The following is a 72,089-nucleotide window of genomic DNA, read 5'->3' as shown; positions in this document are numbered from 1 at the left end:
CCAACAGGGACAAAAGTACTCTCCCTAGTCCCTGTCCCTTTCTAGGGTACTGTCATTAACCATACTATTTCCGATGCACCTGAAGGCCATATTAATCTTATTTTCATTCTCCTGTCTGGCTGATCATTATTGTCTGTTACTGTCATTGGTTATGTACATAATATGTAGGTCCATACATTGTGTTCGTTGATTTAGCTAATGGCAACGTAAATGTATCATGGCTGTTTATTTGCCTGCCTGCTAGGTCCTTTTGAAAATGCTATGTCTCCTCTCTAACCACTCCATTCCTCCTTGCAGGTCTTCAGGTTGTACAGACTAGAACAAGATCTTTCCTCAAACTCTTCTCTGCCAAAAGAGCAACACCTCTAGCAGGCACAAACTCTCCTTCAGGCCAATACTGCACTCACTCATATACTTTTCCAAACACAATGCACTTTGCTTGTCGTCATTCGTAATCTCCCATTACGTCACGGCAGCCGCAAGCACAGGGATGGCATTCCTTCCCATTTCTTCATTACTTAACATCTTAATAATCTTTCCATTTCAGGAGCAGCTCCTCTTCGTTTAATGTAAATGCCTCTCTCTAATTTAAGGGTATGCATCTGTCGGCAGTGGAGTACTGACCCTCACCGTAACTATCTACTTCATGCAGGGATGCGGGGCTGGTTCACGTAGGCCTATAGCCAAAACGTTCATCGAGGGACAGTGCTTTGGTTCATATTTAATCTTACTTCATCCAGGTCATGTGATGTCAACTTATTTACCTCCTCATCTAAGCTATACGCTAACCCTTCATGTCTTTATCCCACCACAGTAGGAGCAGCAGAATAGTGAACTTGCATTGTTAAATCATTAGATTTTGCAATTCACTATCGAATATCCATATGTCCTCGAATCTCAATCACATAATTCTCAATCGTCATATAATCAAATCAACCAGCAATTATTAGGCTACATCACCAATTCACTCTAACTATTTAATTTACTAGGTCTGTGATGCTGGATCACATATTCTAAACACCCACTTACTCTTGGCTCTGGAGCAGTGCTTTGCTCACATTTAATCTTATTTCACCCAGTCAGCATGATGAGGATTACTCTTCCATCTTTTGTCTTTATTTTAGTTATGCTAAATCATCCACAGCGACCATCCATAAGTTCTAGTGTACTCCAGCTATGTATCTGTTGATTGTATTTTGTCTTGTCCTGTTGTGTCCTTAGGTCTGCTGCTGGTTAGTTAACCCTGGCTCTCTTTCACTCCCCATCAATTCACTCCTTGAAGCCGTGTTCCTCATGGCTTTCTATAGGTTCATGCGCTCCGGGGAATTTTGTTCTGACAGCCAGGTTCTTAACCCTTCTCAGGATCTGGCTTGCTCAGCCATCCTCTTCTCCTCCCACTTCTATGTATTTCTGAAACATTCCAAAATGGACACCTCAGGTTCTGTTGTCATTATCAGAGATTCTAAAGTAAATAACTCTTCTGTCCCTATAATTCTATGATCAACTATCTTAAACTTCACCCACACACTTCTCCTAATGCACCTCTTTCTTCTACCCACTGGGTTATCTATGTCTAAACAATGGTTCAGAATCCGCTTGTCGACAGCGGTTGGTAGCTGCGGGCTCTCAACCTTCCAATATACTGGCCATCCCTTTCGCATCGGCGCTGCAACGTCAGCAGCCGCTCTAGGATTACCTGCATCCTCTATCAAGTTGCTCGGAAGATGGTCTTCGTCGGCTTACGAGTCCTATATAAGACCTCAGGATCAAGCCCTTCTAGATGCGCAAATAGCTCTCGCAAGTGTCAAATAAGGTAAGCTACCTTTCAAAGGTCTGGTGGTGGTTATTCGGCTCAGCTAAAGCATTATATTAATTACGATGGACCCGAGCCACTCTTCTCCAGTCACGACGCACAGCCGGCACTTTAGGCACAGAATAAAGTGTTAATACATTCTAGTCACTACGCACCGCCGCCCTCGGTCTAGCTTCTGCAAGCAACCTCGGGTAATCACGTCACAACAGTTAATTTCCTTTATCCTTCCATCACCCCACTTCACTCATCATATACATACGCAACTCGACTCGACAGTCGACTCGAATCGCATCATCAAATCGCAATCATCAATCGTTATCGAACCGAACGATCATTAAGCACTTACCACGGGGATTTGCACCACATTGCATTACATCTTGCCGTGCAAGAACCGAGCTTACGAAAGCTCTGAGCTCGTGCAGCTCCCCGCTGCAATCGCTGCAGACCATGCTGGTTATGTCTTCTGTACCAGCAAGAGAGTACACTTTTCCTATCATCTGTTCTTGGTTTCATTTCCTTTCATGAATCACTTTACTATTAACGAAGGATTTTTCTCATATTAATGTTCTCTTTGATTATGCTCTATTCCAGGAAGTGTCCCACTCACGTCTACCCTCGGGTAGGCCTTTCCCATCTTTCTCTTTGGGGGTAGGCTTCGCCCCTGCCGTATTCACCCGGCAGGATCTGCGAGGGTCTCCACGCTTCGGGTCCTGGACTGAGAACGATCATTAAGCACTTTCCACAGGGATTTGCACCACATTGCATTACATCCTCGCCATGCAAGAACCGAGCTTACGAAAGCTCTGAGCTTGTGCAAGCTCCTCGACTTCGCTGCAGACCATGCTGGTCATTTTCTTCTGGATGCGGCTTGCTCATGGAAAGTCATTACATTTAGGGGTCGTACTTAAATCGTATATAATCAGTCATGGACACTACACCGTGCTGTTATTTTGGGTAAGTCAACATAATTAATTCATTAATCTAAACCTGGCTTGTTTACATTTCTATCCTAATAGTAGGCCTATACGTTGTGCTATTTAGCTTCTTTAACATGGCTTTACCTCTGCCGGATGGACAGTAGTCTGTTAATTTCATCTCCTGTACATCTTGTCCTTGCAGCTTCTGTTCACCATCGAACCGTAACAAATGGAGTTCACAAACTGTAATATTTTACATCAACTTGCTTATCAATTAAGAGCTAGCTATTCCATTTGCTAGTCACAAGGCTCACAAGAATCTATGGACTGTATGGTTTCTGAGTCCTTAATTACTAAAGACTCACTCAGCAGTAATGAGCATTTTTTAATCAATGTACTTCCTCTTGCAAATGTCTGGTGGTGGTGGTTATCTAAATTTAATCATATTACTCATCTCTTCGTTTCTGGTGCCTGTACTGGCTTGGTCGCATTTGTGCAGGTCATAATCTTCTTTAACTGCAAGCGCTATTTCTTCTGCACTAACCTGAGCTTCTGCCACTGCAAGCTCATTGTCCCCCGAGCATTTGCAACTGCATGCTCTATCCCGCTGCACTAACCCTGAGCATCTGCAACTGCGAGCTCTATTCTGCTGCACTGACCCTGAGCATCTGCAACTGCAGGCTCTATCCTCTGCACTGACCCTGAGCATTGTAATTGCAGGCTCATCGCCCTGCACGTTGTTAGTCAACCCTTAAGCTAAGCTTCTGCAAGCACTAGTCACTCAAGCAGTCTTGTTCAATGGGTCGAACATCTACAAGCGCAATTCCCTTCCATAACTTTAAATCAATCATAGAATTTGAGTCACAGGTGGTTGAATCCATCATCATAATCATCCTCATCCAATTATCAGTTTATTTTATTAATAGTATATTCTTCATCTGTCTCTGCTGTCTGTCTTGCTTTCTCTGATTCATCTCCCGAGCTCAACCGGATAATACAACATGCACTGTTTAATGTTGTTATGCTTTATTTCAGAGAGGATAACCATCTAAGCATTCTGGTGGGTATCTTTTTCTTATTCTTTGGGGGTAGGCTCCGCCCCTGCCGTCTCATACCGGCAGGATCTGCAAGGGTCTGCACACTCTGTGACCTGGACCGAGGACGGGGCCTATGCCAAAGACTGTCTTATCGTTGCTTATGCCTTTTGTATATCCTTTGATGGATTAAAACGTGTGTTATCTTTCATTGTACCTTCCTGAGTCTTTCTGATAGAAATGAAATTGTGTGCACAAAAATGTAGTGTGGTGTCAAGGGGTATCCCCGGGAATGACGTCGGGAGGTGTGTCGCTTGTAGTGACGTAGGGGGAATCTCATTGATTGCAGTGCACCTGGATATAGCCCTGTTAGGTAGGCCAGTGGTTTTCAAAGTGGGGACCGGGGCCCCCTGGGGGGCCGCCAGGGGGGCCTCAGCAAGTTGGAAGGAAAAGTAAAAGCAACAAATACATTTGAAAATTTTTAAATATAGCCTACCTATTACTGAGGGTTGTTATACAATGCCATTATAATAATTTGTTGCATATCTGAACATTATATTTCCCATTACGGGCTCCGTAGTAAACAAAAGACAATAAGGATTTGTGAGTCTTCTCGGTGGGGTGTACTACGAATCTCGATTAGTGGGTTAGCGAGGTATGTTGCGCTCAAAGCCAGGCTATGCTGTGAAACGAAAGTGGATCTGTTTTAGTGTCGCTATATCACCATGGTATCTTATGCTGTCAACCAAACCTGGTCGGGAGGAGGTTATGTGCTAAGTTATAGCTCAAATCGCAGTGATGTAGTACTCGAGTCCGGTCTCGAGACCGATTTCTGCTTTCTCGGACTCGACTCGGACTTGTTCCTTCAAAGACTCGGTCTTGACTCGGTCTCGGACCACAGTGGGAGGAGAAGGACTCGTAATTTCAGACCGAGTCCTCGAGACCAACGCATTTCTTTATGTTCATATAAAAAAAAAATCAAAATGAAATTTCACGTCGGCCACGTCTTTGCCCCTTGTTGGCCTTGGTGCCCCCTTCTTTCAATATTCTGCTTTGCGTCCGTTTAATAGCGATTTTTATTTAGCCTATAGCCTGTCAAAATAATCTTAGCATCACAGCGCAAACTAATTCAGTTTTACACAGTGGAGAAAATGACAGCGCATGGCAAGACAGAAAGTGCGTCCAAATTCACCCATTCTTCTCAGTTGAAATACTCGCAATCGCTAAGCCTACTCATCACACAGGCACATGTATCACATCACATGAAAGAACTTTTTCTCAGCTTTTACACAATGTTAGCCGCTAATTGCTGTGGTGAACGGTTCGCGAGAAAAGTAAATAATATAATTACATTTAATCATAACGTCTACATAAGGTGCTACACCCATCTCCCTACCCATTCATCTCGGTGGAATACTTCACGAACCCTTTGTTCAACACATGACAAATCAAATATCAGAATAAACAGCAGACCTTACCGAACACAAAGGTGTAAAGCAGTCCCCTGTACAGTAAGCCGTTCCAGAGTATTCCGGTTAAATTAAAAATGTAATCTGCAGCAAGGTCTACATTCATGTCTCCAACTTTGGTCTTTAGGTTTCAAAATGTGTTTAAATCGTTCTTCATGATTTCATAACAGGCCAAATACAAAATAAATGTTACAAATATTGCCTAGATATAGGTAAATATTAAAATCAGAGGATATACAGCTGAGTAAGAGTTTGTGAAAGGAGTCTTAATGATCAAAAAATGCTAAGCATGCATCTAGGTTGCATCAGTTTCTTAAAGCTGAGCTGTGCTTAAATTGTTCAATACATGATTCCATAACAGGCCAAATATAAAATAAATATAAATATTAAATATAGCCTAGACATCTAAATATTAGATGATCAGATGATTTACAGTTCTATGTAATATGTCATGTTTCATGGTTTTGTAATGTTTCATACAGTGATTCAGGTCTACTGCTGTGAATAGGCTAAATACAACTTTGATTATTTTTATAGCCTACTACTGTATAGTTAACTTTGGCCTTGGTGCCCTGACATGTGGCCTTTGTGCCCCCCACGAAATATGCCCAACTGAAGGCCAAGTGGCCTTGCTCCTAAAATGGTGAAATTCCAAGCCTGGGCCTAACTGTTGATTATTAATTGGGGTGATATTAAATCATATGAAAACTGACATGTTTTTATGGTCTTGGTCTCGACTCGGTCTCGACTCCTAAAGGACTCGGTCTCGACTCGGACTTGCTTCCTCAAAGACTCGGTCTTGACTCGGACTCGACTGTATTTGAAAACCAACAGACTCGGTCTCGACCCTTCAAAGACTCGGTCTTGTCTCGGACTCGGCATAGGCGGTCTCGTCCCCATCACTATCAAATCGTGTAATCTACCGCACATTGACCAATCAATTGTCTTAAAAACGAAGTTCTCTCACGTGTAGGATTCTGTCATATCTTACTGGTGGAGCTCCGCCTCTTCTAACATTTTGGATCTCGAATGTGCTTTAATAGTAGCCTAGAAATCTAGACGCACCCTAGCGGCGGCAAATTAATTTGCTCAGCCTGTACGTCTAGCAGCAAACCATAGGGATTTCTATTGGCTTAACACCGTGGATGTTCTCCAATCACAGCGCTCTATTTCCTTAGAGAGTCTTAAGGCGGGCTTAACAGGATAATGACAGTCCTGTGACGGTGAACAACAAGGAAGGTGGCTATGGCGAACGAAGAGCGGTTGTTTGAATCGGCGTTGGCGTCAACTTTGGAGGAGTTGGACTTGTGCTTTTCTTTGAAAGTTGAGCAACACAATGCACTTAAGTCATTCCTTTCGAAGAAGGATGTATTTGCCGTTTTGCCTACCGGATACGGATATGGTCGTAGCGCTGGCCTATTGCATGCCTAGGCAGTTTGAAAGACAATTCTCTGCCCGCCCCTTGGATTAAGCGAGGTGAATGATTCGATGCCAGACTATACATTTCAATGATGGCCCGCCAGGCTACTTTAATAGTGCTGTGCGTGCAAATATCCCACTATGGACGTGCATACCATACAACAACTGATGACAATTTATTTATTTGATGTTAAAGGTTAGACACAAAAAATGACCGCAGTATAGATTAAGCTATCGCTCATGAATGCGGAAGTAATTGTTTTTAAATAGAGACGGTCTTGTGCGTCTCCACGTTACACGATTGGCCAAAGTCATCCCAACACCGAGAACGCGCACAGATCTGAGCTGAAAGCCTAGTTTGACAAATATATCACATAACTGCAATTGTAGTATCACTTAACGTATACCCCTGAGTCAAGGCTTTGTCAAGCCTGGATATATACATAGCCTAGATATGTCTAACGTGCTTCGTAGTATACCCCACGGGTCTGCTTCACTCCCTGGGCCTGTTTCTAATAACGTGCAATAACCCGCCACCAAACACCACCCCCTTAGATAAATATAAATAAAGTACTAGTGCTTTACAAATAGCCTGTATACGTGAGTGCTAATTTAACGAACGTATGTTTCAAACAAAGGGAAAATAGCGAGGCCAGAGGACGACGCAGTGCGACGCTGCCAGCAGTACCGCTCTGATCGCGGCGAGGGCGAGGAACGAAAAGAGCCCTTCTAGGACGCGGCCGTCTTATATAGGCCCTGCCCTGCCCTGCAATCGGCCCACACTCGGGATGACCTAGAGAGGGAGACAGAGAGACACGCCCCACAGCGCAAACAGGCACCGCAATATTAATGCTAGGAGCATCTGCGTAACAAGCATGAAAAAAAAAAAACAATCTTTATCTAAAGAGGAACAGTTTTAAAGTGAATACAGCTTGGAAACATAAGTAGTATCCCAAAATCTCTATCAAACTAGTTACTAACCCCTAACCCTAAAGAAGTGAGAGAGCAGTTAAGTTAGGATGGAATTAATAACTATAGTGATATGTCAATTAAATATAATTTGGGTTACAACCTGGTAAGTCAAATAGCACTATATCTACAGTTCTACATTTCCGCCTTGACATTAAAGAAATTTAACTTGTGCAGCATTGTCTCTCAACAAGCTTTACACTTGGCTTGGCTCATTACCATAGATAGGTGTTATTATTGAAAGAGGTTTTGGGATACGATGTTATGTTTCCAAGCTGATATTCACTTTGAAAACTGGTTCTCTTTAGGCGGAGATTGTTTTTTTATGTTCTAGTTCTGTTGTCTCTTACACTGTATAATAAATGTCAATAAATGACACTTCCTGTGTCAGCCCATGAGTGTTAGCTTTCATTTGATACCTTTTTTATGTATATGGTCCTTGTGGTTGTGGAGATATTCAACATTTATTGTTGGCATGTCGTGTTGAGCAGGAAACCAAAAAATTGGCCTGAAATTGCTTGTACAAGTCACACAAAAAAAAAATCAGCTTGACAACCACCCTAATATCTTACCTATGGGTGTATTCTACCTAAAAAAATAGGGTGACAGCTTGTACCAAAACATGTCCGCAAAAGTCTTAAGGGAAGCCCTTTACTGAAATGGCCCCCTGACTAGTAGGACAGGACAGGAATTACCCCAATGACCCTCAAGTAGCAAGTAAAAATAAGCTAAAATTAAAATATAAATTGAAATAATAGATAAAAGTCAGTATGACGTTTAGAAACAAAATAGATTCCTTGATAATAAATTGATAGAATAGTACTGTAGGTGACTGCTCATTTTTCTATAGAAAGTCCTTTGTCACTAACTATTATGAACAGTTGTCAGTCTTTACAGAGGATTTACACTGTATTTGTTTTACTGTAAAGGCGACTGTGCTTGCCTAGTTAAAACATCTCACTGCAGACAAATGGAAGAATGTGCATTATTTGCATTATTTGCAAAGAATTTAGACAATATATCCTTTATAGTGCAACAAAAAAGAAACATTCTCCAGTACATCATTACTGCATACGATGCTGAAAGGAAAGTGGACCTAGGACAAATCCTCAGCTATGAACTGATTAATGTCCCTGTACTGTAGTTATTGCAGATAGTGATGGTTATTTGTGAAGTGGAAATAAGTCTATCCTCACAGGTGCTGTCTAGCAATGTGGAATGTCCAGTAGTGATCACTGCAAAAACTGTTCATTCAACACTGGTAATAGATGCTCAAGATCTAGTTACAGTATGTCTTTAGGACACCCATCTGACTACAGCACATTTAAGGGTATGCAGGAAAGTTTGTGAGAAACTTTCGTATTGTTATTTGGTATTTGTTATGTGGTAGCAAATGATAGCAAAACAGATAATGGTGTATAGGCCTATCTGATTAAGACCTGAGTGGTTTAAACTTGCTTATTAAATTACACTGGGAGCAAAGAAGACTATCTTCACTTTTTTCCCCTTTGCAACTGTCAAAGAAATCCCATAAACACGGGAAGGCCTAGGGTAGCCTACATCAGATGGCCTAAAGATTAGCAGCATTAAGTGATTTGCATGCAGTAATTTGAACACTGACCTTGATCTAGCCTACTTTGGCTATTTAAAGGTAATTTATTGCCAAAACACCACACAATATAAATGAGCTATAACAAACAATAAAGGACTTAATCACACACAAACTACTATTTTGCTGACTACAAAAATAATAATTATGTAGAAAGTTTAGAAGTTTAAAACCCAGAATTGACCAAAAGTGCACCAAATTCAACACAAATGACTCAATACACTTGGAGGAGGCCTGCGTCCTTTCTTTTCCAGATATTTTAGGATTTGGATATCGTTTCAGTATCGAGTTTCAAGATATTTATGGCAGGCATTGTATCGAAGTCATACTTTTTGGTATTGTGACAATACTATGCCAGAGCCACTCTGTTTTCTAGATGTTGAGGATCGGAGGCTCTACCACCAACAAGTGATGCTGCTCAATGCCATATTAGAAGAGCACATTATCAAGCTCTAGTATGGAGGCAAGCACACATGGAGGCAGCCGTGGCCTACTGGTTAGCGCTTCGGACTTGTAACCGGAGGGTTGCCGGTTCGAACCCCGACCAGTAGGCACGGCTGAAGTGCCCTTAAGCAAGACACCTAACCCCTCACTGCTCCCCGAGTGCCGCTGTTGTTGCAGGCAGCTCACTGCGCCGGGATTAGTGTGTGCTTCACTTCACTGTGTGCTCAGTGTGTTTCACTAATTCACGGATTGGGATAAATGCAGAGACCAAATTTCCCTCACGGGATCAAAAGAGTATATACTTATACTTATATATATACCAAATCCAGTGTTAATGTTTTTTATGTAAATGTTTTTTACTTGTCGGTTGTTGCTGACGGTAGATGCAGTTCTGCATTAGGCTTATTCCCGCTATTTAAGTTCATATGTACTGTAGGCTATATTAGTCCGGTGGACAGCCCATAGAGCCCCATTGTGGACCCGGAAATGTTGAGTACACCAAAGTTTCATGATGGAAATATATAGTATGGGTTCCCAGCATGCAGAAACTGCCGGATGCTAATTTGCATATGTTGGGCAATTTGTGTAATTGAACTAATTAGCATAAATTAGCATAATAGCCTATATTGATCATATTATAAGAGCTGCTTGGCCAAAATGGACAATGTTCGTATGTTTTTAGGGGTTACTGGAGATGCTGAGTCCATATCTGACATTTTCAAGATTCAAAATCACTATTTAAACTTGGTTTGGTCACATTTTACTCTCATTAAGCTGAGAGTACAATTTAGACAGATTTTTGGAGGATAGTGCTGTAGCGATATACAGTAGGGCTGTAACGATACACCAACCTAACAATTTGATTCGTATCACGATTTTTGACCCACGGTTTGATACAAACCTCGATTTTTCTTTTTTTGGAGGGGGGGGGCTAGACATTTCAATAGCCTACCTTAGAATACCAGAGGATTACAATGTAATATATCTGTATTATTTTATATCCTGATATAAAAAGAGAGAATACTGAATGTCTGATATTTATGACAGCACACTTTATGCAGATTAGCCTATAGCTTAAGCCTACTATTTCTATTACAACTCTACCACATTCAGCTGTCTGGTTGAAGCCTGGAAATATTGTAATCAAAGTAGCATAGTTGGCTAGCTTATTCTAGTCTACTGATTGGACTGTTCAGTTTCCTTATGTGTGTTTAAGGTAATACTGTTCTCCTTGGGACAAGCCTTTTGGGAAACATTGGTATTGAGATGATCATTCAGTTCTCCCAGAATCCCCAGCGCGAAACATTGTGGGAATCTCAAGCACAGTCCAACAGCTCCCCCAACAAGCCATTGCCATCCTCGGCGCGGGCGTTCCCACATTCAATTAGTCTCTGGCACTGCCACACAGCAGGTGGGGTGCACACACCGCAAGAGCCCTACACACCCTGGGGCACCACAACCACCAGCGGCCCAATGCGGGACGTGCTAGCAGTCACCTGGTCTGTCGCCTCTCGTCCCCAGCTCCCTTCAGAAAACGCCCTCAGGTCGCACTTTCGCAGTGTGCACCACCGCAACGTTCCTCCAACACCTGGCGGGGCCTAGCCTCCACTGCCACAGACTCCCCGGCGCTGAGCACCGTAACTGGCACTGCACCTCCGATGCTCCACTCCGTCGTCTCGCCAGTCGGGGCAGCAGACTCCAGTTCCATCGCAGCCGGACCACGCTGCGCAATCAGGCTACAGCTACCGACGTTGGCGTCCCTCCTCTGCTGCCTTGTCGCAGAGCTGTCCTCCGCTGTTCCGGCCGCTCCACACCGCCATGATCGCGCCAAGGCCTAGACCTTCTCTCTGGCTCGTGCCTTTTTTCCCCCCTTATTTTTCTAAAGAGCACTGGCGAACAGGCCGACTCGAACAGGCTCCGCCAACCGTCCGTCCTCAAGGCACCACCTCCTTGCCGCTCCACCTCTGCTCTGCTCCGCAGCCAACTCCAGCCTAAAGCTGTCCGGCGGGGGCAGGGGCTCAATGTCTGAAGGCCTCTGGGTCATTCCGTGTGAAATCACCCAATTTCAGCGCAATGTGCAGCAAACAAGTGACTCTCTTACTCTTCCATTGACTTCCATTGAATTAAAAGAGCACCACATGTGGTGCAAAGTGGTACTGCAGATAAAGTACAAATTCAGTGGATTTATAGACAATATTTGTAAAAAATCTTATCTCAATGAAGAAACTCAGCAACAAGCCCAAATTTTGGGCAGATGATCCTCACATACAGAATGATATATGGTAAAATTTAAAAAAATCCTGTTAACTGTCCACGTGGTGAAATTGGAAGATGAAAACAGGCTATTTGAAAATCAAGCCCAATTTAATAAAAATGCTCTGACAATATGATAATGTTAACAACCAAAGTTAATGCATGGACATGACCTTATAATCCATACATGAGTGGGAAAAAAATCTGATGAATTTGTGTCACATACTTTTTGAATGACAAGCCCTCAAAGGTGGTGATGTTTTTTCACATAATGAATTTATAGCCATTTTCAGAGCTTTGCAGAGGGGAAATTACACAAGATACACCTGATTTGATTGGATTGTTTAATTCAACAGGAAAATGTACTTCTATTCACATAGTTTCACTAATGTGTGTGAAATTCCAAAAGAGCCAATAATGTTGGAAGTTGAACAAAAAGGATTGTTCACCAAGATGCTTAAAATGACTTGAAACTTCAAAGGGCTGTAGTTTTGGAACCATTAGTGATACAGATATACTATTTAAGATTTATGCATAGGTTTGGTCTACAAACCCATTTTTTGGGAGAGGGTGACCTGCCAGCCACTGGGTGATTTGACACGGAATGACCCCTCTGTAAGCTTTTCAGTACCCCTTACAAGGGTTCTCTTCGGATCCTTTTGCTTGGGCCTCCTCCTAGCGGTGAGCATGGACGGATTATGAACTTTCGGGCCCCTGGGCCCAGATGTATTAAGGGCCCCCCATTAATTGTCGCATATGTGGAAGGGGGGTTTGGGGGTCCTTCCTCAGAAATGTTTTAATTTGTTTGATGTAATTTCCTGTATTCTGGTGCATTTTGGGGATGGCCAATACTAAATTCAATCAGATTCATAGCCTACATCCTGATGTGTTGATATTGAGGCAATGATTTCATGCAAAGGCTTGGGCTTCAGGGTCCCCTGACCCCTTGGGCCCTTGGGCCTGGCCCGGTAGGCCCGTGCAGTAATTCATCCCTGGCGGTGAGGTCTTGATCCTCCATGGAAAACATGCCCATCTACAGGTGCTGCTTTGGAAAGCAGCAGACCGTCCTGATCCACCGGCTGTGGATATAACCGCGTTTGGAGGGAGTTAGAAGACAGGTATGAAGAAAGAAGAGGAACTTGCCCACCCTCGATTCAAGTCCTGTTGCTCCTCCGGATTTGTTAGATGTTATCATCTGTAACTGCAAAGCTGGGTTAAAACTGTGTATACATGTATCTGGAAAGTGCAGCTGCAGGCCTGGCCTGTACTAATTATTGTTTCTGCAAAGGCAGTGATGTTACATGTGGCAATATATTTACACAGCAAAAACAGCAGAAGGACAGGGAGTCTGGAGAAGATGGCGACAGGACAACGGATGAGGACAGTGAGGAGTAGTAGAGGCTAGTTCTTCCCTTTGTTACTCAATTGTGAGTCACAGCAGAGGGCCAGTGAATAGCTATTTCCAAAATGATTGTGGAATTCAGAAATAACTTGAGAATCCAAATTATTCCTAAACACTGAACATTTTTATCCTCCAAAAATCTGTCTAAATCGCCCCCAAAAACTCAGCAAAATCAGCTTAATGAGAGTAAAAACGTGACCAAACCAAGTTTAAATAGTGATTTTGAATTTTGAAAATGTCAGATATGGACTCAGCATCTCCAGTAACCCCTAAAACATACTAACATGGTCCATTTTGGCCAAGCAGCTCTTATAATATGATCAATAGGTGATTATGCTAATTTATGCTAATTAGCACCCGGCAGTTTCTGCATGCTGGGAACCCATACTATATATTTCCATCATAAAACTTTGGTGTACTCAACATTTCCGGGTTCACCTTTCTGTCCACTGGACTATATTCTGAGTTGAAGGTTATCTGTGCAACTTGTTATTGTGATGAAATGCATTAAAGTTTATTACATGTTAACTGTAATCATGTTCCCATATGTTAATAAACTATAGTATGGCTTCTTTAATGCTCAAACATGTATTTAGAGAACACTTTTATTTGGTTTTAGTGATTACTTTTGAAATCAACCCAATTTAGGTAAAAATAAGCAAAAGAAAATCGCTATTTTATGTTAAAATGCTGATTATGCAGCTTAGATCTCAGAATTGAGCTTGGTAAACAAAATATTCAGAATCAGCACCCTCAAATTAGGTAAGGAGGGTGGTTTACCAACTTTTCCTCAAATTTGCCGTCAGAAGTTCTCTCTGTGAAGCTGCTCTCCCTCTAACAGGCCAAACCTACATACACAGTCTTTAAAGTAGACTAATCGACTATTCATCCTTTACATTTAAAAAAAAAAAAGCTTAGCATCGAAGTGGACAAATTAGTCGAAAAGGATGTGGGCAACAATAGTAAAACAAACGGACAAATTGCATGTGTGGGCTACAGGCCTAGTTCTTTAAAAAAAAACGGCACGATTATTCACAGGAAGGGTTAATGAGGAAGTTGCCTATCGTCTAGGGACTGCTTTTAGCACAGTAGGCTAATCAAACAGTGGTTTTTCACAACCATATCACTCATTATAGGCCTAATGCTATGTTAATGCTTAACAGGTCTGTAAATCTCTGGAGTTTACAAACATGTTTCGTTGTAGACTGACCCTACACTTGCGCAAGACTTAAGTGCATCTGATCTGACCGTGGTCCACAAACACGAACATGTGAACTTTGTCCTAGCAGAACAGAAAACGTTGGCTGCCCACCACCGACGGACTTCCTCAAAACAAACGCAACAGCATACTACAACTGTAGCCTAACTTATCTATTAATGATCTTCTCAAAAGTTACCAACATGCGAAAACGACCCGACCGATCCGACAAATCAAGTGCAGTTCACCAGGAAACAAGCCATGTTAAAGTGCAAGAAAGGTAGGCTACGTTAACCATACGCAGTGAGCGCGGACTAGTTTTTGACATGCTGTAGCCTAGGCTACAAATGAATAAGTTAGCTTACTAAATAAGGCATGACAGAACAGTCACTCAGGTTGACACTTTATCTTATCCTTTACTATTCCCTAAATTGCTAAGGCAGTCTTCGAGGTCTAAAAGGTGCACTAGGGTATGTGTGCAAATTGTGGTGGCTGTTGGTATTCTGTACTTGTGCATACCTTTTGCACAGCGACTTTTCCCTGGAATCCTGAGCCATCCAATGTTCTCTTATGTTGGTGAGTGAGTTTATTCATTTTAATTTATTCATTTGGCAGACGCGTTTACCCAAAATGACTTACAGTAAGATTAACTTCACTTATGTCAAAGCACCGAGCCAAAATGCCTATTCATGTAGTGTGCGAATGGCCACACGTATACAATTCATTATCCGATGGGCGATGGTGGGAATTTATTTGTAGAGCTCCTTTTGCGTTCCCACAATCGAAGTATACCCTCGCAATACTTTTGGCTTTTGAAGGAACGCAAAACTTGTGAGGGAACTCAAAATTTATTTCGAGGGAATGCAAAACTTAATCTCGATAAGAATACATTCCAACCATGTTCCTTTAGGGCAGTGGTTCTCAAACTTTTGTCATGTCTCTATTGCCCAGTGGCCCTCCCCACACTTTGAGAACCACTGCTTTAGGGGCTGTGTAGAAGGTCTACGCATATGCATGCATGGCTAAACATTCACTGATGTTTATCTACAGCTCCTTTCTTCACCGATCTCAGTCATCCAGCAGACTTTTCCCTCAATCACACGGTTAACCTCTACCTGTCATCGGAGGAAGGCATAAGTCTGGGAATATGGTAAACTATTTATTTAATGGACTATTTATCAGTGGCAATGATTTACAGAGCAATGGCTACATTGGGCCATATTGCTGGAGCATTCAGCAGCAACCTGAACATTCACCTAATGTGCTTTGAGTTTGTGTTGAGCAATAGGCCTATCTTTATCGAAAACTGTAGTGTGGCCTTTATTGGTGCAATTGGAGCCCTGAAGAATGGCTAATGTCCAAATCCTTATTAGTCTATTCTCAATCTTAAATCACTTTCTGATCACATTTTATAATCATTGTGACTGTACATTATTCCATTATTTATTTCCTTCCTTCCTTCCTTCATATAGGCAAACAATTTAAATTCATCTGGCCATTTTTTTAATCTAATTTGTTGTAATCAGGCACACAGTTCCAGACACCCATTGGCAGGAAGCTCAGGGGAAGGATCTGGGATGGTACGAGCAGACCTTACAAATGGGAGCTCCAGTAGTCATCTACCTGCATGGAAATGGGGGCACGAGGTGCTGCACTGAGTCGTGAGTGTTCTGGCAATGTTCATGTATTGAATATAATAGAAGATAGACATACATTAAAAGTAGAGTCATAAGTAGCCTACCCACTATTTGAAATATTGGATGTGTCATTCAAAGTCAGTTTGTATGTGCAGTTTTCTATAAAATTTGACTCTGAGAATGTGCTTGTCTTCTGTGCTGTCATAAATTCTTGGGAGCAGAGGCGCCACTCACAGACTTGGAGTTGTGAATGTAAGTATTTTTTTATTATTATTATTTTAAGACGATTGTTATAAACCATTAATTATTGTATTGACAATATGCTTTTTATTTTATTGCAGCTTTTGAGTGCTGCTGGCTTTCATGTTTTATCACTGGACTACAGAGGTCTGTGCTACATCACCATGTTGTAGGCTATGCTTGCATTTTCATAATTTGCTACTTCCAATTCATGCTGAAAAACCTGACTTCCAGGAATAGCCAGATCATCATTTGCCTCATCAACGTTTTCATACATATGTCTGAGAGCAACTTGACCACTAACAACAGTCTTGACATCTGAGTAGGTTTTGGAGATTCCTCTGGTGAACCGACTGAAGCAGGCCTGACTACTGACGCCCTCTATGTGTACCAGTGGGTAAAAGCACGCAGTGGGAGTAGCCTGGTGATATTCTGGGGACATTCACTGGGCACAGGGTGAGTGATGTTATGTTATCAACCTCATATGCAGTAGATTAAAGTGTTTTAAGTGATTAGAAAGTGTTTTTCAGAATTATGTGTATGGGCAATATACATTTGGTCCTGGATTTGTTAATTTATACTATTCAGCATTGACCACTCATGTTTTCTGGATGCCTATTGACATACACAACAAAATCCACAACATCATATTTCAGTGAATTGAAATGTTGAAGTCATTACAGCCTACTTATCTCAATTAAGATTGCATAGTTTACTAAATTACATTATCCTCCCACAGAGTTGCCACTAACACTGCAGTGAGACTACAAGAACAAGGTAAACTCTTTTAGTATACTTTATTAGTTTGTGTGTTAAGTATCAAATGTTGCCAAAAGTGAATAAATGCAGCTATGAAGGCAGTTGAATAATAGGTTATTATGTAGTAATCCTCCCACAGAGTAACCAGTAACACTGCTTTGAAACTATAAGAACATTTACTGTAAGTGAGCTCCACTGGCTTCCTGTAGCTGCCCACATTAAATTCAAATCGCTAATGCTTGCCTACAAAGTAGTCTCTGGTTGGGCACCCTCTTACCTGAATGTCCTCATACAGGCACATGTTACCTCCCGACGATTGCACTTCTCGTGAGCAGAGGCTTTAATTGAGAAAATATTGGGACACGATCGAAATATTTTATTCCATTGATTATGTGCTGGTTGTGCATTCTCAATCATTTCTATGATGTAGCGCTCGAGCCTGGACACACCCACCTAGATGTCCTTTCAGGGAGATACTAGTCTGGAACACCATTAGTTCACTAACATTTTCATCAATCGGCAGATTACCTGCCCAATCAGCATCAAGAGAGGATGACGCTATAGTTTTGAAATCGAAAGTGACTGTAGTAACGCCTGTAAACATCAAAAATGGCAGTTGGAAGAATGTACATTTATTTACAGCAAAGGTAGGCCCACATACAGACTCGAGTGGCTTATTGCTTTTCTACATATCTGGCAAGATTTCATAAAATTAAGGCACAGCAATGAGAAATGTAACAATTTATTCATAGATAATCATTCTTCCGCCAAGACATATATATTTCCTCTATCAGAATGGTTGCCAAGCAACGTTGAGACGTGACTACTCCCAACTTTTGTATCAACTTCCACTTGCCATATGCGTTGCCCCATTCATTTCAATTCTATTACATTTTGCCGGTCGCCTGCCACAAGTCGCCATCGCGTCGCCGACCGTGTGCGTAGGCCTTAAATAGCACATACTGTACCACTGGACTATGCCTATTCTGCCTCCCTTGACCTAACTCTGCTAACTCCATTAGAACTGTCATTTGATTCTATGCAAGTAGCAGGCTACTTTTTACTGCACTAACGTGTCTATGATACTGTGCCTTGATGGTTCCCTAATAGTACTCTTGAATTTCCCCTTGGGGATCAATAAAGTATCTATCTATCTATCTAGTAAGTCACTTTGGGTAAAAGCATCAGCTAACGACTAAATGTAAATGTAACCTCTCTTAGTATTAAGAGTTGTATTAGTTAGTTATATTAGTTTTAGAAAATATTTAATATGTGTTAACACTTAAGTGTTTCCTTGACAAAAAGGGAAAAAATGCAGCAATGCATCCAGTTTGAATATACAGGTGAATTAGTGAAGTGGAGTGGATCCACAATGTGTGGATGGGGCAGCAGCAGTAGTAGATAAGTTGTTGGAGGATCCCCATTTGTTTCACTTCCTCTTGACTTTTAGTGAGGCACAATTTCAATGGGACTGTCACTCTGTATTTAGGCGAAATATCACAGGGTGTCCGCGCGGTAGTAAAAGGTAGTAAATAGAATCTACCAAAATTAAGGCCCTTGAAAGGTAGTAAAAGGTAATAAATGCAATTTGACTTGGTAGTAAATTTTTCATCACCACCTCAATATATGATTTTACATTTTTTGCTTAATATTTGTGTCTACATGTTTTAACTGCATCTTGCCTAATTAAAAAAGCCTTTTTGCTTCAGTTGATATTACAGGGATACAAACAACGTCAGTTTACACTAGGCTACTTCAGCTGGAAGTTTTAACAACTATGGACTTGACTAGTGTAAGCTTTTGTTCAGCTGACGGTAGCGCTTCCATCTGACTGTGATCATCCAGAACCGTGCAATAAAATTCCACCTAGCCCATCAGTAACAAAGTTCGAACTAGTCACTGACATAGTAACCGACAATTTTTTTTTAACGTAACCTAGACCTAGTATCTAATGTTACGGAATTGCAAGAAAACGAGTGAAAACAATTCCTTAGTTTTAACCACGCAAGTGCGCGTGTCATTTATTAAAACGGTAGAAAACTGAATCAAAGACGGTGCATCAACAAAAACAGCATGCAGTTTAAAAGTCCCGTTATTTAAAGTCCCAGACATTTAAAGGGACAGCGATCACTCAAGACAGACCTACACCACAACTGAGTGATGAACGTGAAATTCTTTGAATAGCCTACAAAACACTGCATTTAGATGACAACTGCGTGAAGAACCACGCTAAAGTTGATGGCGAATTAAGTTTATGGCATTCACATTTAAATCATTCAATAGCCTATGAAAACTTGATCAGTTAAATTGTTCTCATAAAAGGAACAGCAGGCCTACAAAATATTCCAAATAGGCTAGTTTTATTGCAGTGACAGAAAACTGCAACATATGAGTTTAAAACATTGTTAAATTTGAAAGCATCTAGCTAGTGACAGGAGGTTTTAGGGGGGGAAAGAAACTCTGTAACCTACTTGATTCCACAGTCAATGTTCAGTATTTGGCCTATAATTTAGCCTATAATATTGGCATTTGAATCCATGAAAACTAACCAAAATCTATAATTTCCTATCGACAACAGACCAGTATTGCATCGAATCGCATTGCTACACATTTTGAAGTATTGAAAAGAATCAAATCAATGGCTTAAAGAATCTATATTTTATCAAATTGTGATTAAACTTGATTTACACTCCTAAATGGCATCCTTACCTCCCTACCTAACTGTTGTTTTGGGAAGTATTTATCATGCAAGCATCTTGCATCCATGCTGAGTAATGCAATGAAATCATAGTTTTCAATTTTCAGTAAAGCAGTCCACTGATGTGCATGTTTTCACGGACTGCTTTGTGTCAAATGTGCAACAACAATACCATACCAATAATAATGGCTTTATCCATATAAATCGATTTCTGGGCCTATCCTTAGACTGGAGTTGTTGGTTTTTTTTGGGGGGGGGGGGGGGTATTCGGTGTTTGTTCTTCATTTTTCACCACACATGTTTGGTGTTTTGGCGTCATTTGTGCCAAGGTTATCATTCACCTTATTAGGGCTAAGGGCTGGTTAGGATAACTCAAGAGCTAGGGTTAAGGTAAGGACAACTGAAACTGAACTCCTCGACACTACAAAAAAACACATACCTTATAGCAAGTAGTAAGTGGTATCACCCCCCCCCCCCCCCAAAAAAAGGGCTGCTCTGCTTGATGTCGTGTTGGTAGTAAAACATATTGAGGAGGTAGTAAAAAAGGTAGTAAAAAGTAGTAAATTCAACTCTATGATTCCTGCATATACCCTGTATCATCACTGTACTGGATTACTGAAAAAATAACTCTCCTCACAGGCACCACAATTGATGGAGTCATACTAGAGGGAGCATTCTCAAAAGTACCCAAAGGAGGAGCCTTCCATCCATTTACCTGGGTACATATTTTACTATGCATAAATTTTAATCATGGAGTTATCTCTTTTTCAGGACACATACATTTTTTTTATCTCTAATTGGGCTTAGAAACATATGTTTTACGCATCTTGAGCGTGCACGAGTGAGAGAGAAAGAATGGCAGGTTCCAGCTGGCTTGTCATTATTGATATCTTCTTTTGTAATATAAAAAACTTTTAAAAGGAAATCATGGGCAACAAAGACGAAGCTACAGGAGGTTGTTGAGCTATCCGGTTCCCACTACTGTCTATGGAGTCTATCAGGTTTTAGGACTGTTGGGAAGTAACTGAATACTTGTATTTCGGATTATGTATTTTAAATACAAAATAACTGTATTTAAATACAGTAATTCAGAATACAATTACACTGATCAATGTAAGGGATTACATTTTAAATTATTATAACATGTACGCCATGCCTTTTCAAACTCAAATTCAAATATTGTTTTAATCACACCATGTGGCCTATGTATCTCTCAGGTGGCTCATTTCTCTTTTCCTCTTTTTTACCATATGCCTGTTATCAGAGAATATATTCTGAACATAACATATTTTCTGTTTGATTGATGTAATTTTCAAAGTTAGTCAAACAAAACTGGTTATTTTCAGTTTTATCGGAGATTCCCCTATTTTGAATATCTTTTCCTGGACCCCATGTCAAAGAACAAAGTGGTCTTCCCAAGTGATGAAAAGTAAGTACACTACATCATTCTAAGATATGTATATTCTTGTCATTAGACATAAGGTTGTGCCCATAAGAGTTCATATTTAATACAGCTATTGAAACACAGCTTCCACTCTCTCACCTTATTTCTATAGTGTTAGGAAGATGACGTCTCCACTACTGATTCTTCATGCTGAAGATGACCATCTTGTGCCATTTCACATGGCTCAGGAGGTAATATCAATAAAAGGAGCTGTGATGGATGGATATGTGTTTTCAAGGCATATACTGTAATAAATGTATTATTAGCAATGATATATGGGTAGTTTCACAATCAGGGTAAGAGCTTGACATTTTACATATATGTCTGTGTACCTCAAAATATGTGGTTATGTTGGATAACTGTATGTTGTTTTAAATGACTAGACTTAGCGCAGCACCTTGACAATTGGAAAAATAATTGTAAAAATCCATTTGCTGGCACAAAAAACATCTTTCAGTCATTTTCATACATTTCATACTTTGTAGTTTCATTTTAAAACTACACTACATCAACACATTATATTCACAATATTTTACTGTGTGCAGAAAGCTGGACTACTAGCAGCCTGTGCGTATGTTTGCGTGGCAACCACACATTTTAACATCAAAGTGATTTTATTATTTCAGCCCCTATCAACATTGTTTTAAAAAGTGTTTTAATAGGTCAGGATCAATAGGATCTAAAACAGATTGTCAAAATTATAGTTACTGTAAAAGATTCAGTTTGCATTTTCAAGAACATATTCGATCAAATTTACAGTTGATGGATATATTTCATTAATAATGGGTCGCTATCCAAAATGTGTCTGTTTTTGGCTGCATGCATGAAGGGAATTTTTGATCTATTTCGACTTCCCTCAGACCGTCACCACGGTCTACACCTTGAATGATGCCATCCTTCTACCTTTTCTCGAGACCATTATATCAACAATGTCATGTGACTGACCTGGAGGCTGTCCCGCAGTAATATAATGCATTCAGGGACATGCCTCTTCCTCTTTGCCTTTCTCGCCTCAATTCTGAGACCGGTGAGTATGATTTCATTAGAAGCCAGTAATCCGCCACGTTATCGTGCAGGCGCCTTTGGTCCCTGAGGATTCAAACTGGTTTTCCCTTTGACAGTAGGTTAGGAGAAAAGGCTTGTTCTCCAAGCGGTGCGTTCGCGCACAATCAATGGTCGCGCATGCACTTCTGGTCTTCCGACCTAAATCAACAGTATATGGAAAAATATGTTCTCCTGTCTAAGCAGTGCGTTCGCGCACAGTTAGTCTTTCTGTTCCTCCAGCCTAAACGGCGTGTTCACATGCAGTATGAGAAAAGTTGTTTTGTCTAAGCAGTGCATTCGTGCACAGTGAGTCTTTCGGTTTGCTGGCCTAAATAGCGCATTTGTGCGCAGTGGGTATACAGCTTGTTTTTCTGTCTGTAATGTGTTCTAGCATAGTAAGGATGCAGTGGGAGAAAAGAATAGTTTTAAAAATATTTAAGCTTCTATAACACCAGTGTTGTAATGTAACGGAGTACAAATACTTCGTTACTGTACTTAAGTAGAAATTTCACGTATCTGTACTTTACTTCGCTATTTAAATTTATGTCAACTTCCACTTTTACTCCACTACATTTCCTAGATAAAATGTATACTTTTACTCCGTTATATTTCCACTAAGCATCTTCGTTACTCGTTACTAAAACATAAAATTAGAAAAAATGTGTGCGACTGCAATAAGGGAGGTTTGGCGAATCACTGCTCCTAGATTGCATTACGCACGCTGCGCGCGCTATTTCAGCTCTTGTTTGTTACTAAAGGAGGAGGACCGCCATGGAAGCACGAGCACCTACTGGAGGAACTCCCGTTATCTTACGACCACCCCGACAATAGTGGTGAACTCGGTGAACAGGTTAGTGGTGAATATAACGTCATACACCCGTGGCCGTATTTGCAAGAAATGTTTCTGTACATCGGCTACCTGCCCTAGCGGCCTGTGAAAGGCTATTTATCCATAGCATCGCAGGAGTTGTCTTCAGTCCAAGAAGAGTAAGACTGAATCAGGCCCGTTGTGGGTAATCGGGAGAATTCCCGGTGGGCCGCTTCACTTTTGGGCCGGTCGAGGAAACAAATATTGACATTTGTCACGTTAGTCTATCTTTTCTTAAAGTAGGACACGTTCCGCATTCTGTGCATGACACCAATGCAATGCCTCTGCATGGGTTATAGCCTACGTGAGGGAGTTCTCACCTCCCAAAAAGAGTTGGTTGGGTCCATATAGCCCGTCTTTTCCAAAAAGTTTTCTCAGATACGGATAGCCAAGCCGGGCCTACAGTAGACACAAGCGTCAGGAAGGATGGAGGGTAGAAAGAGGCCAGGAGAGACTCAGCAGCAGATCAACCAGTCGACCACTGAAAATGATGAGCCCGAAATTAGTGATGAGGAGGCCATGACTACGGGGACAAGTAGAGAGGATAAATTAAAGTTATTTAATGTAAGAAAGAGCAATTACCCTACATGATAAACCTATATGCCTTGTTTGCTCAGAAGAGGGTGTAGTAAAGGAGTAGGCTAAATCACCAAACAACAATATAGCCTACCCATGCAAAAAACATGTAGCCTAAACATTAGTTCAATATGCCTCTTTGTGGAAGCGTGGGATAGGCTACATTTCAAAGGCTTTCTTTCTTTCTTTCTTTCTTTCTGCTTTGGTAACTTGTGGAATAGTGGAATATTTTTTGTTAACTTCTCAGTTGAAGTGAATTATTATATAACCTTTACACATTTGTTGAACCATGGTACTAATAAAAACTACAGGATAGTAAGAGCTGAAATGTTGCTTAATTTATCCAATTTCCACCACTATGGTCGGTCTTGGGCCTGAAACTCCCGGGCACTGAATTCTGGCAACTTTGAAAACCAGCTTCTTTTGAAGATGAACTTTTCAGTTTCAACTAATGCATATTAGTAGCTGCTGGACATAGGTGGCCTTTGTGTGTGTGTGTGTGAGTGACGGTGACCTGGGGAGTAAGCCCTAGAAATGCTCATGCCACATGACCAAAATGTTCTCCCTACAAGCAGGTCATTTTTTTTTTGTGAAAGAAATAAGTTATTTATTTTTCATTTCAGAGAATTGTGCCTAAAAAGTCCTAGAAAAGAATGTGATTTGATTTGATGAGTGAGATTAAGAAGATATGGGAACCCTGAATATGCTTTATGCTTTACTATAAGTAAGCCAAAATAAAGTTTACAATAAAAGTTCAAGATAAAACCGCTTGCTTTTTACTTTTACTTCAAATACTTAAGTACATTAAATATCAGAAAATTACTTTTGATACTTAAGTACAGTATATATCAGATACTTTAAGACTTTTACTTAAGTAATATTCTAAAAGGCAACTTTCACTTCTACCAAAGTCTTTTTCTAGTACGATACTTGTACTTTTACTCAAGTATTGCTTTCTAGTACTTTATACAACACTGTATAACACACAGTGCCAGGTCCAGACACAAAGTAGGAGGAAAGCTGTCCCCCTGCCTAAGCAGTGCGTTCGCGCACAGTAACCCTTTTTGGTCCTGCAGCCTAAAATAACTCAGGATACATGACATACAGCAGTAATAAAAAGGAAGCAGTGTGTTCGCGCACAGTAAGTCTCTCAGTTTACTGGCCTATACGGCGTGTTCGCGCGCGTTGGGTTGCAGCTTGTCTTTCGTTTCTAGTCTGCTAACCTTAACATTTCCCAGTTTAAGCAGTGCGTTCGCGCACGATAAGCCTTTTTGGTCCTGCGGCCTAAACAGCCTTTTCAAATGCAGCAGGAGTAGCTAGAGCTGTGTGTTCTCGCATAGTAAGTCTCTCTGTTTACTAGCCTAAACAGGGCGTTTAGACGCAGTGGGGATGTTTGTCTGCCTAGGCAGTGTGTTCACGCATGGTGAGAGTTTCTGTTTTCTCAGCCTAAATGGCGTGCAGGCCAAGTGTTCACATGTAGTGGGAAATCTTTGTTCTCCTGTCTAGCAGTACGTCCGCGGAGAGTCTTTCTGTTCTCCCATCCTAAATGGTGTGTTCACATGCAGTAGAAGAAGTTTGTTCTCCAGTTTAGTGTGTTCCTGCACAGTGAGTCATTTAGGCTCTGCCGGCCTAGACGGTGTGTTCACATGTGGTGGGAGAAGATTCACTTTACTTCGTTTTCCAGCGTTAGGGCCCAAGCACCGGAGGTGCAAAGCCCTTTTGTTCGGTTAAATTACTATCTCCCTTAACTGTTGTGCGCAACTAGTGAGATTGTTGCTATATTCCCCTCGCACATCCGTGTGCAGGAGTGGATGTCTATTGCCCCTTTGTATGTTCACATACAAGAGTGGAGGTGTGTGTGATGTAATTGTAATTGTAACTGTTCATATTTTTTGTCAGGGTCTATACCCCCCACCCCCCCCCCCCCCTTTACACTGTGCGCAGCTGTTAAATTGGTTGCTATGTTCCCCTCATACGTTCTTGTGAGTGGAGGTTGTATTTCTCCCGTGTATGTACACATACATGAGTGGTGAGTTTATTTAACTTTGAGTTTACAATCTTTTAAAATGGTTAATTTTAACATGGGATTAGCCGGGATGACGAGGTGCAAGAAGTTCTGATGTTCATCCAAACGCCATTGTTAGCTGTAATCAATGCAACAGGAAATAACTCATTTAAACACACGAGATGTGTGGTCTCATGATGACATGAAGTCGCATGACTGCGTGACAATCACACAATGACAGTCACATGACCGCTGAAAAGAAGTCGCACGATGACAAAGTCACATGACCGCCGGAAAGAAGTCACACAATGACAGTCACGTGGCTGCTGGGATGTAATCCATGTGGGATTAAGTTTACAATATTTTTAATGTTACACTTAATACTCTAACATTAATACTCTAACATCTCCCGTAACCTCTGTTCTTGTGGGCCAGGGATTCAGTGTCAAATTACTGTGTGCAGCTGGGCTAGGTTATGTTTGAAACCATTCACAGCAATGGTGCAGTGGTAAAAGGGTTCTGTTACCGTCTGACAATACTATGGCACCAAATCATGGACAGACAGGAAGTGTTAACCATGTTTGGGCAAAGTGCATCTCACAGAAGATGTGGAATGCCCATGTCCGGCTGGTATCGACCATTTGAGGAGTGTGGTCTGGCCTGGTTGAACATCCCCATGCAGTGACTGTTCCTCCTCCCACCTGTGATGGAGAGCAGGACAGTATCCATGATCGTCACTCACGCAGACAGCATTGTGTGCACTCCTATAGGTATAGGAGGAAAAGAGCCATAGAGGGCCGTAGCTTAATTCCCCCCTCTAGGCAATTAGTAGGGGAAGAGGACATGCAGTTAAAGATTCCGGCCTCTATTTGGGGCCTGATTGACTGAGTGGCCAGGGGACGCTCACTCCCAAGGGCCAGCTCCATCCATGGCAGGTTAGGCAGCAGGAACTTTCCCTGTCCACCTGCCACCTTTCCAGGAACCACATATGGCTGATACAGAGTCCATCTTCCTCTGTACACTGGCTCTCCTATTGAGAAGAGAGGCCGGATGTAGCTGGGTTTTTGCTTAACTTTGGTTCCTTCCAGCTTCAGAGCTCTGGGTCTGCTAGTGACAATGTGTATAGTGAAGCCTGTGCTGAGACTGCTTTGGCTGTTTTGTTAGCAGCTATCATAAAGTCTGGTAGCGCTAGTGGTCCAGACACCAAGAACTTGTGGGATGCTGCTGTCTACCCATTCCTAACTCACCCGTGATATTGGAATGGCCATGTCCTTATATTGACTAGGAGGCTTGTCGGGCTGGGGGCTGCTGCTGGCTGGCCCAGCTCTTTGGCCACTACGTTGCCACTCCCCCACCCATTGGAGTTTCCAATTTCGGCCTCCATCTGGTTTTAGGGTCCCTATAACAGTAAGGGGCCTCAGTCCAGGCAAATGTTTTGGCAGAGGAAATAGCAACGCCATTTCAGAGGGGCGCCATTGTCACAGTAAAGTCTAAGCGAACAGCAGGCTGCCTTTTACTCAGCATATTTCCTTGTTTCCAAAACGGGAGGGGCGGGCTCAGCCCCTTCTTAGTCCTCCGGCGCTTCAACACATACATCAAATCTTACCCGTCAAAATACTAAGGAAGTGGTTCACCACTACCAACTTGCGATACACTTTTTGGGTACAGGTCATGTAGTACACAGACACTGTGCTGTACCATGTTCAGTCCCTCAGCTAAAACTCAACTAAAGGAAAGAAACATTAAACCAATTCAGGAGGCAGTCTTTTAGGGCTCCACCTGAACCCACTCACAATGAGGGCCACTCTTACCCCTTAAAGGATGGCAAGAGTTCTGGCAGTCCTACATGACATTTGCCTCAGCAAACATGAGGTTCGATTGGCTTTTAGAGAATCCAGGGAATGATCTCTGCAGCAGTGATGGTGTTCCCACACAGTCTCTTCAGAGCCAGATCTCTGCAGCACTGGCTGACTGCCTCAAACCGGCGTTCATGGGGAAAAACAGGCATGTTAAGATTCCACATGGGATGGTCATGTCTGCAAGCTCTGCCCCCATGACTGGGCAGCAGGATGTGTGTACAAGAACTTGGGCAGTCTAGTACATTTGTGTCAATAGATACCTCCCAGACAGGCTGGGGAGCAGTTTGGGAGGGCAGAACCGTGAGCGGTCTCTGCGAGCCCCCATGGAACATGGGGCACATCAGTCTTCTGGAGCTGGGGGCAGTGCATTTCACCCTGAGGGCTCTTTTCTCTTGTATACAGGGCAAGCATGTCTTGGTGCGGACAGACAGCTCTGCTGCTATGTACCATATCAACCACAAAGCGGGCTTAAGGGTGGCTGCTAAGTTACTCAGAAACCTCGGCTGTGGACATTTCCATGCCTGGCCTCACTCAAAGCAGTGCCAGAAGCTCGGAATCTCGAATTCCAGTCAAGCTGTCATCTGGTCCCGCTATCCTCAGCCCTTCTCAGGGTTAAAACTGGCTGTAACTGAGCCCATGAGTATTGCCAAGCATTTCCAGCAGAGATGGGAATTGCTCTCCTCATGCAGGGCCTGGAGTTAGATCCAGTGACATCCAATGCTTGGTGCTACACTTTCTTCACTCCCTTTGGGATGTGGGAAGGGCAGCTGATCCAGTATCCTGTAAGTCTATGCCTTGGTGTCCCATGGCACTGTAGAAGATTTGTCTGTTGGAGAAGACCCTATGGGGTCGCAGTTCCTGAAAAAGCTGACTACCTGCATCCAGGCAGATTTTTGAGAGCTCAATCCTGCAACCTCCCCTGGGTGGTGAGGCCTTTGAGTGCCACCCCAGGTGGACCCCTGGGGCATCAAGTTTGTGTTGCATAAAACTGCATGTTTGGCCACCTGCAAAAATAAAACTGCATCTTTGGCCACATGCTCTGCCAAGATGGCAAGTGAGCTATGTGCACCCTCCATGAGTACTACATTCTTGAGGTGGAAACCATTATTCTTCCCTTAGGGGATGAACCCTCAGTCAGTTAACCATGTCATTGAACTGGAGCTATTTTGCCCTGAGCCAGCTTGCCAAGCTGAAGGGGCTCTTAATGCTCTATGCCCAGTCAAGGCATTGGGAGCTTGTGTTGATCACACGTGGCTGCGTTGACAGGCGCACACACACAGCTTTCGGTGCTATGGGGGTAAGTTGCCGGTTCACCCAGTGTCTACACACCAGACTTTAACGAGTCAATGTGACATCTGCCACTATCGGCTCCACTGTTGTTATGTTGGTGGCCGACCTGACTGGTGATGGGTAGTCTTCTGTCCTCGCGACACTGTTGGGACTAGTCATCCAAGGTGTAGACCGTGGTGACGGTCTGAGGGAGGTTGAAATAGATCGTAAGTTATGTCCATAACTATGGATCTATGAGACCGACCGATGACCGTCACCATCTCTTGTCGCTCGGAACGAGCTGAGGCGTTCCAGGCAAGAGGAAGAGGCATGTCCCTGAATGCATTATATTACTGCGGGACAGCCTCCAGGTCAGTCACATGACATTGTTGATATAATGGTCTCGAGAAAAGGTAGAAGGATGGCATCATTCAAGGTGTAGACCGTGGTGACGGTCATCGGTCGGTCTCATAGATCCATAGTTATGGACATAACTTACGTTTTTGCTACTCAAAAATGTTTCAAGTTTGGCAGGTCTGCACTGGGACATTCTGTAATATGTTATAATTGTGATGTCAAAAAAAGCAGAGAAATTTGAATTTTGAACCACAGAAACATGTTTTACATTTCTGTCAAACATACGTTCAGAAATATATTTGACCTGGTTGAACTTATTTAGAAGAGGGAATACTTCAGATATGCATCAAACCAAGTAACAGCCTACCAACAAAATATCCACATTCAATTTCAACATCATAATAACTTACATAGTTGTACAACTTAACCACTAGTTTTCCGTCAAACAGATCTTGTCCAACATTTCCGTCAAACAGATCTTGTCCATTATTCATGAATATGCTATAAAAAATACATTATCTATCATAATGCAACTTACTTAACCAGTCTTACTTAGATCATGTACCCAAGGAACAATAATAAACACTATAAATATTTTATGCAATCAATTAACCTTGTACAGTCAGTTTCTTTCAGATGTCCACTTCAACACACATTTAACATTGGAAGTGTACATATTGAAGAATTGTCAGTGATCAGTCGCCATTAAATATTTTGCTATCCTTTAATGGATGTAGGTTAAACAACAACAAGAAAAACAACAAAAAACAGAAATAATGATATTTCATAAGGTTTAATTTTTAGGCCTTGTGAAACAGTGCTTACCCTGATTGCAAAACTACCCAAATGTAGTATAATATTATTGTTAATATAACATGTACATTACATTAGTATGAATGCTACTATTATGCTATTATTGTTACAAATATAATAACAAAGATCCTAATAAATATATTAGGATCTGGACTAACAGCCCACTTTCCTTGAAATTTACAGGACTTTTGGCATATTGATGGCATATATTGTGGTATTATACCATATTAACAATGTTTGAGTTCAAATGATATGTGCCAGTAATGAAATGAAATGTTAGCCCATTACATTATTTCATACCAGTGGGGTATACTACGAACCACGTTAGACATATCTAGGCTATCTAGACATATCGCGGCTTCACAAAGCCTTGACTCAGGGGTATAAGTTAAGTGATACTACGATAGCGGTTATGTGATATATTTGTCAAACTAGGATTTCAGCTCAGATCTGTGCGCGTTCTCGGTGTTGGGATGATGTTGGCCAATCCTGAAATGTGGAGATGCACAAGGCCGCCTATATTTTAAAATTACTTCCGCATTTGCGAGCGATAGCGTAATCTACACTGCGGTCATTTTTAGTGTCTAACCTATAACATCAAATAAATCGATTGTCATCAGTTGTTGTATGGTATGCACGTCCATAGTGGGATATTTGCACGCACAACACTATTAAAGTGCATACGATATCCAAAATGTGTGTAGAGGCAGAGCTCCACCTGTAAGATATACTGTATGGCAGAATCCTACATGTGAGAGAACTTCGTATTTCAAGATTTCAAGACCAGGTTTGGTTGACAGCATAAGACACCATGGTGATACAGCGACGCTGAAACAGAGCCACTTTTGTGTCACAGCATACCCTGGCTTTGAGCACAACATACCTCGCTAACCCACTAATCGAGATTCGTAGTATACCCCACAGGTGTCTGTGAACTCACCACCTCATTAGAAAATTACACATCTGGGACCAACTCAAATGGAGAGTCTACTGATAACTAGGACGACAGCCCGTACACATATTTACAACAATAACCCTCACCTGCACGGTCATAATACTCCACCATCATGTTTATCTTTAGATATATAATGTAATATACATATGTAAAAGTTTGCATCCCCATAAAGGCCCCTACATATAGGATCGGTAACTACACCTTTTTGTTTTTTTCTGAGTTTTTTTTTTTTTAAATTGTATTATTATTTTATTTTTATTCATTTTATTTGTTAGGGACCATTTACAAATTTTAACCTAAATGTTGCCATTTGATGCGTTGTAGGCTACCAGAGTTAGGCTAATTTACATCTGCAGTCCCTAAGCAGGGCACAATTCAAATCCAACAGACATGACAACATCTAACAAAACAACAAGACAGATCACAAATCCTACATCAATATAATGCACATTGTGACACACTTTCACACACACACACCCATACCCAAAAAGACACACAGACACAGACACACACACCTGGTCAGCACCATGTCGAAAGAGTAAGGGAATGCAAACCTTTGCACTCAACTATATGTATTTTTTGAGACTCAGCACTCATTACCATCAATTACCAAAAACTAAGCTTCATCTCTTTGCATAATTAAACCCACAAAACAGCAGCCTATAAGGGCTAAAAAGCATGTATACGTTTGAAAACAATTTCTCTTGTACAGAGATCTTTTAAAATCCTTTGAAATGTGCATTGTTAAGTAATGCTTATGCTCAATTATCTCAGTACTTCTTAGGTGAACCATATAACATTATTGTAAATCAGCTTTCGAATCATGTGCAAGACACAGTTTATTTGAGTTATATGACAAAACCGTGGTCATATCCTTTTAAACAGCTGTTTGAAATTGCACGGAATTCACGAAACTCAAATGAAGACGTCAAGCTTGTTCCTTTTGAGGGTTCCCTTGGATACCTGCATAATGGGATCTACCGGGATCCTCGACTTCCTGACATCATTAAGTAAGAAAACACAGTTAGCATTTGTACTATTACACACAGAGACACGTACAAACACACACACACACACACACATACACACAACAACTCTATAAGGTTAGTCCCTGTTTCCTGTTTAGTTAGTTTTACTCTTAGTTTTAAAATGTGTTGGATCACAAGTGAACAGCGAAGGCACATTGCCTTTTGCAACTGTATCTATTAATTGTTGTTTTCTGTATCGATCTAGGTCTTAAGAACAGGGCAGTGTCTGAAATCGTATAAATAATTTTGAGCATCTCTGTAATAACAAAGTTTGATAAATGCTTATTTGTTTTCTCTATTGCAGACAGTTTGTGTCTTCATTGAAAGTGTGACGTAAGCATCATCGAGTGGAATCAGCAGTCTAGAGTATTGTATTGATAGTAATTTTTATATTATGGAGACTAACACTACCGGACTGAATTACTGAGTCAATCCCACAGATTATTATCATTCACATAAACATGATCTACATTACTACGAATAGTCAATTAGGTTGTATACACATGACAAATAAATATTGTTAAATATTTATTAAGCACTGCCATATTATTGTTCCTCAGTAGTACAATATGTGACCACAGAGTTTTCTTTGTAACTAGAATATTATTATAGATTATAAACTATTCATATAGTTTGAATGATGATATGATAAAACAATAGCACAAGTGCCATACACCAGAGCTAGTGAGCGGAGCTGAGCAGTGCGAATATCCCGCTCCTCGCTCAGGTGGCTGTTCACTCGGCCGCTCCTCCGCTCAAATTCACGTCAGGCCGCTCCGCTCAATTTCGCTCCCCGCTCCACTTCAAAATCCTCCCGCTCCAGTGAAATCGCGCCACGCTCACTCCAATTTAAAAGAGGGAGAAATAATCTACAAGCCGAATTGTCACCTTAGAAAACTTAAATCCCAAAGAACTAAGAGAAATGGCAATGTCACTCATAGAACATGTATTGTAAAAGATAGCCTAATGCAACACCGACAGTGCAACAATGAACAAGCTTGGCAACGTACACATAAGCCTCAAACTAAAGGGATCAGTGGGATTAATTGCCTAAATAATACAGGTTTAGCGTCCAAGTTTTACTTCAGCCTTACTTAAAGCATAGGCCATTCAGCCGTACTTAAAGCATAGGCCATTCAGCCGTACTTAAAGCATAGGCCATTCAAATTGCTCACGTTTTCCTTTGCTCTCCGCAGCACACTCATGTTTCTGCGAAATGTGTCTTCTTAAATTCCAAAATAAATCTCACTGGAACAGTGTCACGACATAGGCTAGTTGTTCTTGCTCTACATTGTTTGTATCTAGTTGTTTTGTAGGAATAGTACGCTTGTAAGCCCTATGACTTTCAGTTTCCTTTCTAAAATATTTAGTGACTTCATCCCCAACGAACTCACTGTAACAAGCTGGACTATGTGCTACGGACTCTGGGACAGTGCATTCTGGGATACGGGGGAGAACTCTGGGGGTTGTTTGTGTGTGTTAATGTCTTTATTTACTGTTTTAATGTCCGTGTTTTAGTGTAGCGTGTTTAGGTCTTCCTCGTGTGTGATCCTTTTTGTGTGAGGGGCTGCGTCCACCCCTGTATGTGTAGTGTGTGTATGTGTTTGATCTGTCTAGAGTGTGCGCTTTTCGTGGCCTGCGTCCCTGCTCCTGTTTCTGAATGCTAGGCACTGACCGCAGCCTCTGCACCTAGCTGCAGCAACGAATCCGTTACATCACTATGACAAGTGTCTTCATTTTGAAATGTAACGGTCTTAGTTTCATTATGAAGACGTGAGTTCTAGGTGGATTTGGGCATGCTTCAGACTAGGGGTGAACAATTTTGGAAAAAAATCTAATTGCGATTTTTCTCACCAATATTGCGATTGCGATGCGATATGTGATTATTTTTAAGCTCTTTATCTTCTGTCTTATTCAACGAAGACAAGCAATATATTATTCTATAGTATGACCAACACAAAATTAGATAGGTTAAACATAAACTTTTCTTTCCTGGAGCCCAGGCCTATGTTATGATGGCATTAGGTCATTGAATAAGATTGATAAATTAAATATTTTTTATTTAACTATTTTAATCACATTAGTAGACCTATATTTGTTGAACTTCCAGCCTTGTAAACATTTAATGATTCTGATACGTTTCTATTTTGTTTCTATTTCATGTAGATATGATCTTCTTTCGTTAGTTAAAAAATAGGTCTACATGTAGTGGCACTGACACGGCTTCTCCTTGTCCTGTGCTCTCCATACGCGCGCACACACACACACACGCACGCACGCACGCACGCACACACGCACGCACGCACACGCACGCGCACACGCACACACACACGCTCCTCTCCTCTGTAGGCTACTTGCACGTGAATCGGAACAAACTACTGTAGATTGTTGTAGCGCAAATAAATGCGGCCAAATGACCGTTCGGCTAGGTGTTAACTAAAGGTTAGCATCATCAACACCGCAGCGCAATATGCATGCATGCAAATTAACTAGTTCATATCACAACAAAGCCAATCGCGGAGACAAAACTCTTTAAACAGTCAAAGTTATCAGCAGTTAGCAGCATGTATGCAGCCTAGAGCCTTAGCTGGTAAGCTAATGTTAGAACAGCTGGGTTTTTGGTGGTTAGCTGTGTCAACTACTTGAGGATAACACTATGCATCAATTCATAACCTGTGAGATGAAATGTTTGTGCCGCAAATGCAAATGCCCCCACTGTCACTGTACTTCAGTAAAAAAAGTCCCCAGTGCACAGATGAGTGCAGCCTTTTGTGGAGTTTTAATCGTCAGCTGGACAAGTGAACGAAGTTACCAGCCAGAGTAGCAGCACAGGGTATTTATGAACTAGAACCAGGGGCATGGCAGGTTCGAGCAAAAGGTAATGAAGAGGTTTATTTTTAACCAAAGTAGCTCTAGTGATCAGACCTTTCTTTACACTGTTAGCTGGTCCTCTTGTTTACATTTTTTGCTTCTTCAGTAGTCGGTGTTAAGAGTCGGTGGCGCGTCGTCAAGCGCAAGTATAAATGCGTTTTGTTGACGTCACATATTACGAATCGCAGCCTTTGCGGTTTGAAAACCGCGTTTCATCATATCACGATATTATCGCAAATGCAATAAATCGTTCAGCCCTACTTCAGACTCGTGGTGTGAGCGGCGCCGGAGCGAAATTGGAGCGGAACAGACCGGCCGCTCCGGTCTCTGAATTAAAAAGCGCTCCGCGCTCCAACAAAATTCCATCCGCTCCTCGCTCGCTCGCGCTCCGCTCACTATCTGAATCCCCAGGTAAGGCCGAAGAGGGGGGTTAAGATGGCGACACATCTTGCAATGACCACTAGGGTATGTCTGTCATTATTCTATGTTGTGTTTCCAACACCACTTTTCAACATTTTGTAGAGTACAACAATCATCACTAGAAGGTTTATGACCACAATGGTCAATGCTGGAATCACAAAAGCCAGAAGTGCTTTGGTCTTATTCCAGTTGAGCCAGCTGACATGGTTCTCTTAGATGTAACCTCCACCTCCAGCAGTTGCTGCAACAGTTACCACGGCGACTATGAGGGGTGCACCATAGCCAAGGCTGAATGCAATTGCCAGCATTGTTGACCTTGACATCTGTGAGAGAACCATGACAGTGAAATATAACAGCAGTAGAGCAAACACCAACATCCAGAAGAACATCGCTGGGTAAAAGAAATGGATGAAAAAGGTTGCTGCTGTACATGGTCCAACAGCTGTTGATTCAGAGTCTGATATAGTGGCCTCTATAATAAACCAAATGTCAGCGATAAGAAGTGACACAGCAACATTCACCACACTGACATGGCACATGTAAGATGCGTTTTTTACATTTTCGTTGTGTGACATATTGTTACGCCGTTTCACACGACTCCATACGACTCCTTCAATGATAAGACGTGATCAAGCTCGCACGGGATATACCCACACCAATGTATGTGATGAAATCCAACAATAATTTTATAGCTAGCTAATGTTAGCACAGTAAGCGAAAAGTGAATGGGAACTGCTAGTATTGTTCGCTAGCTAGGTAGGAACTAAGGACTTTGGTTAAACTTGTATGTTGTTGCAAACTAACCTGAAATAACATGCGTTCAGCAACTGTGTGGTAGTTCTAGCAAAAATATGTTAGGATAGTTTATCAAAATGGGTTCATACTTACATCGCTGAATGTAGGGCTGATGGTCATACTAATCTGAAATACTGTGTAGTCAAGGGCTAACACTCCACCAATCAGATTGATCATTCAGGCCGACGGCCACTGGCCGATTCGACGTGAAATCGGCCAAAATGAACGGCGACTCCGACTGACGACAGCACGGGACACACCGAACCGACTCGAGTCACCGACCTCGTCCGACGGCCGATAATCGGGTTGGTGTGTCTGGGCCTTAAGACGTTTACCTTCTACATAATATGACGTGTTGTGGGTGGGAGAGGCATATAGGAGCCTGCTTGAAATGGGCAGACTTTCTTCGGAATTACTGTCTGTAGGTTTTGTAACCATATTAATTCGTACATTTTCAGACCAGATGAAGTATAAATTCAGTTTTGAAATCAACCTTTGAGGAAATTTGCTTATTAGCGGAAAATATGTTAGACCAGTTAGCCTATAGCTCCTTTAGCTATGGGCTTACTGGTGTAACCCACGTCCAGCTAAGGTAGGATCAGACTGGATTAATGCACCCATAGAGAAGAGAAGGGTGTATATCTTAAAGTGTAATTCCAGTGAAAATTGACCCTTTCTGCATGAAAACACATCAAATAGGCCGTGGAGCACTGATAATTTCGTTACTGAATATGACAAAATGTTGACGAGCTAAAAATAGTAATAGAAAACTGAGGAAATGTAGGTTTTGTTTTCGTTGACGAGACTAGGGCTGCACGATATTAGGAAAACATGCGATATGCAATAACATTATTGAGTACTGCGATAACGATATAACTTGCGATATTTAAATATTTAATGTTTTTCTCCGCCTCATGTTTTTCTAGACGATATATTTGCACAAGCTGGCAGAATAGGCAACATGCCGATGTGCGTTTTATTTGGAGACTGTTTTACGAGATAGAGACTGAGTTTGCTGCTGATATTCTGGGGATAGGCTACAACATAGCCAATGTAGGACTTTAGCCTTTTAATATAGCCTATTTGCTGCATTGGATCAGTCTTTCTAGAACAGGCAAGAGCTTTCTAGCCTCACGTCAGCAGCGCTGCATCACCCATATACATTAAAACAACCAGCGGATTGTGGATGGGTGTGGTTTTGAAAATTGGTCAAAAAACTTTGGTGATGGCGGATGGATGATAAGTTTTGTTATGCAGTTATGGTTGAAATAATAACCCATCAGCGCATCTCTAGTTTGTGTGTGCCTCTCGCTCAGCAGGGGGGGGGGGAGGCCGATCAAGCATGGATTCTAAACTCTGTGGTGGATAGGATCTACAATTAGGTGTTAATTAATATTACTATGCTAGGTCGAAGTACTCCCAAGTGCTATTGCGCCACACATTGTAGTTCTCCTGTTTATTCGCTTGGAAAATCACCACGTTTCATGTTGTTTGACCGTAGACATTTTAATCAACTACTCGTGTAATTGTATTTAAGTCGGGAAAACGTGGATGTTTTTGATTACTTCTACGTCTGAGCCCGCTAGCATAGCAACATGCTAACACATTCGCGCCGCGCACCAGAGCGTTTGAGTGCACGTACAGACACGGGAGAGGTATGAATCAACTCGTGAAAGTTAAGGTAAGAACATATATTACTACTGACATTGGGTGGCGTGTTCCTTTAACAATTGTTAAATAATGTTAATATGTTCTTGTCACCGTTGTAACTGTATCTTTGGATGGTATCATTGTTAATGAATGTTTCAGACCATAATGCATTCCTTTAATGACGTCTTCAATGACATGCCTTTCGAGTAGGCTATAAATTCCCATTTGAAAAGCTTTAAAACGATAGTATATTACAAATATACGGTGGCGCATTGCATTCACATCACAAAAAAAATAATCAGGTTATGAGAATTATCTCATAATTACGAGATAATTATCTCGTAATTATGAGATAAGGATAGGATCCGTGCTGAGGATCTAAACAGCCTTTCAATAAAAGCAAGCACATATTTCCTACTGATTTCCTGCTTTGAATGACTTTCGTACTTTGAGAGATTAACATGTTGTAGCTGCAGTAGAGGGCAGCTGAATAAATAAATAGACTAAGAAATATAAATACAAATAAATTAGTTCATGAATACATACATCAATAAATAGTTAAGAAGTAAGAACAATTTAATGCTAAAATATATACATATTATTTGTGTGTTCATTTCATTGGAGTTTTTAAGTCTAAGCTTGGAGTGCGTCCTGACTCATGCCGGAACCAAAGTTCTGAAGCTACTAGAGATGGTGTCAGGGCTTTTGTTTTGAAGGGATTGGTACCGTTTGGACCACGCAGTTTGAGAGCGTCTACAGTATGCAAGAAAGTTGGTGTATTTCATACAGTACATGGAAATTACTATTTGTGTTTAATGAAGATGTGAAGACCCGTTGGTTTATTTCTCTCAAGTAAAAGCGGCCAATGAGGTACAGTTGCTTTCTTGCTGTTATTTTGTGTTAATAGGTTAATGCTAGCTTGACAAAGTTGTGTTTGTCCGTGTAATCGTACGGTTATTTACGCTATGTATGTGGTCTCTATGAGAATGTAATTTATATTTTCATGTATTTCTGTTTCTGTATGTTTAGTTCTCACGGCACGCCTTTGCACATACGTGTGAATAAATGCCAGTAAATAGTAAAGAACAACTTGGTTTCGTGATTTCGACTTGAGAGGAGTAACAGTGAGAACTCAACCAGCTCGACACGAGGTAGGAGGATGATCTTCCCCGTCGTCGACAGAGCTACAAGCAAGTTTCACGCCGTAGCCTACTCATCACGAAGTTTCGCCGTAGCCTACTCATCACTAAAATACTGTGGATGTACCGGTAACCTAAGAGCATTGTGTGGTTAAGTCAACAAGAAGCACAAGATGCCCGAGATGCGGAGGATTACAGGAAGGGAACTGTGGTCAACTGGAATCAGAATGAGCGCAGTAAGCGGAGCCAAGTACCACACTCCAGAGGCCTACCACAACACCGACGCCGAGGAGGTCAACTACGACAGCGTGAGCTCCTCCTGACTAGTGAGCCAGAAACGAGCGACCAGGGACAAACCAGTGCATCCTCCACCGAAGATGTTTTTTTAGGAGGAAGAAAATCAAGAAAACGAGGAGGGGCAAGAGGAGACCGCGACCCCAATTGTGTAACCCGGAGCATACGGTGATAAACATTTCTGACCATCCTTTGACACCTTCACAGCTAAGGGTACTCAGTCGAGGACTATCCTTCGTCCCTACAAATAAAGTTAATGCATTCAAATTGAAAGTAGACTCATACAAATTTTTCAGACAGTTGCACCTTAAACATTTCTTTCATTCTAAACCTTCTTGTGACACTGTGAGTTATGATGTGCTAGACCCGTTGCATACATTTAAGAAGAAGTCCACATTTATGCCCCCTGGTGCTCAAAATGCCACCTTACTGACTTTTAGCAAGTTGGTAGAGAAGGATTTGAACAAATTGACAGCAAGCAGAAAGAACAAATATAATATCAGTATGCAAGAGAGAAAAGCATTGGATGAATTAAGAGGAAATATGAACATTATTGTAAAGTCTGCAGATGAAGGTGGGGCAATTGTGATACAAAATACTAAAGACTATATGACTGAAGCAATGAGACAATTAAACAACATCAATTTTTATACCACAGAACCCAGTTGAGAAATACATGAAGGACAGGGATGCTCTGCTGCTTAATGCTCTAGAAAATAAATGGTTAACAAAAAGTCAATATGAATTCTTAAAAACTGAACATCCTGTTACTCCTATCTTTTACTTACTACCAAAAATCCATACAAAACTAGAAAACCCCCCAGGGAGACCTATAGTAGCAAGTAAAGATTCTGTCTGAACACCTGTCCCAAGTTGTGGATCATCTTCTTAAGATAATATACATCAAGCCACAAGGGCATTTTAACATGTACACTACATGTGTAGAGAGACAATTGATAAACTGTTTGATGCCATACTTTTCACCTGAGTGTGGATGGGTGAATGTTTTGATGTCAACAGTATTTGAGCAGTGTGCACACTGGCCACACCTATAATTACCATAAACTTGTTTAGTCAGCCAATTTGTAACTGGAGGTTCTTGGTACATAGAACTGACTACTAAATCTTTGATATTCTTTCCCCGTTTGAAGCAATATTGTGGTTTAGTTGGTAAGTGGCTCAGACTCGGGTCGCATTCAAGGAGTTTCCAATGTTTGTTGATTATTCTTTTCACCTGTGTGGAATTTGTGGAGTATTCGGTTACAAAAGTTACTCTACTCTCTGATTTCTTAGGAGTAGGATTCAACAGCTCATTCCTATTTTTCTGGCCTGCCTTTTCACTTGCCTGATTAATCACTGCCTGGTTATATCCTCGTTCTATGAATCTTTGAGACATTTCCTTGGCTTTAACCTTAAAATCTTCATCATCGCTACAGATTCTTCTTAGCCTTACAAACTGACCATAAGGAATATTCTTGATTAGATGGTCAGGGTGAAAACTTGATGAATGAAGTATAGTATTCCTATCTGTTTCTTTCCTATAAATAGAGGTCTCTAATTTATGGTTATTGACTGTAATTTTTAGATCTAGGAATTGGACACTTTTAGAGCTATACTCCATAGTGAACCTCAAAGTAGGATATGTCCCATTTATGTATTCATTAAAATGGCTCAATTCATCTTCAGAACCAGTGAAAATCAAAAGGATGTCATCAATGAACCGCTTAAAGAACAGGATGTTTTGTCTAAAAGGATTGCTGTTGAATATATGTCTATCCTCCCATAGGCCCATAAATAGATTTGCGTAGTTGGGTGCAAATGGGGATCCCATACTCGTCCCTTGAATTTGTAAGTAGTACTTGTTGTTAAAAATGAAATAATTAGATTTGAGAATAAACTTAGTCATCATTACTAACAGTTCCTTTTGAAATAAATCATTTTGAGTTGTAAGGTAGAAGCTCATGGCCTCCAAGCCATCTTCATGAGGGATATTCGTATAAAGACTCTCCACATCAAATGTTACAAGATAAGCATTATCTGGGATGGACATATCAGCCAACAGTTTAAGAACATCTCTAGTGTCAGCAATATAACTTGGGAGTGTTTTTACAATATCTTTTATCACTATGTCTACAAACTGACTCAAGGGTTCTGTCAAGGAATTTTTGCTGGCAACAATTGGTCTGCCTGGAGGATTTTGTAGCCGTTTATGGATCTTTGGGAGCAAGTAAAATACTGGGGTGACAGGATGAGCTATTTTCAAAAATTCATATTGGTTCTTCGATAACCACTTATTTTCCATTGCATTGTTTAACAATTCATCTCTTTCTTTAATGTAGTCATCCATTGGATTTTTTGACAACAGTTTATAAAATTCAACATTGCTCAGTTGTCTCAGCGCTTCAGCTACATAGTCAATATTATTTTGTACAACAATGGCACCACCCTTATCAGCAGATTTCACAATTAAACCAGTGTTCTCCCTTAATTCATCCAAAGCTTTCCTTTCCAGTTTAGTGATGTTACAGTTGTTCTTTCTTTTTTCAGACTTAATCAAAGCATTAATATCCTTTTCCGCAAGGCCGTAGTCATGATGTCAACATTGGGGGGGACCAAATCTGTGGTGTGGTCTGAGGGACCCCCAAACAGAATTTCAATACATTTACTACCATGCAAAAATGTTATTAAAAATCACAAGCAAGTGTCTTTAGTTAGGTCAGTCAATTAGGTTATTCCAAACTTTTGACGGACACAGATGCCCCCCCCCCCCCCCCCCGTGAGTTTTGTGAAAAGAGAAGGGTGGAGAAGAAGCAACTTCACTGGTCCACCGTGACTCTTGATACACAGAATGTGGTTCTTTGACGTACAGTATTACTTACACCTGAAGATTTTTTTAAACTAAGGCTTAGACTCATAGGTTTGGAGCCTAATAAGATTTTGTCTTTTAATTTAGATTTTATTATGCTGGCGGCTAATCACACAATTTTAACATAGTTTGAAAGGGACAGGATTCAGGAATAGGCTACTAAGACAGGCCCCTCTTCTGTCTGACTCACCTCGTGTTACCCCTGTATGCATTATAGACTGGCTTCTGACAGAAATGACGTTTTGTGCCAACATGTAGAAACACTAGGCCTACTACAGCCTTTAATTGGTGAATGGAGGTGCAAATTCCTTTCTTTGGTGATTGTCCGCGATTCACATTAACTGTAGGCTATCACGTATTGTAAACGTCGCCACATTTGATCACGTTTTGCCTGCATGGATGCACGATTGAGTGTGCATCTAAATAATATGCAAGATGCAACAATAATTTCTAAGAGGCCTATACACGGTAATTTCTGGCATTACTACTAGCATATGAATGCATTATTTATGTTGAAACACGTGAAAGAAATGACACAGGCTTGCACAACTTCATCATTTAAAATAAAACGTTTCACTTTCGCTATCATTGCGAGAATAGGCTACAATATGGAAAATGTTCCCTTTCAGTCTGATCGGCTCCAAACATGTATGGGATTTCTTTATCCTGTGCTACACCTTTCCAAGAAGTTTTGTGAAAATTGTACCGGTAGCTTTTGCGATATTGTTGACAGCCCTACCTCACCGCAGTAGGGTGCAGTAGGCTAAATTGAAGATTTTGATAGCGCACGCCACTACGAAAAACGGAAAATCACCAGGACAAACCACTCAGGGTGTAGGCTACTCTGGAACCATAGGTCACTAATTTGTGCGATATTTACGTTTGATTACATTTCAGATATGTGTTGGTTTCCTGTAGGCCTAGTATAGCGCTTTATTCTTTCTTTATTTTTCTATGTCCGAATATTGGGGGGGACATTTTGGTCATATTTGAATATTGGGGGGGACATGTCCCCCTCAATGTCTATGGTGACTACGGCCCTGCTTTTCCACCAATTTATCAAAAGTGACCAGAGTAGGATTCTGGATACCTGGCGGCATAAAGGTCGACTTTTTCTTTAATTTGTTCAAAGAACCTAAGACGTCATTCCCCATAGTATTATCAGTGGTAGCAGTCTTATCGTGGAAAAAATGTTTTAAATGCAATTGTCTTAAGAACTTGAATTGGTCCACCTGTATTTTGAAGGCATTTAATTTGTTAGTTGGAACAAACGAGAGTCCTCGACTCAGCACTCTTAACTGTGTGGGCGTTAAAGATTGATCTGAAATGTTTATCACCGTTTGTTCCGATGCAGGCTTCGGGTCACTCGATTTGGATCTCGGCTTTCGTTGCCCCCTCCGTGTCTTTTTCTTTGTCGGCCTCTTGTCCCCCTTCCTAAAAAATGATCATCAGTGGAGGATGCGCTGGTATGGCCTTGGTCAGATGTTTCTGCTTCGCTTGTGAGGAGTAGATCCCGAGTAGGCCTACGTTCTGGTTGTCTCCGATTCCGATGTTGCCGGCCCGTTGGTCTCGGGGGTCTCGGATTCCTGGTGCCGCCATCGCTCCTAGTCCAATTGTTTAAGAAGTATATTTATGTTAATGAAATTATGAACTAATTGATATGTAGCCTAAACATCTCCCAACAAGGTCATGTGACATTACCTGATTTATTCACCTGTGGAAAGGAAGGGGGGATGGTACAGAGCGAACCTGATGAAGCGCTAGGCGAAACGCGTTGTTCGTTCTAAAATAAATATGAAGTTTACAGTGATCAGTGTGCGGTGATTTATTTTTTTCCCCTTTTAGTCCGACCGACTTGCCGGTTGTAAACTTGCGTTAATACCGACCGATTGTTTTTTTTTTGCTCTAAACAACCAATACAAATGCAATAAAATAATATTTCTTTTAGTAGGCCCAAGTAGCCTATTGTGAATATAAATTGCCTACATGCAAACGTGGCTCACTTAAATAAAATCCTGTGGCGTCATCTCTACACCATTGGTTTTACGCATGTCACACTATGGCCTACGCTTCGTTTCATTCACACAAACTGATAACGCTTTTACTTGGCACGAAGTTCTGGAAGAACTGTGGCCAGATCTGCGCGTCTGCGCGAGAGAAACTGAAACTAATCGATAACGTTGGTATCAAAGCTCCGCTTCAACCTGTTGGAAGGCTATTTATTTACCGAAACTTAATAGAACTACGTTGTTTTTTGGAACTTCCTGTGAAACAGAGCAGAGACTATAATACACTGTATAGCATTGAGTATTGTATAGTCAAATTTCAATATAACGTGGCCAAGAGCTATTGTAGCCTTCTTTCTGGGTACATGTAGATGAGCCCTATGACACCAAAGTCTGCCATGACCGGGCCTCAGGTCAAAGAAGTTTGAGAAAGGCTGGTCTATATAACCTGCATCAGAATGAGGTTTGCAATGGTGCGCCTGAAGGCACGGGTCGAAGACCCAATCAGTTACGTCACGATATGCACATTTGTGTAAATTCATTCTTACGTAATCACCAAGACCAAAATTGTACTTTTTTTTTTTTACTTTGAATCTTGAAAAAAAAAATATTGACCTACCTACCGACCCATTTTTATTTTTTTTTGCTGTTACTGCAAACAAAAATATTTTTAAGGATGGCCTCAACAGGTGTATGGCAATTACAGATGTGGGAAATGCGCACATTGTTCAAATACATTTGACACAAAGTCTTTTAGTCACCCCCATTCTGGCAAGAAATATGAAATTAAAGATTTTATTAATTGCCTCTCAACTCATGTCATATATATGTTAAAATGTCCTTGTGGACTAATGTGCATAGGCCAAACTAAAAGCAATTTAAAATTAAGAATTGCGGAACATAAAGCAGCAATCAGAAATACTTTGATTATGCAATCGCAAGGGATAAGAGTCATGGACCAGCCACTACCCTTAAGTTTAGAGGTATTGAGAGGATCAAACCTCAACCACGAGGGGGTAATTTAACTAAACAACTTTTACAGAGAGAGGCCTTTTGGATACATGAACTCAACACAGTAGAACCATACGGTCTAAATGAGGTACTGGATTTAAGTGTATTCTTGGGATAATATGTGTATGTAGAGTATATTTTTGTAAATAGATTATATTTTTGTATAGAGTGTATTTTTCTATATTAATGTTGGTTGATATGGGTAATGACTGAAAAAATCTATTGTATTTTTGAACATGCAATATGTTTTTGATACAAATATGCTTAAATGACATACATTGTGTATATGTAGGCCTATATGCAAGCTAAAATATGCAGGATATTCAATTGACGATATTGATTGCAATTTCTGGTGTGTTAGAGGGAGTACTTTCACTGGGTCTGGTGTGGTCATGTGATGATGTTACCACCTATTTCACCTGTGGGTTTCAGATTGACTGTGAACGTGAACTAGAGCTTAGATCGGGCCCAAAAAATCAAGCCCGACCCTACCCGAGCCCGTGCACATTGTGCCCGAGCCCGACCCGACACGTTAACTGTAATTATGAGCCCGAGCCCGATTTAAACCCGACATATTTTAAATACGTGGGCCATTATAACTGACGTTCTCAACTACAATTCCGAGCTGTTTGAGCTACAGAAATCCGTTTAGAGGACATTGAGAGGACAAAAGAGGACATTGAAGGCTGGCTATCATTATTTCTGCCATGGCAAGCCTGCTTCATGTTCATCTTAAAGTATTTTTGCTGTCATAGGTGAACATCATGCGCACTTAATGCACGCAACAAAGCATACCTGACAAATGCATACCTCCGACTTTTCTCCCAACTTCCTCGAAGTTATTTCTCCTGTTTTAATTTTTTTTCTTTACATCTTCAAGCTTCACGTTGCACTTAAGCTACACAATACAGCACAGCAGGCCCGGTGTGAGTGGAGAAGCTGCGCATGACACGTGTTGCGCAGATGACATTACAATTGACATTTTGTAACTCTGAGCCTAACTTGTATAACTTTGTATACACTTGTTACTTAGAAATATTTTATATTTATCAAAGTAGGCCTGAGTCTGACTATGGCATAGCTTTAGCTCCCCACCCAAGTAGGTTAATGATTAGAAGGAAAAAAAAGCAAGTTTGATCAACAGCCTGATCTCACCAAACGGCGTAGAATGACACGCCAATTTCTTATGTCATTTAGCGTGTTATTCAGACGCCGTTTTGCGTAATCGAATGTAGCGTGTAATCTTACGCGCAATGGGGATTTTTTCCGGGCTTTTCCGGCAAAAACGAAGACCTACGAAGGTTGGTTGCTCTCAGAGCGCTGTTTTGATCAATGCAATTTGACAAAAAGGGTCACACAGAAAACTGCTTTGCCACCTTTTAAAACAAATTGTAAAACAAATATAACTTAAATACTGCCAATTCTACTCCATTAACACCTGTAGAAAATGAATCAAACAGGTGAATAGCGTGTGATAGGCCTATAAACTTTCGTTTGCATTAAAGTTTAGTCCATCAGATTAATTTAGCTAGAATAGAATAAATGAGTATACACTCGACTGACTTTTCAAGTCGTTAGTGTGAGCCTATGCAATCAATGATGTGATCGATTATACATGTCTTGTGTACAGTAGGCTACAATTCGCGCGGGAATGCCGTCATTGAGTGCAACAATTTTCATTGCGTTTGATCCGTCATCCCGGTAAGTCGCATTTATTCAGCCTACTCTTAGTCCAGTGTATGCATGGGAAATATGACAAATTAGCATGACTAATGGCATATAATAAACTTCTAACCTTAATCGTAAATGTTATTAATGCTATGGACTGACAGTCTACATTTCTTTGTCTATGTCAGGTCGCTTTTTGTTATGAAACCGACTTCGATCTGTTTTATTATCCTCTTTGTAGACTAGGCTACTTATTTGACTTAGGCCTACTTATTTTCTTACAATAGCCTAGGCTACTAATATACTGTAATGCCATTGCATTGTCAGTTTTAAGAGGAGAAGTGTTTGATCAGGTGTGCCCAATTTTGCCGCTGGAATTTTTGTCCTGGCGGCTTTTTAGTGGTTACAGTTCATCATCTGACCACAGTTTTAGGGCAATTGGGATTAGGCGCTGTGGAGCTCTTGTCAGCAGACATCAACAGGCTCATACAACGTTATATGAGATGGCATGGCATAAAATAGGAGGTATGTCTGGTAAACCAGTATGTACATATACTGGTTTTACAACTGATAATGGTAGTATTTTAATGGCAATGAACATAAAAAAGTATAATTACAGGATACATAACAAAGAAAGAACCCAGGATTTATGGGCAATTGTTTTTAGCAGGTTACAAAATATCCCTATTTGACTAAAACTCCCATTTTAAGAGAGAATAAGAATGTTTTTACAGTTTTGGAGGGCTATCATTTTATCTTTGTTATCCCCCTTTGTTCTCTTTTAGTTCTCTTACATGTGTTGGATATTTTGGTCTTTTTAAGAAAAAAAATGCTGGTGGGACTAAAGGTGTTTATAGGGAATCAAAATCTGACAAGGATATTTTGCTTTCTGAACATGGCAATTGCATAAAATTTCATGGGCATCTTCCTTGCCATCCAAACATGTGCCACAATAAGTTTCAACAAATTATACTGTATGGTTCAAGAGATATAGCTATTTGATGTTAGTTGAAAGGTTAGATGAAATCCCTATTTGGCTACTTTTTAACGCCCTAGCAACCATCTTAATTACCCTAGCAACCATCTTAATTACCCTAGCAACCACTTGTATAATGTCAAGCTAGCAACCACCATAGCAACCAACATAGCAACCGTGTTATTTTGCATAGCAACCACCATATCTACCCTAGCAACACCACAGCAACCATTCAAATTACCCTAGCAACAACCTAGCAACCACCACAATATGACCATAGTAACCACCATAGCAACCACGGTATTTAGCATAGTAAACGCCATATATACCCTAACATTTACTGACCTGACCAACATATGTGTGTTTTTTGGCAAAAAATGTAAAAATGGTTAAATATTAAATTGCCAAAAAAGTATTTTTTGCAAACACAATGCTTTGCGTTACAGCTAGAGGGATGAAACTTTGCACGCTCCATGTGGGTCATGTGCAGAAGGTCTGACTTGAATTTCAGCCTTGTTGCTCCATGCTACCACCCACAACTCCACATCTGAAGTGGGAGTGGTCAACTTTTTTTATGTTTTTCCTTCACAGTTTTTTTTGTAGGTGTCTCAGAGATCCCACCTTTGGAAGACTTGTCAGGGGCCTCAAGGCTGTGCCATGTGTCTTGGTCCCATCCCTCTAGCACCTAGCGTTACCACGCCAGAAGAGGGAAACCTTGTACGTTTCGAACCGTTTATCTCATTCCGGGAATAATCCACTGACACCAAACTGAGCCTGGCTTGTTTGTGATGTCCCGTTGTTCAACATATTCTGATTTCATACTGATCGGACCAACATAAGTGAGTTTTTGGCTATAAATGTAAAAATAGCTAAACGTTAGCAATTCCACTGCTTTGTTATTTTGCATAGCAACTACCATATGTACCCTAGCAACACCCAAGCAACCACCTTAATTACCCTAGCAACGCCCTAGCAACCATCTTAATTACCCTAGCAACCACTTGTATAATGTCAAGCTAGCAACCACCATAGCAACCAACATGCTTACCCTAACAACCACCATAGCAACCGTGTTATTTTGCATAGCAACCACTATATCTACCCTAGCCTAGCAACACCATAGCAACCATTCAAATTACCCTAGCAACAACCTAGCAACCACCACAATATGACCATAGTAACCACCATAGCAACCACAGTATTTAGCATAGTAAACGCCATATATACCTTAGCAACGCTATATACATTTACTGACCTGACCAACATATGTGTGTTTTTTGGCTAAAAATGTAAAAATGGTTAAATGTTAAATTGCCAAAAAAGTATTTTTTGCAAACACAATGCTTTGCGTTACACTGAATATGTACGTTTCACATTTTTACTGTATATGCTCTTTGCAATTCTACAGCATTGTGACAGAATTTGATAACAAGTTGACCAATTTTGTATGTAATGACTCAAGCAATGAAATGAAGACTATTAGTTTTATTGGGAACGATTATTCAGCATCCATAAGTATAGTTTATTATGACTGACTTGACAAAGTAACTGATTCATGTCCAAAAGCATTTGCAATTTGTTCAGAGGAAGGATAAATTGCTACTATGATGTGCACAAATGACTAAATGTTTGAGGTTGAACTAATAAGTTATGATAATTTTCATTCTGATCTGAGAAAAGCACCAAAGCGACTGAGAAAAACTGTAATATTGGCCTATTGTTTTTCTTGAATGAACATTTTTTTCTTCTAACCAAATAATTCCTTTACTTTGCAGCATCCTCTCATCCTTCTTCACCACCTCACTACCTAACCCCCTCAAAACCTAGAGTCGACCTCTTTAAAAGCGACCCCAAAGGCTCTTTTAAGAGCCAACCTTCTATTTTCTATTCTTTCTGCTTTATTCTGTTCTCTGTCTCTGTCTCTCTCTCTCTCTCTTTGTCTGTCTGTCTGTCTGTCTCGCTCTGTGTGCCAGAGGTCAAATGGCAGGCACAACTGATACAAACATTTTAGAAGCTACATTGCTTCTAGGGAACAGTTTTATTGAGGGCATCCCAACTCCTGCTGCTGTACTTCGTCAGCGTCGGCGCAAGAGAAACCGTGAGGGGACACCCATATGCATTGGCCATCATGAAGGTTGGTTCCAGTATTTTAAGACTGCTCTTGTCTGTTAGTGTCTGTTAAACCATGCATCTTAAATGGACTCACAGCCCTGGCTCCATAAATGGGATATAATCAATGGGCTGACCACACAACACTAACACAAAATCTACAGGTGGTATTGTACCAGCACCCCCCCCACCCCCCGTACTGTTCTTTAAATCACCACCATGGTGGCTACCAGATTATTAATCATTGCTACCACCTCTAAATTCAACACACTCAACATAGGCCTATTAACCAGATTACACTAACAAAAACACAGATACATTATAACCACAGAACAATAGCCTTCACAAAAAATACAATAAAAAAATCAGAAATATATTAAATAGGATATGACTGTTATTTACATGTGTTGTAGCCAAGGGCGTAGGTTTGGTCTGAGCTTTAGTGGGGACACCTACTAACCCCCCCCCCCCCCCCCCCAAAAAAAAAAAAGCCACATAAGATACAGAATATACATAAAATGATTAAAATTATGTGCTACTGTCCAACTACTATCCATGATTGAAATGTGTTACTGTCCAACTTGATATAACTTTACTGTGTAGCCTACATAATCTGATTTTAATATGTACAGATATATAGGCTATATTTAACATTTAACATTTATTTTTTATTTGGTCTGTTATGAAATCATGCATTGACCCATTTAAGCATAGCTCAGTTAAGAAACTTAAATACATACATGCTTAGCATTTTGTGAAAAGAAATCATTAAGGCTACATTGACAAACCGTGAGCTGCCTGTATATTCTCTGATTCTAATATTTACAAATATCTAGGCGATGTAAGCACAGCTCAGTTTTAAGAAATGCTTAAAGCCGAAAGACCATGTTGAATTTTGCTACAATTTATTTCAAAACCGGATTACTCTGGAACAGCTAACTATACACGGGAATGCATTACACATCTGTGTTCAGTAAGGTCTGCTGTTTATTCTGATATATGGTTTGTCATGTGTTGCGGGAAGAGTGTGTAGGCCTACGATATTCCACCGAGACGAATGGATGTGGAGATGGGCGCAGAGAATAATTATTAAATCTCTTGAAGTTATTTTTCTCGCGAACTGTGTATCACAGCAAATAGTGGCTAGCCAGCACCGTTTGAAAGCTGAGAAAAGGCTCTTTCATGTGACACATGTGTGATGAGTAACCTACTTCTCGAGGAGTTCAACAGAGAGGAATGGGTGAATTTGGATGCACTTCATATGCCTTGTAGTGAAGTGAAGTGAAGCTGAAGCGCTGCGCCATGCTGCGCAGGAGATTGCGGCTCACTGGTAGTTATTATAGGTAACTTAAAATCAGCACGATTTACCCTTATAGGCTACTGCACATTACAAGATCTGTACGAGATGATCCGCAGCACTGAAGTGAGAAATGATTTAACTCTTTGTGTAGCGCATGTGAGCGCTTTTTTCCCCATTTCAACCTGAATATTGCTGGGGACATTTCAGTCGTAATTGGACATTGGTGTGGACACGTCCTTCGGTCCCCACGCAAATCTACGCCCCTGGTTGTAGCAGAAGGAATGGCACCAACAACAGACCACTGGGACATTTCAAAGACCTCATTTGCAGGTATGAGCACATCTATACATGTGTACAATATGTTGTATAATTGTTGGCACAATCCTACAATTTGTGTACAGTATTTTTGTTTGTTATCAAATACAATGCATTCAAAGACATATGCATTCTGTTAAATCTGAAACTGAGATAAATGAGCACAAAATCACCATTGATCCACTATAATGTTCTTATAGATCTAATTGATCTACTGAGGATATCATCTTCTGTGTCCTGCATTCCACCATATGACATATTGATAGTGGGAGGCGAGTGTAAATAACCCCTCTGTGATTGGGAGTGCACATCACTGAGGACCTGACCTGGACTACTCACATCCAACCTGAGAAGGGCAGACAATGGATGCACCACCTATGGTGGAAATTCAGGGTCTACCCAGTGAATAAAAAAAAAAAAAAACTTTTTATGCTGGGGCCAGAGAGAGGAAACAGCCCTATGCAAGACTGAGAAGCCCTACAGCAAGTGGTGCACTCAACTGAGCATCTCTAGAACTGCTCTTCCCCATTAGACAAACACCTCCAGATGCAAGAGCCTTACAAATCATGAAGGACCCATTCCAGAAAAATCCTGTACTGTCCTCTCAGATCAGACAGCACATTACAAGGACAGATCCTCGCTGACCACAGTCATCCCAGCAACAGTCTCTCCACCCAGCATTGGGACCTGTACCAACAGAGACCGTTTCTATTCACAATCCATCAGGATGCTGCACCCCCCCCCCCATCCCCCCACCCCATACACACATCTCATTACACCCCACACACACACCAACCCCCCACCACCACACACACCATTACACCATAACTCCCAAACACCCCGCCCCCACATGCATGCACGCACACACAAACACACACACTCACACTGTAGACCCCCCAAACATACACACAACATACTCTGCTGAAAAAAATAGTGTTATCCAATTACGTGCGGTTGAGATGGGCCATTACATTGCTCTTTGCCAGACCCTCAATCTTTCTAGATTATCAGGGTCTGGATTTTCCAGGCCATACTAAGAGTAGGTTTGAAAGGCTTTGAGAAAACTAGCTAAAATCTTTTAGTGTGATTTAGGAGTACTCCTAGTTGTAAGATGTGATTTAGGAGTACTCCTAGTTGTAAGATGTGATTTAGGAGTACTCCTAGTTGTAAGATAAAATGCTTTGTGAATACGGGCCCTGAACAACAGGGCATATGAAACTTGGTGGGAATGTAGCCCCACTAGACTTGTACAGAAATATGTTGTTTGGTCCCCACCCATCTCTTTTCCCAAGTGGTCTATCTTCAAACAGATTTTGATACCATGCTGAAGACATACTGGGTGCTCACTTAGCGTTACGATGTACACATCGTAACATGATGTAATGGTTGAACTAATAGTTTTGAGAATTTGAATTTCCAACCTGAGAAATGCACCAAAGTGACTGAGAAAAACTGTAACACCACTTAAAGTAATTTTGGATTACATAAGGTCTTTCACATCATATGATGTCATAGTGATGATTACTACCATGGCAGTTGCAGCCCCTTCCTCTCCTGCCTCCATCGCTGCCTCCATGGCACTCTCTTCTGCCTCCTCTCTCTCCTCTGCCTGCTCTCGCTCTTGCTCTCCTGCCTCCACGGCTGCCTCTCTCTCCTCTCCCTCCTCACACTCCTCTGCCCCCTCTGGCTCCCCTGCATCCATGGCTACTTCTGCCTCCACGGACCTCTCCTCCTCTGCCCTCTCCTCCACGGACCTCTTCTCCTCTGCCCTCTCCTCCACGGACCTCTCCTCCTCTGCCCTCTCCTCCACGGACCTCTCCTCCTCCACGGCTGCCTCCTCACCTGCCTCCTCTTATTGAAATAAATTACAATGATGTTAAGTCAAGGTTTGTTTGCCACAGTATCTCTTAAACATTGTTTCTTGTGTTAAAATACACAGAATGTATTTGAACACCTAATTAACAGTTAATCATTACACAAAATGTATACATTAAAAACTAAATAAATTTTCTTATGTCTGTCTGTTTTTTTTTCTTTTTTTTTTTGGTGGTTCCTCCCCTGGTGGAGTCCATCCTTTCATATTTTAAAGAAGATAGATAGATAGATAAATAGATAGATACTTTATTGATCCCCAAGAAAAAACAATATGTAAAGCTAGGGTGTGCTGATAAATCAGATAAAAAAAAACAAAACATACCCTCTAACAGGTTTCTGTACAGACACTGGATCTGTTTTATTATGTTCTTAGCCAGGTCTGGGAGGTCATATGGGAACACACATTCTGTCCCCCAGACCTGGCTAGTATTGGAATAGGCCCTGGTAAGAAGTAGGGGCCTCATCCCCAGGGCCTTTAGTTTTTCCACCTGAAGGAGTTGCAAGACAAACAGTTGTTTCATAAAGCACAAAAAACAAATGAGGGTCAGAGGCAATGTGATGTGTGATTTTCAGCAAGTTGAAAACATGACAGTTGTCATGAGAGTGTCTGTGTGAAAGGAATAACCATCATGGTTTTCTTCCTGCTCTGCAACTTAGCTGTAAACCATGGGCACATACCAGTTGAATGCAGGTCAAAGTGTTTGCTTTACGTGGCCATAATCATAAACCACACCATAATATGGTACATTGGCTAATTCACCACCACACCACAATATGGTTCATTCTCTTTATATTAATATAACTTTTTACAGGGCTTGCCATTTTTAGAACCACCCAGATAAGTAAACCATTGAAATTAGAGGGTGGGGGTTCAGTCAATTCCTGGTGTAAAAAAAAGTGGGGGAACTGACTGAAAAGCACTCTCACTGCACCACAGCTGAGATGCCTTTGAGAAAGGCAGATAGCCCCAATGGCTGCCAACAACCCATCATGTGTGTGTGCTCCTGGTGTGCTTTATGCTGATAAAATGTGTGTGAGGATTAGGTTAGGGAATTAGATAAGAGCAGAATAATACAGATATGCAGTAAGAATATAGACAGATATGTACAGTATGAACAGGTATAAAAGTTTAAGAACCATTGGTCTACAGTATGATGGCATTAACATAAGAAGTAGAATATTGGTATGTATGAGTGTATGTGCAGTATGTACATTTGTAATATAAATAGAATGCGGTTCAACAGGCGTGTGTGTGTGTGGGGGGGGGGGGTTGGGGGGCATTGGTATGTGCAGTATATTACCAGTAATATTATAGCAGTAGTAACATAAGTGTCTATGCAGTAATAACAGTATAGATAGGTACAGTTGACTATGGAGTATAGTCTACAGTGTGATGGCATTAACATTATAAGAGCAGTAGGAATATTGGTACTGATATGTATAAGTGTAGTTACAGTGTGTACATTTTGTAATATAAACAGGATGCTATGAGTAGGATAGGGTAGTGCCACCTCCTTGTTGTCCCCGTCAAGAGGTCCATGGTCGAGGTGCAGCTCAACAGGCAAGGATGCGTCGGTGGTGGTGGGGTGTTAGTAGCTTGGTTAGAGTTAGTGTTCAGTGTTCTTGCAGAGTTAGTATTCAGTGGGTGACAGCTGCAGGGAAGATGCTTCCTGTTTTTCAAACTGTGCACTAAAATCTATTGTACATTCAAAGATCAACTGGACAGCTGCATCTTACCATGATATGCGCATCGTTTAATACATGGGAAATGTTGCGATTCCTTCTTGTGGCCTCCGCCCAGCTCGCACTCCTCTCTCTAAATTTATAGAGTCGCTTGCTTGTTCTTGCTTGCATCTTAAATGAATTCACATTAAGCATTAACACACCTGACACTCACTCTCATCTTTAATGTACTTATCATCATTTATAGGAGAGAATGGGGGGGGGGGGGGGGGGTCCCAACAGCTGCTATTAATTAAGTTGAATTGGGACATCAGGAAAACGTTATTACTGTATTCACAAAACATTATTAATTACATGTAGTTGTATTAACTCTGTAACAGATTGCATAAAGCTAGCTCAAATACAAAAGCACTTCTTGACTAAGGTTATTATTATGCACATTCATCTGCGGATTACATTCGATTGCACATGCCTGTTTTGGACAACCATGCTAAAAAGCATGCTATCTAATAGCCTTACCATGGGTATTGCTAACAAAGTTACTATTACAACACCAACCTACCGCCTATAATGGCACTTTATTAGGATATGTATACAATCTATTGATTAGCCTATATAGATCATGCTATTCAATAACTTCAACATTACTAATTATGTGTGTTGTAACGTTAGGTTATTTGCAAGCAAGCATTAATAGGCTAACAGTTAACGTTTCCTAACTTTAGCTGATACACCAAACAACGAATAGTATATCATGAATACTAGAGGCTAACAAACCTAACGACAGTACTACTAACAAACCTAACGATACTAATCTTACAATTTTGCAAAATTATGGGGGAGAAACTGGAAATATGATGAAATATAGGCTAGTACAATGTAATTGTAATCATTACAAACGATTGACGTCTTACCTTGAAATTTCCCTCCAATTTTCCTCCAAGCTGAATGGAAGCTGGGTTGATTTTTTTTTTACTAGTTCGTCAAATGACACGCCGTAACAGGCTGTCATTGATCCACAATGGGCGTGAAAAGACACGCTAAAAGACTGAAAGGCGTATACATGACACGCTAAGTGGCGTGCTATTTTACGCCATCTCGTGAGATCACGTTGTGATCAAGGACCCGGCCCGGCCCGAGGATAGTGGCTGGAAATATCGGCCCGACCCGGCCCGCGGGTCGGGTCGGGTCAAGTTCGGGCTCGGGCAGAGAATCTAAACTCTAACGTGAACCTGATGAAGCAACTTGCGAAACGCGTTGTTCACGCCAAATAAAGTCAGCAAAATATACCATCCAGTGTGCGATGTATACTACTCTTTTGACTTTTCAACAAGAAGCACGTTTAAAACAAGTTAAACGTGAAGTGGAGTAGCCTAACCTCAACAACTGTGTTAAAAGGACTCTTTAAGTGTCAAAGTTTAATCGTTCTGGTTGCACATTAGTTTAAATGAATGCACATTTCATCAAAGAATTATTGCTCAGCATCTTTAAAGTGTAAATAAGTTTAAAGTGTAAATAAGGTTTAAAGTGCCATATTTGCTGGTTACATATGCATTTTTGATGTCTGGATGTATAAGGTCAACTTATTTGCGTTAAGCCACTCTTGGAGTGTAGATTGAGTTTAAAGATGCATAACACAGTAGGCCTATTAGTGCTATCAAAGTGATTTCTAAGTTTTAAGAAGGCGGGCTGTTGTTTAGCACCTTGAGTGAAATAAGTCTCTCTTCTGCCAAAAAGGGCATTTATGACCTGATAATTAAGTCAGTTTGATTCGATATTGATTGATTACATTTTATACAAGTGCAATAGGCTAACAAGTTATATTAGTTAAGTTAAAAAAAATATTCAAAGTAAAAGTCAATTTAAAGTTGTAAACTAGCTACTTTAAAACCAATTAACATACTAAAATGGATGTTGACTCTGAGACTAAAAATCAAGACCTGGAGATTAGGAATGAAGCTGAAGAACAACAGACTGAACATGTTGACAATGAACCTTTAGAAGAAGACCATTCAAAGAAAATTGAAGTAAATACAGAGACCAATGGTGCCGCAGAAAAGGAATTAGAATTAGCACGCAGCAAGCCAGATTCTCCTAAAAGCTCAGCTAAAGGGAATGCTAACGTCGGTGAGGTGGCTAGCACGGAGGCTCTGCAAGCTTTAAAAGTGGACATATGTGGCAAGATTGATTCTAAAGTGGACTTGTTATTAGTGGTGTGCGATACTGTAAAATTTGGTTTCGATCCGATACCAATTAAATATAGGGCCAGTATTGCCGATACCGATACCAATATTGATATTTGTAACTAAAAGCAGTTTATATACTTTCATGTAGGGGCCGAACAGTGCGTTATGATTTATGACGTAAATAAAACACCAATATGCTAATGATTTTATGATTTCCACTGTTAATAATTTACAAACATTTCAGCAACGAAACATTGCAAAGCGGGCATGCAAGATGTGAAAGGAATGATGTTTGCTTGACTGTAGGCTTGCCCTTGGTGAAACAGGAACAATGCATTTTGAACAAATTGAGATATTGGAAGTGAACTGAAATTAAAAGTATCGATCCCATCACGCTGGTATCGATCCGATACCAATACCAATGTTGGTATCGATACTATCGATATTTGGATCGATATGCCCACCCCTACTTGTTATCCAACAGTCTCCGAAACGAAATATCTGCCGTCAAGGAGGAGCTCAAAAACTCATTGTCGGGCTTGCAGGCTACCGTGGATACCCATGCTTCCACTATTCAAGAGCTGGAGACTTTCGCCTCAACTCATAGCGACACAGTCGCTAGCTTGGAGTCCAAACTTGAAGAGTTATCCGCCGAAGTGTGTGCACTAAAGTCAAAATGAGACGACCTGGAGGGCAGGCAGAGGAGGCATAATCTCCGCATATTAGGGATACCCGAGGGAGATGAAGGGAACATTCATCCTACACAATTTATCGCTCAGATTCTTCAAGATATGCTAGGGCTGGAGGAAAAGCCCTTGCTGGACAGAGCACATCGCACTCCCCGTGAAAGGCCGAAGAAGATTGGAAAGGCTGCGTCGCGCGCGTTTGTAATCAGAGTACACTACTACGATGTCCGTGACCAGATTCTCCGACGAGCATCTGAGGCATCCCCACTACAACACAACGGCAACAGACTGTCCATCTTCCCTGACTTCACGGCTGAGGTAGCAAAGAAACGTGCGGCATTTACCCCTGTGAAGAAGATTCTACATGATCACCCTTCTATCAAATTCGGACTGTTTTTTCCTGCGGAGCTAAAAATCACACTGGGAACGGGTGAGGTTCACAAATTTACTAATCCTGACAAAGCAATGGCCTTTGTGACAACCACAGTGAGTGAAACCATAGAGTAGAGGGAATTTTGAACAACCATGTTTGTGCAGGCTACTTGTTATGTTGGATGCCAAATTGTAATTCTACTAAGCTGACATAAATATCAATCAGCTGATTTTTTTTCCACCCAGTAGTCCTCATCTAATAACATTGGCTATTTACAGTGCATGCAGACATGCACTCTTTTGCTTGTGTACTGTCACAGTTTTCATTTTTCCCCCTTATAAAAACAAAGAAAGAAAAAAGAAATGGGAACAACAATATCGTGCTTTTTTGTTATTTCAACACTCTACATTTAGGCTTTAGCCTAGTACTTGGCCCAGTGGGCATGGAAGTGAAGTTCCATTAAAGGAACACGCCACCCAAAATCAGTAGTAATATATGTTCTTACCTTAACTTTCACGAGTTGAGTCATACCTCTCCCGCGCCGGTAGGTGCACTCAAACGCTCTGTCGCGCGGCTCGAATGTGTTAGCATGTTGCTATGCTAGCGGGCTCTGCCGTGGCCGTAGAGAGAGGAACATAGCAGTATTCAAACACCTCCACGTTTTCCCTACTTAAATACAGTTGCACGAGTAGTTGATAAAAATGTGTACGTCACACAACATGAAACGTGGCGATTTTCCAAGCGAATAAACAGGAGAACTACAATGTGTGGCGCAATAGCACTTGGGAGTACTTCGACCTAGCGTGGTAATATTATTAACACCTAATTGTAGATCCTATCCACCACAGAGTTTAGAATCCATGCTGGATCGACCCTCAGCCTCTCCCTCCCCTCTGAGCGAGAGAGAGGCACACACACTAGAGATGCGCTGATGGGCTATTATTTCAACCATAACTGCATAGCAAAACTTATCATCCATCAGCCATCCATCAGCACCAAAGTTTGTTGACCAATTTTCAAAACTGCACCCACCCACCATCCGCTGGTTGTTTTAGGCTATATGGGTGAGCGCTGCTGACGTGAGGCTAGAAAGCCCTTGCCTGTTCTAGAAAGACTGATCTAATGCAGCAAATATATTAAAAGGCTAAAGTCGTACATTGGCTATGTTGTAGCCTATCCCCAGAATATCAGCAGCAAACTCAGTCTCTGTCGCGCAAAACAGTCTCCAAATAAAACGCACATCGGCCTGTTGCCTATTCTGCCAGCTTGTGACAATATATCGTCCAAAATGCTTGATTGCATTGCATTCTCCACATTTTTAGCTAAATTTTCATGTACCACATCAGCATTTTTGTTCAGTGAATCTTTTGTAAATTGCTTTACAATTACCGTCGGGCCCTTGTCAGCAGACTTCGGCTTTTGCCTCTTGCCATTCACTCCTTGTCTTCCGATGTCATTTCTGAGTCATCTACAGATGTTTACACACATTCACCTCCCTAAATAGAACCAACTTCAACCTGTGTTATATCCTAGATGAGACTGCCTGGGTTATTTTGTTTAGATATTAGCCTAGCCTATATATAAAACACATAATTGTAGCCTACCAGGCATTCAGGGAATAGGCATTTAAAAGAGAGACAGAGTGATATGACTAAGAAATGACATCGGGCGATGGCAGTGCAAGATGTTCAGAACGTAAGAGCTAAAACTTCTACAAACTCAATAACATCCACAGCGGAAAAAGAAGGTAAGAAAAATAGTCGGAAAACTTAGATGTGTAAGGCAAGCAAGCAAGTTTGGCGGTTGTTACTAAAAATGTGAACATGCACGTTGCATTGTTGTGCGGTGGACTTTCCGAATGAATGGAGTCGGAGTTTCTTTAATATCGAGGCGTCATATTTGTCCGATGGCCTGCTATAAAATGAATTGCGATGTCTGTCTGAAAAAGACGCGCTCGTGCAGTCAAAATGAATGGGAGTCTTCAGAACAGGCTTGCCAGTCAACCTGACATAACAGTGTGTAAAGTAGCCTATAATGTGAATGACTTGTTATTTTATCAAGGATTTCTTTCTTTTTGCAAAAAATAAAGTACAATAGGCATTAATTAGTAGGCCAGGAGCATGCTGAAATTATGTGGCAAATTGCGTTTTTTATTACAATGATAAAATTGTAAAAGGACGTGACCGAAGCTGAGGCAAGCCAGGCAATAGGCCTATAGGCCCGACGGTAATTGTAAAGCAATTTACAAAAGATTCACTGAACAAAAATGCTGATGTGGTACATGAAAATTTAGCTAAAAATGTGGAGAATGCAATGCAATCAAGCATTTTGGACAGGTGAATTTTGAAATCCACCTGCCACAGTGGTTTTTTACCAGCCAAAATTATTTTGTGTCCAAAATAAAGGTGAACGACTCAGAAAATGCATAAGAATGGTTCTTGAACTTGTACAGAATACACATTACAGTATTCAAGTAAAAGTAAAAAAGTACTTTGTTAATAAATTACTCAAGTAGGCCTAACAAGTTACTTTTTTGTAGGCCTACATTTTTATATTTTTGATGGACCTTTAAAGGGATACAAAAGTATCCTTTATGCCTATTTGCTTTTCTCCTCCTCTGTAGGCTAATCATATAGTCAAACATATTTTAAAAGCCCAATTCAAATATATTTTATTTAATATACTTTGTCATAGCCAGAATAAACATTACGTGGCTATGGATATGAAAAGCAGTCTTCCAATACATTGCAGCTGATTCTTCTGCTTTGCATTGCTAGAAGTCTGGTTATAACTTCACCATACAGACAATGTAACCTAAAAACAATGGCTATATTATGGGTAGACCTATATTTAGGCTATAATCCACTCGACAGAGCAGGCTATCTGTTTTCTCAGCCGACCGTCTCATGTCATGTCCTGCAACATTGAGGCTACATAAATGAATGCTAGGCTTTTTCTAACTTGTATGCTCGATTTCCAGTGCATTTGCTTTGCTTGTAAATTAAGTTGTAGGCCTACTTTCCTTGTCCAATGTGATTGTTGAACGATGTTGGCCAGAAATTAATATACGGTATGTGGAAGTTTCCGTGTCATGCCATACCTCTAGTCTCGGCACTCTGGCAGCCTCACCAGAAGATGCAGCAACTGGCAGGAGGTCATTGCGTTAACTGTAAGCTATGCGTTAGCTATAACGTTATAGAACATCTACTTCTGTGTAGTAGGCTACATAGGCCAGCCATCACTATTATAATCGCGGGGAAACGTAGCAATGCTTTCTGAAGATCCCACGCCATTGTGTACCGGGGGAGAGGTGCTCTTTTCTCCCTTGAGATACTTTCTCCAATAATAAACTTGTTCTCGTAACGAAAGGCAATTGAAAATGTAGCGGAGTAAAGAGTACATTTCCTACGGCAATCCCGACAGTGCATCTCCTTGCTCAGTGTTGTGTTGTCTTATTGGCTACCCGCCAACGTGGCAGGTAGATTGACAGTTTCACCCGCCAATCACAAAAGTTACCCGCATTTGGCGTGTGGGCGGGTGCCAATTTCATGCCCTGATTTTGGACGATATATTGTCACAAGCTGCATGGCAGAATAGGCAACAGGCCGATGTGCGTTTTATTTGGAGACTGTTTTGCGCGACAGAGACTGAGTTTGCTGCTGATATTCTGGGGATAGGCCTAGCCAATGTACGACTTTAGCCTTTTAATATATTTGCTGCATTAGATCAGTCTTTTTTAGAACAGGCAAGGGCTTTCTAGCCTCACGTCAGCCATATAGCCTACATTAAAACAACCAGCGGATGGTGGGCGGGTGCAGTTTTGAAAATTGGTCAACAAACTTTGGTGCTGATGGATGGCTGATGGATGATAAGTTTTGCTATGCAGTTATGGTTGAAATAATAGCCCATCAGCGCATCTCTAGTGTGTGTGCCTCTCTCTCGCTCAGAGGCTGAGGGTCGATCCAGCATGGATTCTAAACTCTGTGGTGGATAGGATCTACAATTAGGTGTTAATAATATTACCACGCTAGGTCGAAGTACTCCCAAGTGCTATTGTGCCACACATTGTAGTTCTCCTGTTTATTCGCTTGGAAAATCGCCACGTTTCATGTTGTGTGACGTACACATTTTTATCAACTACTCGTGCAACTGTATTTAAGTAGGGAAAACGTGGAGGTGTTTGAATACTGCTATGTTCCTCTCTCTACGGCCACGGCAGAGCCCGCTAGCATAGCAACATGCTAACACATTCGAGCCGCGCGACAGAGCGTTTGAGTGCACCTACCGGCGCGGGAGAGGTATGACTCAACTCGTGAAAGTTAAGGTAAGAACATATATTACTACTGATTTTGGGTGGCGTGTTCCTTTAAGAGTTTAATGTGTTCTTTAGGGAGGGGTGCGTGCGTTAAGTTCAGGTTGACGCTTCAGCAGTCTTTGGTTTGTATCTGTGTCTATGTTTACTATGTTTTTTCTTTTTACTTTTTGTATGTGTATGGGCCTTCTAATTTGTGTAGTTTCAACGCCAGATTCTTTATTATAATGTTACGCTTACTACTGTATCATACATTTTCTGCCTCCATTCTTGCCGTAATATGAACCCCCAAAGTATTCCAAAACCCACTCTTCAACATGGGGGACATGCACTCAAATTTACAAGCTGGAATGTAAAAGGACTGAATGAACCAGTCAAGAGAAGCAAAGTTCTTCATCATCTTCAAACTCTTGGGACCCACATCGCTTTCCTACAGGAAACGCACTTGAAAACAGATAAACATTCTTTGTTGCAGAAACGATGGGTTGGCCAGGTGTATCACTCACAATTCAGCTGTAAGGCAAGGGGAACTGCAATTCTCATTCACAAGTCTGTTCCATTTACTTTGTCAAAAACCAAAATAGATAAGAATGGAAGATATGTCATAGTAACAGGAACACTTTATAACACCCCAGTGATTTTAGCAAATGGGGTTGGGATGCATAGCAGTTGGGATGACGAAAATTTTTTCAAATCCTTTTTGTCTTTTTTCCAAGATATGCAGTCTCAGTGCCTCATCTTAGGTGACTTTAACTGTTGGCTGAATCCTTCTTTAGACCGCTCCTCTATGAATAGCAAGCCTCAAACAAAGTCAGCTAAACTAATCAAGTCCTTTTTAAAAGAATTTCATGTATCTGATGTCTGGCGGTTCCTGAACCCAACTGATAGAGCTTATTCCTTTTTCTCAAATATGCACCACACATTCACACGTATAGACTATTTTCTATTAGATAATCGTTTCTTTTCTGCTGTGCACTCATGTACATATAACCCCATAGTTATCTCTGATCATAGTCCTGTAACTCTGGAACTTAACTGGAAAGGTCATACAAAGCCACGTCCACCATGGCGCTTTAACACTCGTCTACTATCAGACAATGATTTTGTGCAATTCATGTCCACCAATATTGATGTGTTTATCAAGGTCAACAAAACTGCAGACACTTTCCCCTCTATCCTATGGGAAACATTTAAGGCATTTGCCAGGGGCATCATCATTTCTTATGCAAGCTACAAGAAAAGACAGAGAGAAAAAAGAATTGCAGAACTTCTATCTCCGATTTCCAGAGGTGGAAAGTAACGAAATACATTTACTCACGTTACTGTATTGAGTAGTTTTTCTCTGTATTTTGTATTTTTTAAGTAGTTTATAAAATCGGTATTTTAAATGTTACTTGATTACATTTTGAGTGAAGTATTGTACTTCGCTACATCAAAAATCCCATCTGTTACTTGAGTAAAAAAGAAGACTAACGAAAACGGAAAGGGAGAGAAAAAAATCGCGCCCTAAACCACTAGCCTAGTGATAATGATCAGCATGTAGCCTACAACAGGACATGAATCAAGCTGACGCCATGCAGTCTTTCTGAAAGTGATGGAGACTGGATCACGAAATGCATCAGATTAGCCTAACCTATGAAAGTGTATTTTCCGCTATTCCAATCGGTTGTCTCAGTTCGTTTTAGCACTAATGATTGCGGAGATATTTAAGCAAACACCATGGGATTTCGTGTTTTGACGTTTGTGCTCACCTTTCTTTGGAAAGAAGTTTATTAGCAGTCGTTTCCCCTCATTTTGATGTCTCTCTTTTTCCTGTTTTGGCCTTTGTTTTTAGTAACCTGACTTGGCTTTCTTGGAGAAAGACATTGCACCAGCAGCAAAACAATTAGCGGTCCACTACTAGCAATGCTCAACTAAATAAACAAAAGATAGACTAGGCTACCTTATGAATCGTGCAGGCGGACTAAACCATTTAGCTCTTTAGCAAGGGAGAGTGAGAGTGACCTTACACAGTTTTCACTATGTTTTGTATACAAAATCCAGTCAGTCAAACTTTAAATTTCGTCTGACATTCATTTTGACATTTAATTTGGAAATTAAAATATTCAGGTTAAATAAATATATGGTGGAAATAAGTATTGAAGTATTTAATTAGCCTAAACTTCCAGTGAGTCTATTCGAAATTTTCACCACACATTATATTAACACACATTTAAAAAATCCAAACATAAGTTTTGTGTATTAAAGTGGAATGACACAGGAAAAAAGTATTGAACATGCCTACTGAAATTTATTTATTTTTACTTTGTGGAAAAGCCTTTGTTTGTAAAGACAGCTTCAAGACATTTCCTGTATGACAAAACTTATTGGTCGCAGTATCAGGTCTGATTTTGGCCCATTGTTCTAAACAGATTCCAGGGGTCCCTCTTGTGAATCCTGATCTTTAGTTACTTCCACAACTATTTAATTGAATTGGCTGCCTTCAAGTCTTTCTGGAGCTTTCTCCGAGTGGTCCTTGGCTCTTGGATTTGACTATCCTTCTGACTCCTGCATGGTCAGAAATATTACGAGGAGATCCTGTGCAGGGCCGGTTGATGATGCAGTGATGTTTCTTCCACTTGCAGATAATGGCTCCCATGCTGCTTACTGGAAGATTCTGATGTTTTGAAATGCATCTGTAACCAGTTTCATTGATATGTTTTGCAACAATAAGGTTGCAAAGGTCTTGGGAGAGCTTTTTGCTTTTATCCATCATGAAATGTTTCTTGTGTGACACCTTGGTAATGAAAAACCTTTTTATAGCCCATCAATATGTAGGCTACTAACCAAGCTTATATAAATTTGCACAGATAGAAAGGATAACTACTCTCTATACAGATTCCAGCTCGTTCCTTCCCTTTCCTTGCCTTAGTGCTTTTTCTTAGCGTGTTTAATACTTTTCCCCTGTGTTATTCCACTTCATTACATGACTCTACTTATGGAGTTGTTTGGATTTTGTATGTGTGGATTGAGTTATTACTAATGCCTGGTGAAAATGTTGTGCCCCCTGTATTCCACTTTTCACGGGCCCTCTCCTCCATTGGGGCCCTATACTTCCCACTTTCCCCCCCAGTACGACGCCCTTTAATCTGCTGAACCTTCTGCTCGTTTCCAAATATAAAAAAAAACCTCTCTGCAACTCAATATTGGCCTGCCTGCCTCAGCTGCCTGTGAGGGGCTTTTCAGTTGTGCTGGATTACTGTTCACTACTGTTCACTGTTCAAGCGACCCAAGGATGAGTGCAACTAACTTTGAAAATCAACTACTGCTCAAACTTAAAGGAGAACTCCGGTGATTTTTCACATAGACCTCCATTTCTCAACGTCCTTTTCAGGCAAGTATCTCCACTCGGCGGCCATATTGCAACACTTTTTGGGCACTTATCGTGCATCTATTTCAGCAGAAATGTGTGTGCGTAAGGCTTCACGACACCAATCTTGCTCCAGCAGCGAGATCACAACAGATGATTGGCACGATGTCTTCACAGCACACCACATGATTGGCTCAATGTATTTTACAACACACCACATGATTGGCTCAATGTATTCGCATGTTTTGCCGCGGAAGGGTTGTGATATGTGTAGACATATGATGTGTAGACAACTGGCGTTACAAACTAACCCCATGCATTATTATGGAGGATTTTTTGAGTGCTGTATCTCCTCAATAGAAAGTCTTTGGTAAAACTGGTTGTTCTGGTACCCCCCCCCCCCAAAAAAAAAAAAAAAGTAACTAAGTAACTTTTACTTAAAGTACATTTTAAATGAACTACTTTTTACTTTTACTTGAGTACATTTTCAGATCGGTATTTTAACTTGTACTTGAGTAATATTTCATCAAGGTATTGGTACTTTTACTTGAGTACAATATTTTCGTACTTTTCCCACCTCTGCCGATTTCACAACTTGACCAAACGTATGCCTCTTCTCCCTCCCCAGATGTGTATAAGCAGAGACTGGTATTACAATCTGAATTTAATAACTTGTCAAGCACTCTTGCTGAAGACCTCCTTTTTAAATGTAGATACACTCTATATGAACAAGGTGATAAATCCAGCAAACTGTTAGCTCATCAACTGCCTAGCAAAACCTCAGCACAACAAATTCTGAAGATAAATACACCAACAGGGACTACAGTTGATCCACAACAAATAAATGACCAATTCAAAACTTACTACTGTCACTTATACACTTCTGAGGCACAGGGCGGAATATCTGAATTAGACTCTTTCTTTCAGAATCTTCCTATTCCCAGCTTAGACGAAACCTCAGCGTCAGATTTAGAACAGCCAATCACATTAGATGAGATCTCCAGCGCAATCCGTGCAATGCAAAGTGGTAAATGTCCTGGCCCAGATGGCTTCCCTGTAGAATTCTATAAAAAAAATTCTGATCTATTGACCCCTCTCTTGCTTGAAATGTTGAATGAATCATTTACCTCCTCCTGCTTACCACCATCTCTACGGCAAACATCCATCTCCTTGATATTAAAAAAAAAGCAAAGACCCACTCCTATGCAGCTCCTATAGACCTATTTCGTTGATCAATGTAGATGCTAAGCTATTAGCTGGGGTATTGGCTATGCGTTTAGACTCCATTTTACCTTCATTGATATCTCATGACCAAACAGGATTAATTAAAAATAGACATTCCTTTTTCAATGTTAGACGTCTATTTAACATAATATACTCTCCCCCTTCACGCGGTTCCGAGGCCGTTGTTGCGTTAGACGCGGAGAAGGCCTTCGACCGCGTGGAGTTAAATTACTTTTTCTACACCCTGAAGAAGTTTGGGTTATGTGACAAATTTATCTCTCAAACAAATATACCATTTAAAGTAGTTTCTGATAAATTCACGTATCTAGGTATTCAAATAACAGATAAGTTTGAAAGGCTCTTCAGAGCAAACTTTGACCCTCTGCTAACTAGAACTAAACAAGATCTAAAACGCTGGTCTTTACTTCCCCTATCTATGGCTGGGCGTGTTAACTCGGTTAAGATGAATATTCTACCTAAATTCTCTTACCTCTTTCAGTGTTTGCCAGTGTACCTAACCAAAACTTTCTTCCGTAAATTAGACAGTTTGATTTCCAAATTCCTATGGCAGAATCGGCCTTCAAGACTCCGCAAAGTTTATTTAGAAAGTCCCAGGGTTCTTGGTGGCCTTGCTTTACCAAACTTCCAATTTTATTATTGGGCTGCCAACTTACGTATATTTCACTACTGGCTACAAATCCCAAATGCAGAACATACTGCCGCCTGGGTCAATATGGAAGCTACTTCCTGCAAACCATCTTCCCTCCCAGCACTCTTATATTCTCCTAGAACCTCTTCCACTGTACAATACACAAAAAATATACTTGTGAGGACTACTCTCAAAATTTGGAAACAGATTAAGCTTCACTTTGACATTACTCCATCTCTGCTTCATGCCCCTGTCAATCAAAATCATTCATTTCCACCATCATTAATGGGCAAGGCATTCTCTGCGTGGGTGCACTCTTTCAGTGACCTTTGCCTCGTTTCAACAGCTGACCGGACGATTCTCCTTAGGTAAAAATATTTTTTTTCAATATTTACAGTTACGCAGCTTTGTTCAAGCTGAAACCCCTAACTTTCCCATTAAGCCACAAGATGAAAAAAACATATTTCTACAACCAGTTTTCAGAGAGAAAGGTTTCATTTCATACATGTATAGCAAAATATTTTCTGAATACAGTCATTCCCTTTCTTCCATTAAGACTCTCTGGGAACAAGATCTTGGGGAGGTGTTGGGGGAGGATATATGGGAGAGAATCTTGTAGCGTGTGCATTCTTCATCCTTCTGTGCCAAACATGGTTTAATACAATTTAAAATCCTTCATCGCACCCACTGGACTAAAGAGAGACTCTCTAGGATTTATCCCCATATAAGCACCCTATGTGATCGATGCCAATCTTGTCCAAGTCTTCATAATTTCTGGACTGAAATTTGTAATATTCTTTCAATGGTTTTAAATGTGCCCTGTGATCCTACCCCAGTGACAGTCCTATTTGGAGTGCTACCCCTTACTCTTATGGTGCCTAAATACAGGGCCGATTTTGTAGCATTTGCCACCCTCCTGGCTAGAAGATTGATCTTGTTCAAGTGGAAATCCTCTGCTCCTCCTACAGTTTATCAATGGCTGAGAGATCTTTTGTCCTTTTCCAAATTAGAGAAGATGAGAGCTACACTACATGGGTCCACGGTTAAATTCTATAAAATATGGAACCCTTTTCTTGAACATTTGAAATCAATTCAGTTCCCATCTACCGACTTGTAGGCTATACTCTTAGGGGTGTTTAATATCTGTGTTACCAGTAGGCGGCTGTTACCTTTGCTATCTTTTTTTTTTCTGGCTTTAATCTTGTATTTATGTGTCAGTTGTGAGGTCCAATTTTATTTGTTGTTGTTTTGTTTTCAAGGATTTATTTTGTTTGTGTGTTTTGTTTTTATTATTTATTATTATTTATTTTTCTGCTATCCATTTAGTTTCTAGTTTAGTATCTGTGTGGTTGTCTATGTGTGTATATATGTTAAGGAAAAGTAAAAACCCAAATGTATCATTTTATCATTGTATTTGACCGATACCTTCAATAAACATATGAATAAAAAAAAAGATATGAAGATGTACGGCAACACAGCCTTCCTGATGGAGATGTCCGCCGTCACGTAGACACGTGTGATGCTGTATCAAGGCAGATTCTGGAACGGATATGTAGTCTCCTTGATGACGACACGAATCAGGATTTTGATGCAAGGCAAGCACCATGGACTAAAACTGGCTCTGTGTTTTCATCTATAGAATCCCAAGGCTCTTCAAGTAAAGGATCAAGATGTTCAAGCCTGTCCTCCACAAGAAAACAAGCAGCAGCAGGGTTAGCCGCAACCCAAGCCACCTTGAAAATCGTGGAAGAAATGGAACATGAAGAACAAGAGCTTGAAAGGCTTGAAACTGAGAACAGGAAGAAGCTAGCACTTCAAGAGGCAGAAAATGCTGAAAGACTAAAGTTGCTAGAAGAGAAGCGAAGACAGTTAGAATGTTTGGAAACAACTAAAAGGATGAATGCGGCAAGGGCAAGACTATAAGTTTATGAACAAGACGCAGGCTCTGATGGAGATATCAGAGCTTCTCCGCAACCATGAACTATTGCAGCATCCACCCAAACCAAAGACTCTTCTAGTGCATCATATGCCTTCACAGCCTGCCATAAGACACACCACAAGCCATGAACCTGCTAGACCCACTTATCAAGACAATGGCATAATAATACTTAATATATGACATAATAATACAATAGCAGTCCATAAATGCAAGCAGTCTTCCAGTGCCAGAGCCACTTGCATTCAATGGAGACCCAATAAGATACAAGGACTGGAAGATGTCATTTCAAACACTGATAGGCCGGAAGAACATTCCTGTAAATGAACCTCCGCAAATATGTCACAGGACCTGCAAAGAAAGCCATTGAAAGTTATTTCCTCTTGGGCACTGACAAAGCTTATGAGTCAGCATGGGAAATATTGGAAGAAAGATATGGCAGTCCCTTCGTGATTGCTAACAGTGTTGAACTAAGAGAATTCTCAGACTTCCTTCGAGGCTGTCAAGCAGCAATGTCTCATATTAGGAGTCTCGAAGTCCTGAATGACTTCAGTGAAAACCAAAAAATGCTTTAGCAAGCTTCCTGACTGGATAACCGCCAGATGGAACAGAAAGGTCATTGAACTTGAAGCAGCTACTAGAGCCTTTCCAAGCTTCAACCAGTTTGTTGAGTTTATAACTAGAGAAGCCAAGATGGCTTGTAATCCCATAACCTCTCGTCATGCTCTTAAGTCTGGTGAAGGTGAAAAGGTGAAGCCATTCAAGTTTCGAAGTGTTGGTGCAAAGGTTCTGGCAAGCGGATCTGAAGAGAAAGCAGACACTAAAGTACAAAAGGTCGATGCTAAAGTGTGTATGTTTTGTGAGGTCAAATCATGTTATTCACACATGCCGAAAGTTCATGGAGAAGTCAGTCACCGAACTAATTAAGTATGTGCAAACAAAGAAATTGTGTTTTAGATGTTTGAAGCCAGGACATCACTCAAAGAACTGTGAAAGGAGAAGTGTTTGTAACGTGTGCAAAGGGAAACATCCCACATGTTTACATGAAGACCGCACCAAGGCGGATCCAAAGAAAGGGAATGAAGTTGATGGACAAAGAGAGAGTGGAAAACACCTAAAGAAGAAAGAAAGGTCAAAGGAATGGATAGAGTCTAAAGAGAGTAGTGAAATGTCAAACATAGCTATGTCTAATCAAGTAACACAAAACAGGAATAGCACATATGCATCCACAATAGTGCCAGTGTGGCTGTCAACAACAAGTAACCCAGAGACTGAAGTTCTTGTATATGCTCTTCTGGAAAGTCAGAGCGATAGCACCTTTATCCTACAAGAAAAGGCAGAGACTCTTGATACACAAAGAGAGCCTGTACAATTAAAGCTTTCCACCCTTTCATCTAAACAAACTGTTATTCCAAGTCACAAACTAACTGGGTTGCAGGTCAGAGGCTTCTATTCCTCCAAGATAATCCCTCTTCCAGTGACCTATTCCCGAGAGTTTATTCCTGCTAGTCTAAGTCACATTCCTACATCTAAAACAGCAAGAGCATGGTCTCACCTAGAGCACCTTGCTGAAGAAATTGCTCCTTTAATTGACTGACATTGGTTTGCTAATAGGGTACAACCAGGGCATGAAATTGGCACCCGCCCACACGCCAAATGCGGGTAACTTTTGTGATTGGCGGGTGAAACTGTCAATCTACCTGCCACGTTGGCGGGTAGCCAATAAGACAGCACAACACTGAGCAAGGAGATGCACTTTTGGGATTGCCGTAGGAAATGTACTCTTTACTCCGCTACATTTTCAATTGCCTTTCGTTACGTTTCGTATCTCAAGGGAGAAAAGAGCACCTCTCCCCGGTACACAACGGCGTGGGAGAAAAGAAACAGGACTTCAGAAAGCATTGCTACGTTTCCCAGCAATTATAAAAGTAATGGCTGGCCTATGTAGCCTACTACACAGAAGTAGATGTTCTATATAGCTAACAACTCAGTTAACGCAATGACGTCCTGCCAGTTGCTGCATCTTCTGGTGAGGCTGCCAGAGTGCCAACGAGACTAGAGGTATGACATGACACGGAAACTTCCACATATATTCATTTCTGGCCAGCATCGTTCAACAAGCACATTGGACAAGGAAAGTAGGCCTACAACTTAATTTACAAGCAAAGCAAATGCACTGGAAATCGAGCATACAAGTTAGAAAAAGCCTAGCATTCATTTATGTAGCCTCAATGTTGCAGGACATGACATGAGACGGTCGGCTGAGAAAACAGATAGCCTGCTCTGTCGCTCTGCCCGAGTGGATATGCCTAGGCTA

General features: G+C 40.9%; 1 protein-coding gene across 2 annotated transcripts; it reads left to right on the top strand.

The window, feature by feature from the left end:
- Window positions 1–14,384: 14,384 nt before the first annotated feature.
- On the top strand, window positions 14,385–39,521 carry LOC143109125 (lysophosphatidylserine lipase ABHD12-like). 2 transcript variants are annotated; one of them, XM_076271757.1, is made up of 14 exons: window positions 14,385–14,807; window positions 14,967–15,103; window positions 15,578–15,677; window positions 16,054–16,188; window positions 16,386–16,416; window positions 16,506–16,551; window positions 16,731–16,860; window positions 17,144–17,181; window positions 20,501–20,580; window positions 21,208–21,290; window positions 21,418–21,496; window positions 31,937–32,061; window positions 32,384–32,412; window positions 38,845–39,521. In XM_076271757.1, the coding sequence occupies exons 1-13, from the start codon at window positions 14,707–14,709 to the stop codon at window positions 32,409–32,411; spliced, it is 1,113 nt and encodes a 370-aa protein (XP_076127872.1). In that variant the 5' UTR covers window positions 14,385–14,706; the 3' UTR covers window position 32,412; window positions 38,845–39,521. The 2 variants fall into 2 exon arrangements, with proteins under 2 accessions (XP_076127872.1, XP_076127873.1); XM_076271758.1 differs by lacking the exons at window positions 14,967–15,103; window positions 38,845–39,521 and having other exon boundaries at window positions 32,384–32,614.
- The last annotated feature ends 32,568 nt before the right edge of the window (window positions 39,522–72,089 follow it).

Source organism: Alosa pseudoharengus, unplaced genomic scaffold (assembly GCF_046254945.1).
Source record: "Alosa pseudoharengus isolate Yale_2024_CS ecotype anadromous, Long Island Sound unplaced genomic scaffold, YU_APseudo_1.1 YU_APseudo_1.1_scf_7, whole genome shotgun sequence".
NCBI classification, from domain to species: Eukaryota; Metazoa; Chordata; class Actinopteri; order Clupeiformes; family Clupeidae; genus Alosa; species Alosa pseudoharengus.
The sequence above is the reverse complement of the archived record's forward strand: the minus strand, read 5'-3'. Positions and strand labels throughout refer to the sequence as shown.

Bases quoted from the DNA above. Each gene is read 5' to 3' on its own strand.
- LOC143109125 (XM_076271757.1), top strand. From the start codon at position 14,707: ATGATCTTCTCAAAAGTTACCAACATGCGAAAACGACCCGACCGATCC. The intron at 15,678-16,053 runs GTAAACTATTTA...TGTTGTAATCAG, and splicing joins GGCATAAGTCTGGGAATATG to GCACACAGTTCCAGACACCC. The intron at 16,552-16,730 runs GTCTGTGCTACA...ACATCTGAGTAG, and splicing joins TTTATCACTGGACTACAGAG to GTTTTGGAGATTCCTCTGGT.